Raw genomic sequence first — 72,089 nt, 5'->3', positions numbered from 1 at the left:
GAAGCCTTGCAGCATTCTGGCCCATTTGTTGGCAATCCAGGGACGATTTACTGCACATTAATAATAAATTGTACTAAACGAGTCATGATGAAATAAAAACATGATGATCAACTTATATCACGTTGACCCTAAACCCACCCTGTTCTCCAGATTCTGCTCCCTGCAATTTTGTGCTTTTGCCTAAAAATAATAACAATAAATGATCGTAATACCTTTGTTGTCATTGTGCATGTGCAGCAAAACTCGATGCAGTGGCTTTCTATCCTCAGTGGGTAAGTGGGACTTTCACAGAGGGGTGGGAGCAGCTTAAAAGAAACGACCTTCTGATCTAGTGGCTTAGTGGCGAGGGTTTCCAAACATTTCTATTCCCTTATTTCCTGTCTGTTACAAAGATGAATGTTCATATTAAACATGGCCACAGTTCAAATAAAGTCAGTATGTTACTAACGTGTTATATGAAAACTCAGGCTTTAGAATTAATCTGTATATTATCAGTGAGGGCAGATATGACAATCATGGGCACACACAGCTCTGACTCTGCTAGAAAAGCCCCGCCCACTTACTTACATTTCAAGTTTACCAGCTGACAATAAAGTTACACATTTACAGATCATACGCTAACACAAACATCTGCGGGGTGTCAGGATTTAAAAATGGACAGATTCTGCTGCACAAATATGAAAGCTATTTTCACCTGCTCATACATTAACTGCTAATGTGTTCATATTTTTATACCCCTGTAGAGTAGAGCATCTAAATAGCACCGTCTAAAGATTACTGTGCAATTTTTGCCATCTATTACATCCTAACACTACACCTCCTTCATCTTAAGTGACCTCAAATGGCTATAAAGTTTCATATTCTTTTTCATTCTCAGTTCAAAGTACCATTGTTTTGTGCCTCACTGTACACACACACACACACACACACACACACACAGTCATATACACAGAGTAGAAGTAGAGAGAGTAACCACTCATGCTTAACCGGATAGACTCCATGCTTTCTGCTCACATTTCCTCAAGGATACTTAGCGTATTCATGGCCTCTTATCCCCACAGAAACACCCATCAGGAAGGAAATGAAGCTAACTGGAGGGGTAGAGTAAAGGAAAAGAAACAAGGACTATTTCCTTTATTTCTTATCAACAGGCGACATTGGGCAGAGTCGATGAGCAAATTCTAAACTGTTTTGCTTTTAGCAGCAGTGGAGCTCTTCGGCGCAGGTTCCAGTGTGTTTGGCTGACTTAGCAGCAGATATTAAACATTATTGAATCTTTCCAAAGACGTGGACTGGAGGGTTTTGAAATTTGATACAGCTGATGAAAGCGGTGCTGAAAAATTGGGGATGGGAGGAAGGCGGAGGGTGTGCGGGGTGCCGCTTCAAATGTTTCAAATCTCCGGGCTGAAATGAATCTGGTTTTTATCAGGTCACTGAAGCATTTCCATGGCAATCAGAAAAATAAAAAAAGGCCTTGAACTGAAATCAAAAGCATCAAAGAGGATCACAGAGCCTCACCGAGAGCAGGACCTAAAAAATAAAATAAAATCATATAGCTAATATCCATGTGTGAAATGATCTCCTGAACAAAACAGAACTTACATTTCACTTATAGCTCAATATCTCTTTTAAATATTTGTGTGCGTGTGTGTGTGTGCGTGCATGTGTGTGTGTGTGTGTAATTGGTCCAGAGTTGAAAGGAAAACCAGTTCACAAGCTAGTACATACGTTGGTTTAATGAATAAGATGTGATGAAAGGCAAGAGAGTATTTTTCAAAAGCATACATATTTTAATTGGGGGTTTCAGAAGTAGCTTTCATTTCTTCTACTGATTCAGGTTTCTTTCATTAGGGCAGCATAAAGATGTCCCACTAGGTGTGCAGTGTTGACATCACTGGTGCAGGTTTGGTTTGAGCACTGACGAGAACACGGTAACCACAGGTGTCTTTAGGTCCTGAGGTGTCACTTCCCTTTTTTCAAAAGTTTGGTGTATTTGATTGCTTCAGTTTGTACTTTTAAACACACAACCAATTAAAAATATTGACACTGCTGATGTCAGTGTCATTATACACAACAACAAAAAACAAAAACAAGTGGGCCATCTACAGCCAACCACACCCCACGTTTCCAAGGGAAACATGAAAGTAAATAGTTGAGATTATGGATCTGTTGAGAATGATATGGTCAAGTCATCAAGTAGTTACTTCCTGTAATTACATGTGAAAAAAAAATTAAAAAAAATAAATATAACTGAAAATAATGTAAACATTTGTTTGATTTTAAAAGACTTTTATATGCCAAACACCAATTTACTGATGTCAATCCCATGTTTTTCTCGTGCAATATGATTAAAAGTATGAAGTAGTCATGTTCTGTGAGAAGAATGTGAAAACTTTACCCTGTAAAATAAAACCATTAGGTCTCAGTAGATTACATATAGCAAGATTGCAGACCATTATTCTGTTTTCTTATCGCTCCTCATTCAAGGTCATAATCTTGACATTGGCTGGTGATTGCGATAAACTGTTAACCAGTGAGAGTGTGGTTCCACTATCAGACCTGCACCTCTCTCGTAACATTTGCAAACAACCAAGGCGATAATCCTTTGTCCAAAAGTGTTGAGTCACACACCCAAAGCCAAGTTTTCCAAGCTTTCCAAGGCCTTTGAACACAGCCTGGTTCAAACTAGTCACACAAGATGAAGGTTTTCATTATTTACACCCTGCATAGCCAGCAGACATGAATTAAACAAAGTCAAGTTTAAATCAATACTGCAGACATCCATTTTCATGAATAGAAAAATAAGGAATAATATTAATTTCCTATATAATTTGTATCAAAAATAGCTTTGTGAATCAATGCCATTTGGCTTCCATTACGATCTTCTTAAGCAGCCTTTCAGTGCTGCCATTTCTCCATTCATTGAAACAGCACAGCTGATAAAGGTGCACAGTGGAGCAGCAGTAATGACAGAAAATGATTCATTTTTCATCAGTGTAAGTGCAGGCTCTTTTTTCAAAAAAGGGCTTGAGGAAAACATTTAGCAGTTGCTCGTGAAGTGTGAATTCAGTTCCAAGTAGACGGAATTGGTTATGCCAGGAATCTTCCTTGAACATTAATTTATGTTCCTGCAAAATGTGTTCTAATTCTACCGAAAGGCATTAGTGTGTAATTACAGCATCTCGGGCAAACGGGAGACGTTTGGATTGTGAAGGGAAAATGGATTGTTTGGAAGAGAGATTCAGTGATTCAGGCAGACTTCACCTCGTGTCCAAAGAGGTAGGTGCTGGCGCTGTGTTACTCAACCTTGAATGGAGAGTGGTTTTCTGCTGTTGCATAAGCATGTGACACATTCAGAATTACCACATACTGAACTGCAGTCAATACCTTTTTTTTTCCTTTAATTTTTAAACTACATAAATCAAAACCTTTAACTCATATAAAAATAGTGGTAACTCTGTACTTTGTAGAACATTGCCTAATTCACAGAGCTGGTTATACTACATGCTAAAGTTCATTTAACAGGTTCACAGTAAACACAAAGCTCTCTGGTTTCTTCCCTTCTGCCATTTAATGACAGGTTTCAAAGGCTTGCCGTCTTGATTACATGTTACAACAATGGCATGGACCAAAACAAACAAGCTCACAAATGCTGGGTACGACAAAGGAGTAACCACATCAAGTTGTTAATGAAAAACACATCAAACAGGAAATGTTATGGTTCATCTCCAATTTCACAGCTCACACGGAATTGAGGAGCTTCGTTAGGAACATACTGCTACGTATGCCACAACAAAGTAAAGTAGAAAAAACTGAAAATAGCCCCTTTTGTGAACAAATGCACAGTGTTTTGCTAGCTTGGAAAATCTTATTTAAGGGGAAATCATTCATCAGCAGGGAGATAAAGGTATACTCTTTGACATATTCAAAGACACAAAGCTCAGTGGCAGAGGAAGCCTTGGCATTTTACATATACCGCACTGTAAAAGTAATAGTTCTGTATTAAACGTGATTTTATGTTATGATTATGCTATATTTTATTACAAAAACATAAGAGAAAATATAACCTATGCCCCCCTTTGACTTTTGGACCACTTTCAGAAGACAAAGTTTACTTCTTCTAAAAAGAACTGTATGTGAAAACATGCTCATACAGCCATCTTAAAGATGTTTTGTAGACGTTTTACATTTGTCTGAATGGAGCATGATACGGCATGAGTACAGACAGTATGATTGACATCATCAGGTGGTTTTAGATTCCATATTCTGTAATATATAATAATGGTGGGCTGCTTACTAATAGGCTAATGCTAACAAAGTCTCATTTCATACTATCCCAAACTCAAACAAACACTGTGTTACAAACTGTCTGAATTCTTTCGTCTTTAATTTTTAAATTTTTTTTTGTCTGTCCCATTTGGATCTTTAGCCATCAGAATTGTTGTCTGAAGGCCAAGAAAGATGCCAAGCGGATTTACTTTACCAATTGGATCATCATGGCCTTGCCATATTGGTCCATTTGATTGACCTTTATTATAATTATGTATTTATTTGATTTGATTTTCGGTTGTTACAGACGGAACAGACATGACTGGGGGAAAGGACAGGGAGAAAGAATGAAAGAAGGAGAGGGAGAGAAAGAAAAATAGAGGGGAGAAGAGATGGTGAGAAAGGGGGGAAGAAAAAAATAAAAACAAACAAAACACCTGGATCACCTGTATGGAGATAAGAAAAAACAGAAGAGAAAACAAATAAAAAAGAGCAACATAGTAAATACAGCACCATCACAATAAACTAGCTAACAGTAGATAACAGTAGATACTAAATATTACATGTTATTGTGAAGTACGCTTTGAGGTAGCAGCCAAGAAAGGTGTAGTTTGTGTCTGTGAACACCTGTGTGGATCAGCACGCTTGTATTCAAAAGGTTTCTCCATGTAATGATCTGCTAGGGAGTGTGGGCAGCCATAGCTCCGTCCCCCACAGGGATTAAATGATCAGCGTTGTTGCTCTACCAGGTGAAACAATTAAGTTTAACATCCAGACTAGAAGTTAGAATGGTTAGAAGGTTAGAAGTTAGAAAGGAGTTAGATCACTAGCTTCCATCTAAAGATGATATCATACATAAATGACATAACATAAATGAAGGCAGGAAAGTAAACAGCAGCAATTTGGGCATTTTAAATACTGGAATCTGTGGGAGCTTACTCACCTTTGTACTGCACTTTTGGCACTTCTATGTTAGCTTTCTTTTTTCAGTCCTGGAGGTTGCTGCTTGGGCATTGTTATTTTTTACCGAGTGTAGAAACAGTAATACATGTTCCTGTAAGAGGAACTTTTTTGATATGTTAATATACAAGAAGAATTAGAAATGTTAGCATTTGTTACTTTGACTAGATATAATCACATGTAACTTTGCATCAACTGCAGCATGTATTTGGTCAGCAGGAAAGATTTTTGTCTAAACAATTCTTGCATTGTATAGTTAAGAGAAAAATAAATGTTAACTGGTTAGGAATTTCATTTCTGTCTCTGCAGTCCAGCTGATAACATCTATAGATATGTAAAGAGAATGAGTAAAAGTTGAGGTCACCTTTGCTTAAAATGCATACTCTCCCTATTCCACCCCATTGGGTTCTGACAGATTGACACATGGGAGTATATGTGTGTCAAGCTGTGCCAAGGGGCTGAGGCGGAGGTGTTGATCAGTGAACTGAAGCTCTGTGACTCATCTCTGATGATGACTAGCTTCGCTGAACAGCTTACAGTCATTCTGTCCAAACATCAGGAGAGGGCTATCATCAGGGTTGAGTCCTCATCTAATCCCCCAAGCTGTGAGGTTAGTGGATATGTTTTTTTTTTTTTTTTGTTGCATACTTGACACAAACTCAGATGTATCTTGTGCTATATGAGTCCCATATGTTTGTCTATGTAAGGTATTGTAGGAAGATTTTGCCCACTCCATTCACCACAATCAGTAAGACACCAGCCATCTTTGCACCACCAGGGTGCCTGTGAATCATCATGTGAGGGCATTTTGTTATGGACATGTGAAGTGCCAGAATAAAAAAAATAATAACAGAATAATTCATCCTATTTTGGATCTTTGATTCGGGTTTTAATTTTATAACGATCAACCTTTCCATTACATTGTTTATATATTCATTTTTACATTAAACATGTATATTATTGATAAATAATTTTTTCTTCTTTCATTTTTTTCTCTGAAATTAAAGCATAGTACAGATAAGCAATTGGAGTTAACTGTAGAATCAATTTATAGACCAACATTTCTTCTAAACGTTTGACTCATCAAAGTCAACAACTGAACACACTCATTGCATTCTTTCTACAATAGAAATCAAATATTCTTCAGAAAGTTCTTCCCATATCTGTTGCAGAAGTTCCCATAAATGTGTAGGTCGCTTTACTTTCACTCTTCTGTCCGGGTTTAAGTCTGGAGACTGTGCTGGCCACTCCATGTTTTCAAGCTTACCATCTTGTTCTTTTTTCTTGAGGTAGTTTTGGCATAGTTTGGACTTATGTTTGGGTCATTATTTTGCTGTAGGATGAACCCCTGACCAACCAGGTGCATACCAGAGGGTAGTGCATGGCGCTGCAGAATGCTGTGGTAGCCGTTTTGGTTCAGGGTGCCTCTCACTCTGTACCAGTCACTGATCCTGGATCCAGCAAAACAGCCTCAGACCATCACACTTCCTCCTCCATGACTGACAGTTGAGGCCATACATTGTGGAACCATCCTTTCGCCTACAAAGATAATAATAATAATAATAATAATAATAATAATAATAATAATAATAATAATAATAATAATAATAATGGATAATAATAATAATGATAATAATAATAATAATAATAATAATAATAATAATAATAATCCTTTCGCCTACAAAGATCCTGTATGATGAACTGAAGATTTCAAATTTAGATTCATCAGTCCATAATACCTTCTTCCAGTTTTCAGTGGTCCAGTGGCAGTGTTTCATGGCCTCTTTGTCTTATTCTGACGTCTGGCTTTCTTGCTGCAACTCATCCTGTCAGACGTCTCTTCCATTGTTAATTGCCTTTTCCTTCAGAACTTGTCTCACAGAATTGAGAAAACACAAATAGGAAATAGATGAAAGCTTGCAGATTATGCGCAAAGATTAGACACCTCCTATCATGCTGTATACATGCATGGAAATCTGTAATCAATTCAACCAACCACAGAGTTTCCCCTTGAAATTCAAAACATGACTTAAATGAGATGAAATGATGTACAAGACTTATTTGATGTTAAATCTTTGTGCTAACCTCTTAATCATAGGTGTCTAAAAGATCAAAATTGTCTCCAATAAAAGTGTATGACATGAAAGTGAGTTGATCATATTGTGACCAGTTCTGGACAAAATAAATTAAAATCAGGTTTAAAGTGGAAATGAAACACTAAATGTATAAAGGCAAATTTAAACCATGGAGCCTTGCTCTCAAAAATACTGTCTGTGAAGGTGGATTTAAAAAATAAGTGCTTAAAGACAAAGTTTTAAAAACATGTTTAGGGCCATCTTCTGTCAGTACAGAATGTTAGGTCACCAGGTGGGTTGGTTGGTTGCGGCGAATAGAATGACATTAGTTTATGTTAGCTAACTAGTAGTAGAACCGATAACTCAGGGGAAAATAAATACACTAAAACTAAAAGTCAGTCTGTGTGTCACGTTTGTGCTGCCGCTGGCTGTAACATTGAGTTTTATGTTTAAGTTACATTTCATGTTATGCTAGAGCTGAAGTCTACTCTATGATATGTTGTATTTGGTTGTGTGTGTGAGTGAGAGAAAGAGCGAGTGAAAGGAATGATTGATGAGAACGGTAAATCACACAAGCTCTCAATGGTCTGATGCATAAATGAAGAAAAAAAAACAAGCACTGGGAGCTTGCACAATAGTAATGTTAATTAATGGTGGTTAACAAAATAATGACCTTCTTCCAGTAACACAATATATCACAGCCACATCAAGATGTATTTTTAGCTAACTACAGATAATAGAAAACTAGCTTGCTAACTGATAGGCAGTTTCGATAGTTAGCTTTACAGGTTTTTCTTTGATGTTAACATTATTAATATAACTTTCCAACTGGTAGCTAGTTTGTCCACCGCTAGCACTTGCTCCACTTTTGTATACAGTTATGGTGAGGTAAACAGCACTCCACAGTAATATAGCCTGGCGCTAATCATCATCATCTCTCATGACATCTTGTTGAGCCAGGCAGCCAACCGTCCACGGTCCGTCCACTCTCTTGCTGTTCTCGTCTCTCCTGCCACTAACATCATGGCCACTGGTGCTAAAGAATGGCCTGCAGCAAACATGTCAGCAACTTCTGCACATTTGGAAAAAAAAACCTGCCTGAAGGCCCTGTCTTTTTTTGGCCCACCATTTCCCTACACTTTCCCTGCATTTTGTCTTATCCAATTTGACACTCTGACGTTTTTTTTTGCTGTTTAATAAAGTCACTTTCCCCACAGAGGGAGGGGCTTAAAGATGTGCCTGGGAAATTAAAAAAACCCCAAAACAAACAGTAGTGCGCCCTCAACATGGACTTTATATGGTGGATGGATGTTAAATGTGGGTAATACCTCTAGTTGCAGAAAGACTTCAGGTTTATAGAATTTCTTTTCTTTCTTTTTTTTTGGTTTTTCGCTCAGCTGCCTGATTCAAGTCACAGGAAATTAATTTTATAAATCATGATCTTCATTACAGTAAAAAAGAAAAAAAAATAGGGCATGCTTTGCCATTTGTTTGACAAGTTTCTCGGTTAGAGAAACTGAGGGATACTTGTCATGTCTAGTTTAAAAATAATAAAAGACAATTACAGCAGAAACTGTCACCACAAGGCTTCATAATGTGGAATAATATAGGGTTCAGAGAACCAGTGGGTGACATCAGTGGATGGCTACATCATTTAAATAGAGTTTTTACATTTTTATTTATTTTTTTCTAAAATCAGAACTTTGGATAATTCATATCAAGATCATTCTGAAGGCTGACAAGGTAGTTTTATGTCAAAACCACCACGGGCTTTTTTCACTAGAAAGTAAACATTTTTTTTGTTAGTGTCAACTCACAGTTATTTTTTTTTAAATCTGCTTTAACAAATTTATAGGGGCAAAAGTAATGAAACACAAATACCATAAAGTGATGCTATTCCAGAAGTTCCTTAATCCTGCATTTCTTCTAATGGCCAGCAAGGGGCAACTCTTCTGGTTTTTAAAAGTCATCAATGTGTATGCAACTCTGGGAAAACAGCCCCCAAAAGATCAATGACCTTAGTAAACACTTTGAGGATGACTCTGGGCTCTCTAGTTTAAAATCTTGCTGAGTAAAAAGTGATTGCGATTATTGAAGTCATAAAGGAGGATATAGCAGAGTGTACTCACTGGATAAAGAATAATTGTTAGCGGTATCCTGAGTATCACAGTTAGCCCTACCCATTAGGCATCATGTCCAATATCAAAATACCAAAACAGCGACGGAAAAAAGCTCATCTCAAGGTGTTATAGCATAACTTCATTTAATTTAAAAAATATAGCGTGTAACACTGGCATTCTCTTCTATTCATTCCTATACAGAAGTAAGTCTTTAAAATTAAAGTTCTAAGTCTTTGATCATTTTGACATAATTAATGTATTAATCAAAAGAGAAAACAAACAAACCCATTGTTCACTATGGAACAACTTAGCGACCCCTAAGAACACCAGGTTTTGTTTATTTAAAAATGCTGCCACTAAGGTTTTATCATATATTATCAAGAAAGTTCACGTTAAGCTCCATGTATTTCCATCCTACTGCACCATAATAACATGAAAGCTAGCTGATGATGAAGGTGTGATTTTTTTTTTATTTTTTATGGGACAGTTATTCTATAGCCTCATGCTGTGCCAAGTACAAATTAATTCCTTGCAACTCTATTAGTCAGTGTGAGACTAAGCCTCCTGCCAAGTGCCTGCATAGTTAAGTTCAGTTTTGAGTTTCATTTGACAGACTTTGGTATTGTGGCTCTCTGGAGTGAAGATTTTGTAGGCCCTTCATTTTAAAGTGGATTAGAACTCATAGAAGTCAAGCCCATGTATGTATGACATTTTTAGTATACTGTGTTTTTAGTGATTAATGTCTTTTGTTACATTACCCTGTGTGTCTAACACTGAATACATAATCATTTGTATAGAGCTACTGTTGGAATTGTCATGGTTTGCTGTGTGGCAGGCAGGAGAAGGACCCAAGATGCAGACTCACAGACACGGGGATAAACTCAAAAAACACAGCTTTATTGCTGGCCACGAGAAGTAATACAAAATAACCTAAAACTGGGAAAACTAAAGCATGAGCTGTACAAGGAACCGAACCACGGGGAGAATTACACACAACATGAGGGAGAACGCGACGCCGAACAGAGGGAGACGCAGACAGAAATACACAGCGGGTTAACGAGGAAAGTGGGAACATACGGGGAACACAGGTGACACTGATAATCATAACGAGACAGGGCGGGGTGAACTGAACATGACATGTACAGGCGTGAGAGTCACAAAGTAAACAGGAAGTGCACAGAGGTTCAGACAGGAGGAGAGAGAGAGCACGGGGAAAACTTAGACATAATGGGCAGGGGAAACATGGAATAAAACATAAGGAGAGACGAGGGCTCACAGATACACAGAGGGGCACACAGGGGGTAAAAGCCATGAAGGGAAAACACTTAGGGAACAACACAACAGGGCAACTCAGAAAACATGGCCTAAATAAGGAACAAAATACAAACATACAAGAAAACTAAGAACACTGGGCCCACATGGCCCAGGACCATGACATCACCCCCCCCAAAGGGCTGGCTCCCGACAGCCCAAACCCGAGAAACAAAACAAAAACAGAAAACAACCCACCCAGGGCGGGAGGCGGGGGACCAGGACGGAGGGACCAGAACGGGAAACAAAACAAACAACAGAAAACACAGGAGCACATGACCATAGTCCAAATAAAGTTCAGGGGGCCGACCCAGAGCCCACAGGCACAAGAGTTCACGGGTCACACGGTCGGGGGGCCGACCAGGCGGGTGGCACAGGTGACAGAGCTGGTCCAGAGGCCGACCGCGCCGAAGGCAGCGGCGGCGGCGAAGGAGACGACGGAGCAGTTCAGGGGGCCGACCGCGCCGAAGGCAGCGGCGGCGGCGAAGGAGACGACGGAGCAGTTCAGGGGGCCGACCGCGCGGAAGGCAGCGGCGGCTCTCCAGTCTCAGGCGTGCTGGCCATGGCCTGGTGGGCACAGGACCAGACGAGGCAGGACCAGACGGTGGCGATGCGGGGGCCGGACCAGGCGGCGCTGCAGAGGCTGGGGCCGGACCCGGCGAGGATAACGACTCGGATGAAGCTGGACCAGGCGAAGCACAGGCTGAGGCTGGGCCAGACGAGGACGAAGACTCTGAGGCTGGGCCAGACGAGGACGAAGACTCTGAGGCTGGGCCAGACGAGGACGAAGACTCTGAGGCTGGAGCTGCAGCAGACGAAGACTCGGAGGCTGGAGCTTGTTGAAATCTCCCAATTCTTTGAATCTTTGGGCTGAAGGAAGGACAATACTCGGTGTATCAATGCTCAATCAACAATCATTTATTTCCATACAATTCAACAATAAGAGCATTACAACGTCCGGACGGGAGAGATGCTACCAGAGGGTCAGGCACATGTCTCAAAATGGTGACGGGTTGCTCAGCTTTTTATAGTCTCTAGTGGCCCCCAGCTAGTCGTAAAAGCCAAAACATCACATTTTTTCTCTGTTACAGCGCCTAAGTTATGACCTCGGCAGTTGTTTCTCTGCTTTCTGTAAGGTGGGGGTGTGGAATGTGGTCTATCTATCTCCCCTGTCTTTAGACACAGAGTCTCCTGCTTACAACCTTCTCTTCATGATTCAACAATTAAGCATGTCAAGAAAACAGTGTAACACATTCCCAGCAGATCAAGGATACAGAGTGATGCACATTTATCTAATGAACTAATATGTGAATATGTTCTGTTAACTCAAAAGTATAATGAGAACTAAACTACATACAGCTCACACACTCTATATTAAAGGGTATAATGTGATCTACAGCAGTATTCTAATTCAACTACTTTGATTACATATATAAGGTAACATATAATAACAGAATAATTTAATAATTCCCCCTTTTGATCTCTGAAAGAGATCACTTACAACATGCACTCCAGGGTTGCAAGGTCCAGGTTTTCTTGATCCTGAGGCCCTCTGTCCCCCTTTAACGGGTGGACCATATGTGGGATGACCTCTGTGTTCACGCAGTTCAGATGCAAGCAAAGTTAGATTTACAACCATAACAGCAGTTACAGATGACTCTCCCATCACTCCCCAATTCTCCCACAGCTTTATTTTGGTGCTCCAGTTTTCCACTCCCATTTTAATGCCACCTTATACCTTTCAAATGTACTTGGACTAGAACCTCTGTCTAAGGAGCTTTTAACCTTTATTTTTATTGCTGCAGCTACCAGTGTCTTCCAGTTGGGTGATTCTCAGCTTCTTTCTTCGACCTCCGGGGTTAGACCACCCTTTAGTCATTGCACAGTTCTGGGGATTATTCTGCCCCGATTTCAAACAAGGATCTGTGTGTTTTGGGGTCACCGGCGTGTCCCCCTTTTTGCCAAGAGCCTCTCGAACCTCGTTGGTCTGGTGTTCCTGGTTTTCGCCAACCCCTTCATGGTTATTGCTGTGTTTGTGGGATCCATCTTCTCCAGGAGCCCAAACGTCATGACACTTGACCCCAGTTGCTGTCTCGGCAGTCCCTACATCTGTCCCTGCTGTGAAGGGTCCTCACATCTCCGTGTCCCCGTCTGGTGTCTCTTCCTTTCTCTGCAAGAGACAGAAAACCAAAACACCTCTCTCCCTAGCCTTGATAATCTAATATTGTTATCCATTGTTCTTCTAATGATTCAAATTTGGTTTAAAATATTATGTTCAGGACTTATTCTAATCATAATCTATGTGTGTGTAAAAGAAATCAAAAATTAGTGAACCCTTTCTAAGTCTAACACATTATAAGCTTAAGTTTTACCATAGCTAATTTATTAAACACAAAAATAAACTCATAGAAATTTTCATATCACCATTGTTTGATGTTCAAACTCAACTCCCCCTTTTTGACACACTCCCATGTGTCAATTCATTGGAGCTAGACAATTAAAAGAGAAGGTTAGTGACATCATATCTGGTAACTGGTCCATCCAGAGCTGTAACATTTTGAAATGTACATACAACAAGCCAAACCACACCTTGGTCACACCAACCCTTTTCTGCCCCGAAGATGTCCAACACCATCTTAGTCTGGACCAGGGTTGTAATAGTTTTGCAATTTTCATCAGTTTTAATCAGTTTTTACCAATTGTTTGCTAGTTTAGTTTAGTTTTTATTTTCTGAAAATCCTTAGTTTCAATTTAGTCTTATTTGTGTTTTGCAAAAATTAAGTGTAACAAAATCCCAGTTCCATCATATCAGTCATGCTCTTCTGGTTATCCTTGGGTGTTGAGACTAATAACTATTAACTCTTGCCGCACCGTGTGGTCCTAATTTTGGTTCAAGTGAATTGATAACCTTTTGAAGGCGATTGTTTCACACCTTTATTTAGATGTCCCAGTCCCGTTGTCTCGGGATACATCACGCTGCCTTATCTGGGGTTAGCTATTTTCTGGGGATGCGGGTTGAGTGGGTGAGCTCTTCAAGGAGGGGGAGTGTGCTCCCCCTGATGAGGTCTTCTAGGTAAGCTAGGTTAACCTTCTTGTGTGAGCTTTTCAAGTGCACTTTAAGGTTAGTGGGACTTTTAGTTTTATAAATGTCCCTCATGTCCCCCTGATGACCCAGTATTTCATTTTTGCACACTGTAGTACACATTTTAGTTTTTGCTTGTAGCTCGCATACTCTACTTGCCACTCCTCTAAGTCCTGATGTTTCTTAGAGAGGGCAACAGTACCTTTAAAATTATATCACACGTGTGGGGGTGTGGCCTTGCCAGTTGTTTTGCCCACCTTTTCAAAATGGCTGGCGTGCCCACAAGCACATTTCATGGAAAAAGAAAGGTAAGCTTGATATTTACATTTAAAATGTTTTGTTAAACTCAGATTTTTATTTTATTCTTTTTGCAAGTACCCCTCCTCGGTGGCGAGAAACTGTTGGTGTGGTCAAGTGGGTGCTCTGGAAACAAACGCTCAGGACAGAACAGTTATCAGTCATGTACTTCCTACAAGTTTTGCATATGTTTTATTCCATATTGATCCTCTGAGTGTAATGGTACATTTTAATTTGAATTTATCCAAACTAAACACAATATTTTCTTTATTTACTTTGCTCTTGTTCTTTTTCAGTACCACATCCTATCAAATGTCCCTGTCGATTATATTCTACATTTAATAACTTACTATTTCAAGTGAGAACCTAAATCACGTGGACCAATGTTTATTATTGCATATCTCTATTCTGAATGTGGCCAGTCATTCATAGGTATTGTTCAATTTTGGCGATTTTCCTCTATAAAATTTAATTGACTTTTTACAGTGGCCTGCTGTGGTTAATAATAACATATTCCAGTCATGAGTGGTATCAAAAGTCTTCTCCACTGTAGCATTTGGCATTCCCAATAATATAACATGATACCTTAATCAAAACACAGTTAATATAGCACAGTTTTCTTAATGCAAACATTGGTAACTCAAAATCAGCAACCACAGTGTTAAGTCTGCAGTTCATACTTATGTGAAGCTAGAGTCTCCTCCTCCAGTCTCTCTTATCCTCCTGCTCCTGAAAAAACAAAACAAAACAAAGCGAAGCATCCACCCTTCTCTTGTCGGCTGGGTGAATTGTTTATGAATTGTTTATTGGCATTTACTAATCCTAAAGTGGGTGCAGTCATTGTCTCAATATCAAGTCAGTCAAAACTTTTAGTCGTCAGTCCATCACAGTCCATTCACATGCATACCTCCATACACATTCATACCAGATGTTGCTGATAATGGAGTCTCACGCGCAACCTATTCGAGCATCCATCACCAGCAAGATGACGTCATCATTTTAAAGGAAAACAATTCCTTGTTGTTTTTTGGGCCGGATTGACTCGGTGCAATCCTTTTAGACTCAGAACTTCTCAGTGTTCCCTATAAGTGAATTTCTCCCAAGCCAATTACAATCATGGAGAAGCACACTTTGCAACTGTTTTTGTAAGAATATTTCATAGCGCTTTAAATTTCAATCTTTCAGGCCTGGTTTAAAGAGCTGATTGTTAAATCATGAACTCACAAAATATCAACATATCACCACCGGTGGATCACACCTCTCAGATGTTTTTTCTCCAGTGCACTGTAACAAACACGAAAACAGACATAACCAACAAAATACTACTAAAATAACACAAACTAGGGCCCGTTGCAGACATTTCCAAGCATAAAACTATCCCTCTCTCGCTTACGAGAAAGAACACAAGCCAAAGCTCACTGATAACATCAAGCTAGCGCTAAGCAAAACCAAAAAATCAACCAGAAATTCACAGGAACGTTTTGCTTCCTGCCGGGACAATATTGTGTGGGAATGAGAACCTCAGGTGCCGTAACACCTTTTGTTCCTCCTTGAATTAAAACTCAATCACAGAAAATGCCGTACTCCAACCTAAACTTACACTATTAATTCATCATTTTCACTCTGTGCCACTGTTCCTCATCAGGGCTGTGTGAAGCACAGCAAAGAATTCAGTCAAGGCCTTGAGCCATAAACAGACATCACGCACAGACATTGTTTTCATAACCAAACCGTTTTAGAGCTTATTCCTAAAATCTACATAAATGCCTTCTAGGTGACATATAACACATTCTAAGTATTTAATGGTAATCAATGGCTCCTCATAAAAATTATGCATTGGGATGTTTGTGTGCAGCATTTTGCATATCAGCATAAGCAAAGCATTCTTCATTGCATCAGCGTGTGTGTGTGTGTGTGTGTGTGTATGTGGATCACTTCTCAGTGAATCAGCATTCCAATGTGTGTGTGTGTGTATGTGTGTGTGTGTGTGTGTATATGTGTGTGTGTGTCATTTCTCACTCACTCAACGAGTGCACGTGTTCATGTGTGTATTTCACTTCATTCTGAATCTGTGTGTTTGGAGACGTGTGTGTGTGTGTGTGTGTGTGTGTGTGTGTGTGTGTGTGTGTGTGTGTGTGTGTGTGTGTGTGTGTGTGTTTGTTTCTCTTCATTCTGAGTCAGTGCATGTAGATGTGTGTGTTTGTGTGGGTGTTTGTGTTCATCACTTTCCTGTTCTGGTGTTCTGGGTAAACCACGGCCTGAAGCATGCCCTGGGGTCCTGCCCCCCTCCTTTTCAGTTTGTTTGCGACCATTGCTGCTGCTGCTGCTCAAAATTCAGTCCGTCCTGGTTCTGACCCCAATTGGGGCAGTCCTTTCTCCAGTGTCGATGTTCACCGCAGGTGAAACCTGCATCTTCTTCTGTGTTTTTGTCCATTCTGAGGTGCCTTCTGTCCTCAGTTACTCCTCTTGTCTCGGTCACGCCCTTTTTCGCCACCCGATCATCCGTGTTGGTCCATCACTGTCCTGCACAGTGTGAATGCAAAGTTATCAAGGTCAGCATTCTTTCGCTCGGCCTTACTTTTCATTCGGGCTTGGCGGGCGTCTCGTCACAGCTCTGTCAGCTGACGCAGTCTGGGAATTTTCCCCCGTGTAGTGAAACGGGCCTTAGGTTTAGTGCTCTCCGTCTCGGCTGCATGAGATCACATTCCTGCAGGTCTGTTGACATTCTCAGGTCGTTGTTGTGGGTCCAGCTGTTGCAGCATTTGGTCAGTGTCACGTATGGGGGAGAGCAGGAGTCCAGTCAGCCTCGGCTTTCAGGGCCGGCAAAGCAGCCTGTAATTAAATATGTATAGAAAAAACAAAAACAAAACAAAACAAAAACAAACGAAAAACAAAAACAAACGAACAGGAAAATGATGTTGTGTTGGCTGTGTTATTCAGAGGGGAGACAACGGGGCCAGGCCCTGTGTCAGCCTTCTCTCCCCCTTTTTTTTGTTTTTTCTCTCCCGATATAATCAACTCCTAACCCACCAAGTTGACAGGACAACACCGGTACATGTTAAAATTCTTAAGATCATGTTTAAAAGCCCAAAAAAGGAATTTTCTTTCATTCAGTAATCACTTTTATTAATCAATCAACAGAAAACATGTCACAATTTGAATCTTTTAACCACTAAATTTGTTGTGTCTTGCCTGGTTGGTTAGACCAGTGTTCCTTTTTTTTTTTTTTTTAGTTAAATTGTTGTCCTGCAACCCAGAGGGTTTCTTTGTCAGTAATGTATAGACTTCATCATTTAAGTATGTTAATTTTTCTTTAACCTTGCTGGAAAATCTTCACGTGTTCATGAGTGTAAGCTGTTTCTTCATTGCGTGTATGTGCATTTGTATAAAAGCAGGTTAATTTTATCTTTTCTCAAACTAGGCGTTACCTTAAAAGGAGCCTTTCTCTCAGATTTCTCTGCTTGTGTGTGTTTTTGTTTCACCTTTTTGTTGTGATGCTCCGGACGCCTTCCCAACCTCCACAAGTCCGTTGGCCCCAATTTTATGTGTTAAAACTTCTCTTAATTTCTCCTCTAATTCTCTCCTCGCTGCTGTCTTTTTCACAGCTGCTGATTCGTGCTGGGTGTGGTTCCCATTACCTATAATTTTGCTTCGGCCGCTGTGCTTGTGGGGGCAGTTGGTCCAGGTCCGCAGCTTCCTGTATTAACACACTAAGAGATTTATTTTAATTTCATTTTCATCACTGTTAAACAGATAAGCAGGCAACCCGCCCACCTTGACAGCGTAAACTGTACGCCAGTCTCCCAACACATTCCTCTCTGTACTCCTCCATAATTCTCCACTGCACACCTCTTACTATCTCTCCTTTTTATTTTTATTACACCACAGAGTAATACACCCAATTATGCCCGTCTATCTCCATGTGGCTCCAAATTCCCTCTTTATTTTAATTTCACACTCGTCAGGGGACAGGCACACAACAATTTCAACCACTGAAACGAGGAATTCAACCTTTTTATATTTCTTTACTAATCTAGACTCAACGTTTGTTCGTAAAATGTGTCTTGTTCTAGTCCGGAAATAAATGTGAACCCGTGATTACACGGCCGTTCCAGTGTTATTTCCGTGGCTATGCGGGGGCCCTCACCTCCCCAAGTCACCACCTCAGCACCCGGACGACGCCGGTCCTGGCCACGCGTCCACGGACAGGAGGGTCGCTACTCCATAGGCAAATGTTCCACAGGTACACTAGGCATCAACCTTTGATCCTAAAATGTGTATTTGCTCTAATGTCCTCCTAATCAAACACATCAACCGTCACTGTCACTGTGTTCAGACTTCACACACACAAAAAGCACACTCAGCGCGCGCCTCACCCACAGCCAGAGCGCGCCTTACACACACAGCGCGTTTCACCATCAGTGAGACACACAGAGAGCGCTCCTCATCAGCAGAAATTTGCACAGAAACCTCTGAGCTCAACTATTAGATCTTCTGAAGCACACTGCACCATAGACCAAAATACCCCTTTCTCTGCGCTTATGACCGCCACAACGGGGCAAAGTCGCATCATAAAAGTGATGCTTGCATCCCCGAAGTTATACCTGACATCATAAACCAGGTTTTGCTCTATGTACTTCTTGGCAAGTAAAATTTTACTTTGTTTTATGACCGCAGCCCTTAAAAAAAACAAAAAACTCGACTGGCGCCACAAACCACCGTCAAGCCTCTGTTCAATGTACTAAAATTAGCACCAACCACTACTGCACTTCACGGCCGCACCACCGGAACACGCCGTATCATAAACCAAACCTACGGACGTGTTTCGCTCTCGCGTTGCCAGCGTTCAACCGCACCGTGAAGCCAGCATCTGCTTTTCCTTAAATCAACTTCTATTTCATAGCCGGCAAGAGCCAGGACGTAACCGACACCATAAACAAACTTCAAACCTCGACTTCAATGTACTGAACTAATGGCCGTGTCTTCAGAAGAAATTCTAACGTATTATTGCTACAGAAGCCAGTATTAGACAAAATTAAATGTGGAAGGTAAAGTGGCTGCAACTAGTCCAACGTAGTATGTTATTAGTATCTCGGTAGAAGCAGTTTACTGCAACTAGTCCAACGTAGTATGTTATTAGTATCTCGGTAGAAGCAGTTTATTTAACACACTGGAATTCAGCCTCAACTTATGTTGTTAGTATCTTGCGCCAAAAACCAGACACCGACAAATTTACTGTGAAAATACATGTGACTCAGCGAACAGATTAATTTGGAAAGCCCAATATGCACATTTGGTATTTATAATACAACAGGCTGTGCTTACCTTTCTGTTTTAGGCCGGCCTTCTGTTCACTTTGCCCCACGATCTCACCAAAGGCCAAATCTACACCTCCTCAGCACACCAAAGATCCGGGTCACACGGCACCAAGTTGTTGAAATCTCCCAATTCTTTGAATCTTTGGGCTGAAGGAAGGACAATACTCGGTGTATCAATGCTCAATCAACAATCATTTATTTCCATACAATTCAACAGTCAGAGCATTACAACGTCCGGACGGGAGAGATGCTACCAGAGGGTCAGGCACATGTCTCAAAATGGTGACGGGTTGCTCAGCTTTTTATAGTCTCTAGTGGCCCCCAGCTAGTCGTAAAAGCCAAAACATCACATTTTTTTCTCTGTTACAGCGCCTAAGTTATGACCTCGGCAGTTGTTTCTCTGCTTTCTGTAAGGTGGGGGTGTGGAATGTGGTCTATCTATCTCCCCTGTCTTTAGACACAGAGTCTCCTGCTTACAACCTTCTCTTCATGATTCAACAATTAAGCATGTCAAGAAAACAGTGTAACACATTCCCAGCAGATCAAGGATACAGAGTGATGCACATTTATCTAATGAACTAATATGTGAATATGTTCTGTTAACTCAAAAGTATAATGAGAACTAAACTACATACAGCTCACACACTCTATATTAAAGGGTATAATGTGATCTACAGCAGTATTCTAATTCAACTACTTTGATTACATATATAAGGTAACATATAATAACAGAATAATTTAATAAGCTGCAGCAGACGAAGACTCGGAGGCTGGAGCTGCAGCAGACGAAGACTCGGAGGCTGGAGCTGCAGCAGACGAAGCACAGGCTGGAGCTGCAGCTGACGAAGCACAGGCTGGAGCTGCAGCTGACGAAGCACAGGCTGGAGCTGCAGCTGACGAAGCACAGGCTGGAGCTGGACCAGGAGGAGCAGAAGCAGAAGGTGGCTGGGTGGGCTCCTCGGGCCCTCCAGCTGACGTGACGCGAAGCGGTGGCGTCGCCGCAGGGTGCCAGATAGGCACACCTGGGAGTCCAACAGCAGACGCAGCACAAACAGTTATGAAGGCCCCTGGCTGGACTAGGAGCTGAGGAAACACAGGCTGCTGAGGCACAAACCCAGAGAGAGAGAGAGCAGGTAAAAAACAGTCCATAGGGCTTAACAGCTTAACACAAGAAACCATGAAGTGGACAGTGGTAGGGACCACCAGTTCTGAGCCAGCAATCATTAGGTTCCCAGAGTCTACATCAGTCCGAAGTGGCTCAGAGGTTACTAGCCCAGTCTGTGTAGTCCTAGGAGAGGTCAACATAAGCTGGTTGGACTCAACCGGTGGTAGTGTGCGGCTCAGAGGAGCTGGTTCAACCATACGGAAAACAAGGACCGCCACTCGATCCACAAAAACAAAGCTCAGATCATCAGGAGCTGACTCCTGGAAAAACAGTAAATACACAGATATGGACCTAACCATTGGCACCGTGGTAGCATGACTGTGGTGTGTTGGATGGACGTGTTTGTTGGAACCCGTACCCGCAGTGATCTGTGGCTGCAGAGTGTTAACCCTATTGAGTGGAGAGACAGATACAGGTGAAACGGTACGTGAACCATTAACTGAAGCAGGTGACGCTTCAGGCTGAGAGAGGGTGGTTATGACATTGTTCGGGGCCAAAACCCTATCTAGTGACGAGTTCATAGAGGCAGGAGAAAATGGTGTCACATAAATCCTGACCCCAGCTTCCATCTCCTGAGTGGTGGTTATGGTGCTGGAGCAAAACAGTTCAGAACCACCTGGTTTGTTATCTATGGGGAGACAGGAGACGTGTTGTGACATTACAGTGTCCTGGTCACCATGATCTGCTGTTATGTGTGCATTTTGGTAACATGCTAGGGGTTCATGACCAGTGTTCACAGTCTCTGGTTCGTGAAAAGCAAGTGTAGCTGGGCACACCGGAGCACTAGCTATGCTTTCGTTGCCTTCATTCAGTGACTGATGGAGGAGCAGGGCCGGCTCAGGAGGGAAGAGAGAAACCACAGGCAACTCAGATTTAGTTGGAACTGCAGACACGGAAAGAGACACCAAAGGAAACACCTCCCTACTGCTATTAAAACCAAAGGCGGTGGGAAACCTTGTCAGTCTGTGAATCGAGTCTGTGGTCCCTGCCGGGTTGAGTGAAGCGGGAGCGGAACTGTCTCTGGCCTGCGGCTCGGTGAACGGCTCATTGCTAGCCACCTCACCGGCTAAGTCCGTAGCCTCCTCACATGCCTTCTGCTCAGAGGTAACTTGGAGCGACTGGACAGTTTCACTCACCTCCGAGCGTCGGGCGATGCGGTGGCGACGCGAACGCCGTTTTCTTTTGGCCGTGGGCCCCGTAGACGTGGGAGATGGAGGCTCCTGAGGCGTCGCAGCGGCTGAGGAGGCGGTAGTTAGCGGAGTGGCAGGCGGAAGTCCCAGGCAACTCCGGGGGCCCCCAAGGGCTAGCCGTGTCCCGCGGAAAACCTCATCGTAGGGGGGAGCGAGCCATGGCTCCTCTCGTAGCTCTTCCTCCGGGTTGCGCGCATACGGCGCGCTGCCGCTCCTCGAGGTTGGAATCCGCGCCCCCCACAGCCACCTCGTGTTGCTCAGTGGAGGGCAGAACGGGCCGTGGCGGTGCGCGACAGCGGCGGGAACGCCGTTTCCTCTTAGGGGCGGCCGTGGGCTCAGCCTGGCCTTCCGTGGCGACCGGCTCCTCGCCCTCAGACCACATCCGTGCCAGGCAGGAAGCAGGAGACGAGTAGCCCGATCGCGGCGGCGAGGGGGGGTGGTCGGTCTGTGGTGGGACAGCTGACGAGAGCTCCTCCTCGGTGATAAGCCAGGGCTTCCAACGGAGCTCGTCCTCCCGATACGCCCGTAACACCTGCTGCCGTTCCTCTTCACCGAAGTCGCTGGCCTCTGGCATCTCCGTGCGCCACGTAGTGTAGACAGGCGGTGGCGGAGATGTAGAAGCCGATGAGAAGCGAACAGGCGGCGTAACGGTGGTGAGCCCCATGGTCCCGATCCTGACCGTTTCTGGTTCTTTCTGGGACAGCTGCCCCGGACGGATGCCCACGGCGGACACAAGAAAGTCCCGGATGTGGGGGCGCAGCGCGCCGAATAGCCACGGGAGCCCGGACACCATCCGCTGAAGACGGACGGCTACGGTCTCCCGGTATTCGCCTCGAGGTAGCGTCGCCCATTCCTCACAGTGGTATTCCACCGTGTAGACCAAGTCGTCCTGGAGGTCCGCGGAGGGGTTGTGAGCTGCTGGGTCCAGTTCGGGGTCGCGTTCTTCTGTCATGGTTTGCTGTGTGGCAGGCAGGAGAAGGACCCAAGATGCAGACTCACAGACACGGGGATAAACTCAAAAAACACAGCTTTATTGCTGGCCACGAGAAGTAATACAAAATAACCTAAAACTGGGAAAACTAAAGCATGAGCTGTACAAGGAACCGAACCACGGGGAGAATTACACACAACATGAGGGAGAACGCGACGCCGAACAGAGGGAGACGCAGACAGAAATACACAGCGGGTTAACGAGGAAAGTGGGAACATACGGGGAACACAGGTGACACTGATAATCATAACGAGACAGGGCGGGGTGAACTGAACATGACATGTACAGGTGTGAGAGTCACAAAGTAAACAGGAAGTGCACAGAGGTTCAGACAGGAGGAGAGAGAGAGCACGGGGAAAACTTAGACATAATGGGCAGGGGAAACATGGAATAAAACATAAGGAGAGACGAGGGCTCACAGATACACAGAGGGGCACACAGGGGGTAAAAGCCATGAAGGGAAAACACTTAGGGAACAACACAACAGGGCAACTCAGAAAACATGGCCTAAATAAGGAACAAAATACAAACATACAAGAAAACTAAGAACACTGGGCCCACATGGCCCAGGACCATGACAGGAATACTGCATAAACTGCTTCTGTATCGCAGTGCAATGGAAGTGTTATTGTGACAGGGCTTGGTTTGTTGTTGACACAACAAACCAAGCCAGCAGCAACTTCAAGGCAATTGTTGGGCAATTTAACAACTTTGAGATGCTAAAAGGCAACCTGAGTTCAAAAACACTTGAGTTCCATTCAGTCATGTCTCTGTGTCTGTCTGGGCCTCTGTGTGTGTGTTCCCACTACTTCCTGTTTTAATTTGGTAGTCTCCTGTGTGTGTGCACTGTGTTTTGCTTTGTCTCGTTGTGTGTGATTTGCCCCAGCTGTGTTTCCCACGTGTTTCCTGTTCCCTCATCATTCCCTGTCTAGTTAAGCCTTTTGTTTTCTTCTGTCCAGCGTCGCGATCTCCCTCATGGCTGTTTCTCTGTGACAGTGGTGGAGCGGGGGGGCTTAAGCCCGGGTTGCTTTTTCAGAAGCCCGGGGTCTTTTGGAGTGTGATTTTTTTTCATAGTTAGATGCCTGGCTGACAACTGTATAAAACAAAAACTACACATAATATTTGAAGCACATAGTGCACACTGTGGGAATTTATGACGTAAATCCCCCCTAATAATGGTATGATCCGAGCTCAGACTCTAAGCAACTGAGGGGGGGTAGAATTGAAGTTTGACCAGGTACCAAAGCAAATCATTTGTACTGTACAAATAATGTAAATATGACGGTTTATCACAAAAGATTGATATCAAACTGATCACTTGACCCATATTATGTTACTTGCTCTTTAAGTGAATCAACAAATGGCAAAATGAAAAGCCAAACAACAAAAATGCTGTTTTTTTTTCAGTCCTAGCTTACATGTGTGTTTATTTCATATTTTCAGTTGTTTCCCACCATGGCTAAATAAATCGGTTTCAGTAATGCACTGATATACAAGAATGGACATAAGGAGCTTCTTTCAAAGAAAAAACTCTGGTAGATGTTGTTTTATATATTATGCTTTGTATGTTGTTCAGTATATTTCTATGCAAAACAAGAGGAATTTCAATACACAGCAGTATATTCACAGTTTAAACCAGATATTTACATACACTTTATGGAAAACAAAAGAACATCTTTTTACTGTACAACATCAATTTAGAGCAAACTTGTTTTGTTTTGGATAAATAAACAGAGGTGTGGACTCGAGTCACATGACTTGGACTCGAGTCAGACTCGAGTCATTAATTTTATGACTTTAGACTTGACTTGAAAAAATGTTCTAAGACTTGTGACTTGACTTGGACTTTTACACCAATGACCTGGGACTTGAATTGGACTTGAACCGGTTTACTTGAAAAGACTTGATATTTCACCCCAAATATAAAATGTAACATGCATATTATATAGAGATTGAAAATGTGAAGTCATTCAGGGGTAAAACCGCAAAGGATTCTGGGAACTCATGGCAAGAGGTACTAGCGCACGCAGGCTTTCAATTGAAATCAGTCACACAGCGATAAAAAGAAACCCAAAAATGTCAAGAAGCTGTTGTATTATTAACTGCAATAGCCGGTCGCATGACAGCCACGGGAAGCCGACGGGTAAAGAGATCGGTTGTTATCGGATCACGTCGTTGAAGAGAAATTGTTCGAGCCATGTTTCCGAAGTAACAAAGAGGCGACTGGATTGCAGCCATTCAAAGATCAAATATAACGTCCCAGAACACTCCAGCTCACAGGTTAGTCTGCTCCAAGCATTCCCACAAAGGTCAGTCTGCTGTTGTAGTTAATGCGTCATTTTTCATAACATAATTGGTGATATAGGTTACAAGCAAGTCTGGCGCTGAACAGAAATGGTCGCGCTATGCTCCTTTATTTATTGTGCATAAATAGTGAATTGTCCTGACACAATATTGTGTTTCGCTTCTGTTATTATGGTACATTGACAAAAACATATACTTTTATTCACAGGATAAAACAGGTTTTTTGTATCACCAATTGCCCAGTACGATTACAGCATACAGTATTATTGTCACTGCTACATTTCTGTGATGCTACCAGAAATTATTTCCACTGCTAATTAATTACCATTGAGCTCAAAGGTTATATTAATAAACGGTTAAGGAATGTGTATTTATGACGACGATTTGTGAGACTGGTAAACTTATGATACGTACGATGGTCTTTCGTTCTACACGGTGCATTTCAAGGTCCTGTACCCATCCGTCGGTAAACTGTACCTGGGCTTGTTGCAGTGACCTGAAGTTACTAAACTTCATGAGTGTGTGCACTCACTCCAAGAACCGTATGATTATAAATATGCATATAAATATGCTACGATGAGATAGCTGACTTCATCTAACTAGCAAATGTTGTCCAGGCTACGTTGGTGATACAGTTTTTTTTTAATATGTATGATATTTTTGTCATGCGATTTTAAAGCCGGTCCTACAACCGCATCCAAGAATAACATGCAGCTTATCTCAGAACTGTCCGTGAAAATTATTCTAGGAGCTAAGTTTAATTGAGCTGCATTTTAAAGAGGTGCAATTTCACAATTTGTGTATATTTTCTGAGTTCACTATTTTGTCATGTGTTGAGAAAAACACAGATTTAAAAATTACATGGTCTAATATTTACATTTAGTATAACTGCAACATTCTTTTTTCTTTTTTTTTTTTTTTTAAAGACTCGAAAGGACTTGAAATTCAAAATTTCAGACTTGTGACTTTACTCGGACTTTTACACCAGTGACTTGAGACTCGACTCTGACTTGCCTGACATTACTTGAGACTTGACTTGAGACTTGAGGATAAAGACTTGAGACTTACTTGAGACTTGCAAAACAATGACTTGGTCCCACCTCTGTAAATAAATATTGAAATATCTTTTGAATTAGTTAAACGTCAGAATAACGAGAGACAGAGCTGTCTATTTTATCATTATCATCAAATTTAGGAGTACATGTACACTAAGTTTATTGTTAAATAATAAGAAAACTCCAGACGATTCCATTCTGAGCTGAAGAAGCTTCTGATAGGTTAGTAGAGTCCATGTGAGTAAATTGGTGGCACATCTGTGGATGCATATAAGGCAAAACACAGAGCCTGTTTCTTTGACATGGGAAAATCAAGAGATGTCAACCAAAACACCAGGAAAAGAATTGTGGAGCTCCATAAGTGTGGCAAAATTTGAATACAATTTGGTGCCATTTACAATTAAGAAATACAGATAGTTTCTCTCTTTACTCTTAAAGGTAACAAATATGTTTTTTATATTTATCAATCTAAAAAAAATAAACATTTAGTCTGATTTGATGTTACAATTAAAAAGTGTTTGTGTTTTGATCTGAAGAGTATGTAAATATCTGGCTTCAACTGTATATTTGATGATTGTCAGCACAAAGAGGGAGAGAGGGGAGCAGAGAGGGAGATGGAGAATGAAGATAGAACAGAGATGGAACAAGAGCAGGTGAGACACACATGTTAGTCAAATGGTTGTTTACCAAAAGTATCACTGTATCATAGGTACTCATGTATCTTGTACCTAGTGTTTCTTTTTAGGTTTGTTATTTTTCAAATTCTATATTTATTAACCCTTTACAGCCGATCGGAGCGGGCACGCTCCATTTTGCGTAACTATTTTTAAATCCCGGTAGCTCTGCAACCACGTAAGCTAGCGCAATAATTTTTTTTGCATATGAAACCGGAGGAGTTGTACTTACATCTTATGCCATCAGCTTGTCCTAGGTCACAGTTTCCTTCCACATATAGCTTTGCAAAAACTGCATAAAAATCACTTGCAGCAACAAAAACATGATAGTAGTAATACGATGGCACCTGTCCAAGATGGCGGCCAACCAAACCGGTTTGACAACCGGTTTGACCGGTTTCGTGCGTGTGCGCATGCGCGTTCAGTAATACGATGGCACTAGTCCAAGATGGCGGCCAACCAAACCGATTTGACCAGTTTCGTGTGTGTGCGCATGCGCGTTCAGGTGTGGAAATACCACAGGGGATCAGAGGGGTTATATGAGTTTATGTGTTTTTAACGGGGTTTTAATTTAATCAAACCATAGGGTTTTTAATTAAACTATTTTTATCACTTAGGTGTATCGCAACATTCAGTTATGCATGTGTTCTTAAAAGCAATTCTTTGTTTCTTGTTTCATTCTTGGCGGAGTGGAAGCTGTTTTGGTTCACAGTGCGCCTTAACAAAGAGGGTGTGCTCTAGTCAAAAGTGTTGGTAATAGTGTTTTAATCACAGTAATTTTCTAAATCTGACAATGTCTCAGCTTGCAGTGAGGCATGCATTTTATTTTATAAATGGCACAAATGGGAATTTCTTCTGAATGGGTGATGTTAGCATGTTCACAAGCGTTTCATTTAATCAAACCCCTAGTTTTAATTTAACTAGTTTTTACACATCTACTGGGGTTTCTTTCCAGGGTTGATGCGATCATTTTATTTAAAAATCGGGATTTCGGAATGTTGAACTAAGAGTGAGACAAAGCCAGCTAGTTTTTTAACACAGTAAATGTCACAAATAGCATTCAGTCCTTTAGAAAATAAATGCTATAAGCAGCCAGTATCGCTCTTTTCAAACTAATCGTCTTTTAAATACACTCATTTTGTGATTCCGGTGTCAACACCTTGCACCGATGCAAGCATTTTATTTATTTAAAAACGGATCAAACGGGCCATTTCTTCTGTAAGGGGTTTCATGGTTTCAGAGTAGTTTTTAACACAACAGATAGTCGCAAATAACATTCAGCAAACGCTACAGTGATACTTCTAAAACGCTGCACACAATGTCGTCTTTTCCCCCAAAGCAACCAGTATCGCTCTTTTCAAACTAATCGTCTTTTAAATACACTCATTTTGTGATTCCGGTGTCAACACCTTGCACCGATGCAAGCATTTTATTTATTTAAAAACGGATCAAACGGGCCATTTCTTCTGTAAGGGGTTTCATGGTTTCAGAGTAGTTTTTAACACAACAGATAGTCACAAATAACATTCAGCCCTTTAGAAAATAAACGCTACAGTGATACTTCTAAAACCAGTTGCCCAGACCCGCTCCAACTTTTCAACAGCTGGCTAATTGTTTGAATTTGTTCAGGATTGTAAAAGCCCACCGCGGGTATCACTAGTTGAGAGTACCATGCGAACAAGGGCCCAGCCTATTGTTTAAAGTGGCCGGTATTGGCTCTTTTTGTAATTCCTCGACAAGGTAAATGGGGCAGGTGTACCAGTCGGGTGGCGACCCCGCCTATTGTCTGAAGTATCGGCTCCTTTGTAATTCCTTGAGAAGACAAAAGCCCTGAAGGGTCTCATTTAAATTGATTGGCGACATACCTTTTCTTTTTGGAAACACCCACCCTATATAAAAAAAACACGCTCAGAGCCCGAAACCCTGAGCCATTTACGCCTCAAGATTCGCTGCAGAGCACACCATTTTCTTTGCGATCATCAACACTAACATCGTTCTTTATAACATGGCCATCGTAAACGGTAAGTAAAACAAAACCTATTATTGGATTTTTAAAAAGTGTTATGTTAACATATTATAGGATATTCAAACTATTTTATTTTTCCTAAAACAAAAGCTTAATTTTTAGGAGTTCGGGAGAACGGCCCAGGGCCCTTTTCTTTAGAAACGGGCGCTTTTACAGCTGGAACTAGTCCTCTAACAGGCACAAGGTGTGTACAGCATTACTGGATTTTAAAACGTATGTATGTTTTAAACTAGCGATTGTTTTAAATTATGTAATAACGTTTTTGTTTGTTCCAGGGTTAACAAACTGAGCAGGAAAACATTCAGACACCGCGACCACAGAGCCCAACCTTACATCAGGTGTGTATACAACGGGATGTATAGTTGTGTATTTTTTTTTTTTAAAGGGGTTTAAACAATTACAAATGTTCTAAACTGACCGTTTTACACCTACAGAGCCACGCCAGAGAACCGGGTGTGTGGAGAAGCAGGACCATCCCGAATAACGCACACTACAAGGTAAGCATAGGCATATATAAATTAGATAAAAAGAGATAGAGAGGGAGACACGCTTATTCAGTTTGAAATGGGTACATGTATAAAATGTTTTAACACATGTCTATCTATCTTCACAGACTGCAGAACAGCACCCCTCCTCATAATGATCAGGACACCGTACGATTCCAGACGTTTTTGGAATGTTTAAGCAGTATCGACCTCCCAGAACAACAAAAACCTGGAGCTTTGTGCAGCAGTGGAGAGTCAGAACCGATCTTCATCAGCGAACCTGCAACACCTCCGAGTGAGTGGCTACATCGCGATTTCTCTGATGTTTTTGAGTACAGCATGTCAGATTTTGATCTAGTTCATATACCCACCACCCCAGAATGTGTCAGAAATAGCATTGATTCACACATAGATTTCGAAGAAGGCGGCATAACAGACTCTCAAATATCAGCGGCGTATGATGCTTACATAAAGCTTCCAGACGCTCAGCCTGCTGAACAGAGTCATATAGCTTCAATAGCTGATAAATTATGTTTGATTGAAGCTAGACTCAATCAATACCACCAAGAAGCACAGGTACAAAGGCAACAGTTTACCAAACTCATAAACAAAGTGTGTAGTACATTAGACAACATCTGCAGCAAAATTTCAAGTCCCTGACTTTTAAAATCCAGACCATGGACCCTCCAAATAAATTATTTAAACATAATAACGGAACCTCCACTCCTGTTAGATGTTTTGACTTAGAGACTTTTATGCAGTGGGCTGAAGAAACAGATAAAAAATTAGACGATATTATAGCTAGACTTAATAGGGTGCCTGCATCAGCCTCATCCGATACACATCCTTGTCAGACTGTTCCTACGTCTGCTATTGCTGATGGGGCTATTGTTGCTAATAATAGTGATAGTACAGCAGGTGTTGCTCGGGCCGTTGCTGTTACTGATGCTAACCATATAGCTTGTGCTGCTGGTGATTTTGCGTCTGATGCACAATCTAGCCGGGTCACCTCTGCTGCAGCTACTGCAGTTGTTATTGAGCCCGTTGTGCAGTCTGGGTCCGGCAGCCGCTCTCAGTCACACATTAGAGAGATACCTAATTTTAATGCTCGCGAATTGCGTGAACGCCTTGATTTTAGGGGTATAAGTCTCGATCATCCAGAACAAGTGCCGGCGCGAGTGCGCGAGTGCTTAGCCAATGTGATAGACAGAGCTGTGGCGGGATCCCAACAGGGCAGTGTTCTAAACGTGGTCCTGCGTGGCCCCTCGCTGGCTTCAGATGTTCAGGCTGTTTTAAACGCTGATGATCGGTATGATCCGGAGCTGTTTCTCGATCAAATTGCACAAGTTATGCAGAGTAATGATGAATCTATCGGTGATGATGAATTAGAGTTTATTGTCACGGTAGCTCAGAACAGTAGTGGCGGGTCTCGCTTAAGACTGGCGCACATACCTTATGATGAGATTCTCTCAAAGAAAGGCAGACATTTATACACACCAAACAACACAAACAACAATTTGTGCTTCTCCCTATGCATAGCACATTCATTAAACTCATCATCCTCTGAGCATGAAAAACTTGCTACAGCTAAACAGATGCATGCTGAAGTAGGTCTATGCGACACACAGCAAGTATCATTCTCTGATGTCGGTAAATTTGAGAAGCACTTCAACATTAAGATTGTAATCTATTACCACACAGAAGGGCGTAAACGCCTGGAATGTTTTTACACACATGAAGAGCCAAACCCTAACACGTTGATGATGTATCTCCATAATCAACATTACCACCTGATTTTAAACCCGACCGCTTTTTTGGGGGGATCCTATGTGTGTAATTTCTGTTACAGTATATATAATACACCATTACAGCACAGCTGTAAACATAGATGTAACACATGTTACACACTCTGTCAACATCACAGGGGACCCACAGTGAAATGCAGCGACTGTAACCGCATCTGCAAATCACAACACTGTTACCAACAACACAAATTACCTGAATTAAAACACAACATGATCCCCTGTGATAATATGAAACATTGCATGCACTGTGGCACCACATATAGAGAATCCAAGAAATTGCCACACAAATGTGCGCAGCCTAGATGCGAGCACTGCCGCGAACCTAAATTAGCAGGAGACTCCGACCATCAGTGTTTCATACAGCCTGTTGAAAAACAGAAGCCTAACGATAAATACATTTTATATGATTTTGAGACGCGGTACCACAACGGTAAACACGAGGCTAACTTTGTGTGTGCGTCTGATCTGAAGGGCAATAAGTTCACATTTAATACATTAAAGTGTGTGGAGGCGTTTGTGCAGCATTACAGACGCCCAAGGTTTCGTGGGTACACTTTCATAGCACATAATGCATCTGGCTTTGATAACTACATACTCCTCGAGTACTTTGTCAGACAGAGCATAACACCTAGTGTCATAATGAGCGGCAGCCGTGTGATTTTAATGCATGACAGGGACTATGACCAGCGGTGGATTGATTCGTTCAGCTTTTTGCCCATGGGCCTTGCCAAAATACCCTCTGCTTTAGGTTTTCAAGACCTGCAGAAGGGCCATTTCCCACACAGGTTTAATACGAGGGATAATGAGCGTTATGTGGGCCCGTACCCAGACCCCTCCTTCTACGGCTATGAGCACATGTCTGAAAGCGATAAGGTGCGATTCATGGAATGGTACCAGGTTGCCTCACAGAATCCCTTTGATTTTCAGGCTGAACTCAGGCGTTACTGTGTTAACGATGTTGATGTCCTGCGTAAAGCATGCATCATTTATCGTGACACGCTACTGGGTTGTACTCAAGTTGATCCATTCATGTATACCACCCTGGCTGCATTTAGTATGGGTGTGTATAAAACGCTGTTTCTGCCTAGAGACGCGCTCGCTCTCACGTATGAAGGGGCATACGTTGAGCAGAACAAGACGTTTTCTAACATCTCTATTGAATGGCTTCAATATGTGTCCCACACCACCAACAAAGTGGTAAAACATGCTCTCAGAGGAGGCGAACAGAGGGTTGGACCGTATTTTGTGGACGGTTTTGACCCCACAAGTAATACAGCTTATGCTACCCCGAGAGTGAAGTGCGTAGAGTAGGAGGAGCCCTGTATATCATCTCCAACAGAGACAGATTCCTCCGCATGCGTGATGACATCCTTTCACCTCTTTGCTGATTTTTGTTTTGGAATGTAAACAACCGGACAGTCTGATAGTAAATTTGTTCTGAGTCTTAAATAGTCCGGGGTCTTAGCTTTATAGTCTATTAAAAGATACCCGTATGTTGTGGATGTGGCATCATTAAACGCTTCTATAAAATATTTAGTATTACCCGGAAACATTTGCCTACCTAAAAGCATAACCTGATATTTATCTCTCGGATTTTTAAACAATATTAGGTAATTAGTGTTCAAGGAAATGGTTCTACTGGATTTTCCTTGAATAAACAAATTCTGAACTAGATATATACAACTCAAATTCCTCTATGATGCACATACTTTGTAAACACATTTTGTACTTCTAAATTGTCAGCTGCGTCGTTCATTACATCGTCTATAATTAACAAATTGTTCTTTTCTGTAGGCAGAAGGGTGTCATCAGCAAGAGATTCGGGTATACCGTTAACAAAGTTTATGTTTCTTATCTTAAGAAGCTGGTCATATAGTGGCTGCCATCCTTATCCCATAGTGATTCGGGTAATTTGTCAGGGCCTTGGAAGGGTGGCCATATCAGGATACATGTTTTAAAAATGCACTAAATGTAGGATACATGTTTGAAAAATTATACATGCTTTTAAAAATGTGGTAAATGCAGGTTACATGTTTTAAGAAAGAAAAAATCTGGATGCATGTTTGAAAAAATAAGCAGGGTAGCTGTTTGAAAGATACGGTACAATAAGTTTTTTGTTTTTTTGGAAAGAATCAGTCTTTCAGAGAAAACATTAGCAGCCTCCTTTGTAACACTCTGTGACCAACCGTAGCTGCCCGATTTTCACCACGTCCAACCCCACCAGATTGTGGTATGCCTCGGCGATGGCGTCAAAGACTTTCCTTACCGATTTCAGTTCGTGCAAGAGAGTTTCCGCCACCATGCGGACTTTGACGTCGTCCATTTTGATGTTGCGGGCAATCAGCAGATGTTGAATGGAAGGAATGAAGCGAGGGGTGAGGAGTCTTTTTCTGATGCTGTAATAATTTTCAGCGTAAAAGTCATCCACCAACACTTGCAGACACTCATGCTGTCTCTGGCTGGGGTGGTCAAACTTGCAGCCGTTGCATTTGTCAGTGAGGTACTTGTTGATTACTAGGTTGACTAGGTGATACACAGCTGTTTTCACGGTATCGATAAATAAAGAAGATGCCCGACCGTCAAGCTCGACGGCTTGCTGCTGCTGCTTCTCCAAGGGGCTATAGTAACCGGGCGTGTCAGGTACTAATGAGCCCTCGTCCGAGGAACTGTCCTCCTCCTCAGTGTGACGCAGGGGTGCAGAGTCCATCCTTCTCGCTGTTTTGAGATTAAAAAAAAAAAGGTTTTGGAGGAATGAGACGGCGGTCTTGTTTTAAAATAACAGAAGGTGGGGCGTGATCCTGAAGTGGGATGATCTTAAAGGGCGGGTAGGATATGTAGCATTTGAAATGCAAAACGTCTCCTTATCAGCTGGAAATATTAAAGCCAGAACTTGCAACATGATACTTTTTACTTCATGTACGGGGTTTCAAAAATAAATTTTATTTCAAGTAAACAAACTAATACATTTGATTCAGGTAAAACAGATCATCACATTTATTCTTGTAAAGGGTTTTCTAAAAAGTTTTATTTCATGTAAAGCGTTTCCAAGGCTGTTAGCCGCGTTGCCCTGTATTGAACTTATTTACAGTTTGTCAGTAAAGGGTGACATGCACTTCTGGCCCCTGTGTTGAATGAGCCCATGTTGGGTTTGTGAATTTGACACCTTAAGGTTTTGAAGTTGGGGATACATGCTCCTGGTGAGCACAAGATGTCTGATATCAGCTTGACATCACAGTTATAAATGGAATTCAAAATGTTTTTGGAAGTATGACTAACGTATAATCTGACTTCTAAGGTACGCACGCCAAGGCCTAGAAGACAAGGGGACAGTTTACTTTGTGCTATAAAAACACAAACCTTAATCTTTGATCTTCCAATTTTATCTTTCTGTTCTGGTTTTAGAGTCTCTGTTTATTGAGTCGTACTTTGGGAATCACCCTGTTGTGAGACAAGGGTACGCTGGGAGAGAATATGGCATTATACAAGCAGAGTGTTTTGGCTGTTTCTGTAGATCTAAGAAATACACCTGTTATTGGTTATGAAAAAGAGTTAGCTGTGGTGCAGGTTTAATTTATAATTGTTGCATGAACTGTTAAAGAATTAAAGACAGCTTTACACCGATAGTGCAGGCATTTTTTTTTTTACTTAAGTAAAAGTATAGCTGGTGTCAGAAATACTCAAGTAAAAGTTTGATAATGTATGGGCTCGGAAATGTGCTCAAAGTAAGAAAGTCAAAGTAGTAACCTAGCTGAATATTGCCCTGTAATAAAATAATGTTAGTAGGTGAGAGTACAAACTTAGTCTGGTGGTGAACAGGCACAAGAGGGTCAGAGGCACATTTGGCAGCCAGAGCTAGTGTTAGAGTTCAGAGACCCTGAGCCTGGTGGTTGGGCTAGCAACATGGTCTGGTGAAAGAGTCTAACATCCATGCATTACATGGTGTTGCGGCTGATAAAAAACAAAACAAACAAACAAACAAAAAGCCTATAAACTGACCCCTTGTTTAGAGGTGATTGTCAGTTTGCTGGGTTTTTTAGAGACGCTGAGAGTGAGAGAGATCATGTTCTACATTACTTTAAAAGTGATTTTCAGAGCTGTTGATGTATGAAACACTGTCCATAGAAACATGGATCAACTCTGTTTATGGCATTGAGTGTTAAATTGTGACAGTTTCAATAAAGTCTGCAAAATTCTTGCATTTATACTGGGGAGCTAGGAAAAGTTAGACCTTGGTTGTACTATTAAAAATCAGTTTCATAAAAAAACAATTAAACCGATATGAAGAAGAATGTGTTTGTAAAACTAGCAGTAAAGTATGGGAACTATAAGACAGACTGTTTCTGCTATCAAAACAGTTTGTGTTGTTAATCCTGAATGATTCTTGGTCACAACATTTTACTCCACACACATTTGGAAAATCGCATAGTTTGACAATAAATATCCCAGTAAAGACACTTCATTTCTTAAGAAATATGCAGAGGGAGTGATCTTTATCAAAAGTAGAAGTTACATCTTTAGCTAAACCGTTGTACACAAAAGCTTTAAAAATCTATAGTGTGTGAGGTTGTGTAAGTAAGGGTTGGCTTGCCCTTCTCGCCCACATGTGACAAACCATCTGTTGGATCATGGATTTGATGCCTCAGCATTGTGAAAGTGGGGAAACATACTCCTGGTTGAGCATACGATTTCTGCTTACAACTTAGAATCTCAGTTCTAAATGAAATTAAAAATGTTTTTGTAAGTATGGCTAATGTATACTTTGACTTCTAAGGCATTCACACACACACACACACGCACGCACGCACGCACGCACGCACACAAACAACATAAATACAGAGAAGAAGAGGGTGTAGTTTATTACGCATCATAAAAGATATCACTAATCTTTCAACTGTATCTTTCTGTTCTGAGTTTAGAGTCCTTGTTTGTTTACTGAGTCGTACTTTGGGAGTCATACTGTTGTGATACTGGGAGAAAGGGGTAAGGTGTGAGAGGCAAAACCATCACACACAAAACTTCAAAAATCTAAAGAGTGTGTGGGACTGCTAGCTGTGTCGTTCAGCAATAAACTTATCTACAGTGTGTTAGTAAAGAGTGACTTGTACTTCTGTCCCATTAAACAATGGTTTAAGAAATTTCACTGCAAACTATAAAAGGAATCTGGGTTTAAATAGAACATAGCAGATGTTGTCTAATGTACTACACACTTTGTTTATGAGTTTGGTAAACTGTTGCCTTTGTACCTGTGCTTCTTGGTGGTATTGATTGAGTCTAGCTTCAATCAAACATAATTTATCAGCTATTGAAGCTATATGACTCTGTTCAGCAGGCTGAGCGTCTGGAAGCTTCATGTAAGCATCATACGCCGGTGATATTTGAGAGTCTGTTATGCCGCCTTCTTCGAAATCTATGTGTGAATCAATGCTATTTCTGTCACATTCTGGGGTGGTGGGTATATGAACTAGATCAAAATCTGATATACTGTACTCAAAAACATCAGAGAAATCGCGAGGTAGCCACTCACTCGGGGGTGTTGCAGGTTCGCTGATGAAGATCGGTTCTGACTCTCCACTGTTGCACAAAGCTCCAGGTTTTTGTTGTTCTGGGAGGTCGATACTGCTTAAACATTCCAAAAACGTCTGGAATCGTACGGTGTCCTGATCATTATGAGGAGGGGTGCTGTTCTGCAGTCTGTGAAGATAGATAGACATGTGTTAAAACATTTTATACATGTACCCATTTCAAACTGAATAAGCGTGTCTCCCTCTCTATCTCTTTTTATCTAATTTATATATGCCTATGCTTACCTTGTAGTGTGCGTTATTCGGGATGGTCCTGCTTCTCCACACACCCGGTTCTCTGGCGTGGCTCTGTAGGTGTAAAACGGTCAGTTTAGAACATTTGTAATTGTTTAAACCTCTTTTTAATTTTTTTTTCTTTTGAAAAAATAATACACAACTATACATCCCGTTGTATACACACCTGATGTAAGGTAGGGCTCTGTGGTCGCGGTGTCTGAATGTTTTCCTGCTCAGTTTGTTAACCCTGGAACAAACAAAAACGTTATTACATAATTTAAAACAATCGCTAGTTTAAAACATACATACGTTTTAAAATCCAGTAATGCTGTACACACCTTGTGCCTGTTAGAGGACTAGTTCCAGCTGTAAAAGCGCCCGTTTCTAAAGAAAAGGGCCCTGGGCCGTTCTCCCGAACTCCTAAAAATTAAGCTTTTGTTTTAGGGAAAAAAAATAGTTTGAATATCCTACAATATGTTAACATAACACTTTTTAAAAATCCAATAATAGGTTTTGTTTTACTTACCGTTTACGATGGCCATGTTATAAAGAACGATGTTAGTGTTGATGATCGCAAAGAAAATGGTGTGCTCTGCAGCGAATCTTGAGGCGTAAATGGCTCAGGGTTTCGGGCTCTGAGCGTGTTTTTTTTATATAGGGTGGGTGTTTCCAAAAAGAAAAGGTATGTCGCCAATCAATTTAAATGAGACCCTTCAGGGCTTTTGTCTTCTCAAGGAATTACAAAGGAGCCGATACTTCAGACAATAGGCGGGGTCGCCACCCGACTGGTACACCTGCCCCATTTACCTTGTCGAGGAATTACAAAAAGAGCCAATACCGGCCACTTTAAACAATAGGCTTGTAGCGTTTGCTGAATGTTATTTGCGACTATCTGTTGTGTTAAAAACTACTCTGAAACCATGAAACCCCTTACAGAAGAAATGGCCCGTTTGATCCGTTTTTAAATAAATAAAATGCTTGCATCGGTGCAAGGTGTTGACACCGGAATCACAAAATGAGTGTATTTAAAAGACGATTAGTTTGAAAAGAGCGATACTGGCTGCTTATAGCATTTATTTTCTAAAGGACTGAATGCTATTTGTAACATTTACTGTGTTAAAAACTAGCTGGCTGGCTTTGTCTCACTCTTAGTTCAACATTCCGAAATCCCGATTTTTAAATAAAATGATCGCATCAACCCTGGAAAGAAACCCCAGTAGATGTGTAAAAACTAGTTAAATTAAAACTAGGGGTTTGATTAAATGAAACGCTTGTGAACATGCTGACATCACCCATTCAGAAGAAATTCCCATTTGTGCCATTTATAAAATAAAATGCATGCCTCACTGCAAGCTGAGACATTGTCAGATTTAGAAAATTAGTGTGATTAAAACACTATTACCAACACTTTTGACTAGAGCACACCCTCTTTGTTAAGGCGCACTGTGAACCAAAACAGCTTCCACCCCGCCAAGAATGAAACAAGAAACAAAGAATTGCTTTTAAGAACACATGCATAACTGAATGTTGCGATACACCTACACATCAAACTCTTGAGCAATTTAAATCTTTACTAAAGAAACACTTTTACGCTCTGGCTTTTAACACATTATGACCCAAGCATTTTGGATTTATCTGAATTAGTTAGTATTGTTTCAATTCTTCTATTTTATTGTTTCTATTGTTATTATTGTATTACACTGTAGTTTTTAATTTTATTGTTATTGTTAAGCACTTTGTGCAGCATCGGCTGTTGGAAATGTGCTATATAAATAAATCTGACCTTGACCTTGACCTTGACCTAAGTGATAAAAATAGTTTAATTAAAAACCCTATGGTTTGATTAAATTAAAACCCCGTTAAAAACACAAACTCATATAACCCCTCTGATCCCCTGTGGTATTTCCACACCTGAACGCGCATGCGCACACACATGAAACTGGTCAAATCGGTTTGGTTGGCCGCCATCTTGGACTAGTGCCATCGTATTACTGAACGCGCATGCGCACACGCACGAAACCGGTCAAACCGGTTGTCAAACCGGTTTGGTTGGCCGCCATCTTGGACAGGTGCCATCGTATTACTACTCATGATATTCCAGAAACACGCTTCGCCGATCCGATCAGCTGTTTGTAACACTTCCTACGTCCATCAGCGCGAACTATCACATGACCGCATGACCTGCCCGAAACCGGAAGTGACGTCATTTTGCGGAAATGTAGTTTTTTTACGATCGGGGCCTTATGAGCCTATACTTGTGTTCTAAAAAGTTATGTTTGAGTTTATGACTTTCTGTGTCGTTTCTGGGATGCTTAGGACTCATATTGCACTGCTGGAAATAGTTTATTTTGATGCATATGCTGTTATTTTGCAAATTTGCACTATAATATTTATTTTCGTTTTTCCTGCAGTGTATAAAAATTGGTGTATTTCAAAAATAAAACTATGAAGACACTCAAAATAAATTTCCTGTGGTGGGAAACTAGTTTGTGCAACTTTTTTGTATTTACAGTTTTGAGGGATGAGCCTCTTAAATTTCTCTAACTAGAAATATATGTTAAAAAAACAAAAACGATTTTCAATTTTTTTGTAGTTTATTGCACTTTTTTGCAATTTATGTAATTACTATGCACCTAATGCAGACATATTATTAAAGTTTGGGCTATAATGGTTGTATTGATGTATAGCAACTTGAAATGCTCCCAAAAATGGCTCCACAGCATGTAAAAATATAATATAAGCTCTGGCGGACTTGGTTCTATGGTAGGTCTTAAAGGGTTAAGTTATGCAGACTTGTTTGCACAACAAGGCTAAATAATTATATAAACTTTTCTCAATCTAAATAGTGGACTTTGGTAGAATTAAAAAATAAGTGTAGTGCAGGTCTATGATTCTGGTTCTGTCTTGGTTAAGTCCTAAGTCAGGGGTGTCAAACTCAAATACACAGTAGGCCAAAATTCAAAACTGGAACAAGGTCGCGGGCTAACATTAATATTTATTGAAAAAAAATCTTCCTCCAGATTTAAGAATGAATCTCTTGTTATGGACTCAAACATCTTTTGCTGAAAAACTGAATATGGAACAAGCAAAGCTTAATACTAAACAATATATATATTAGCTGTATAATACCAGTAGGCCAGCTCTAATAATAATTTGGTATGGCTTCGCAGGCCAAATGTAATTAGGCTGCAGGCCTAATTTGGCCCGTGAGCCAGAGGTTGACACCTATGTCCTAAGTAGTCCTGATTTTGAACTGTTGTAGTCCTGTTATAATTCCGGATCAGTTCTGGGTCTGGTTGAATTGGGGTTTAGTCCTCATGTCTTGATACAGACCTGATTTTGTTCTGCCTTGCTGCTTAATTAAAAAACTAGTTTAAGGTGACCTGCATATGTGATATATATCTTTCCCTATATGAAGTCATTCTTTTTTGAACAAAACTCAAAACAGAGCCTATTACTCTGGCACACAGCTCAGTGGACATTTAGATGAGAAAATATATATTTGACACATAATAAAATAAAAATAAATAAAATAAATGCTCCCTTTAGAAATTTTTTTTTTTTTGCTTTTTTTTTGCTCTATAATATAGTCGTTTAGAGAAACAAATTAAGTTTAAGTGAAAATGTACATTTTTTGCACTCTCTGGTCAACTGACTCAGTGACTCAAATGACTCAAAAAACCGATTCACTTTGGTGAGTGACTCATTCAAACTCGATTCAGTAAAAAGAATCAAATTTACCATCACTACAACTGATGCGAAACCCCTTCCACAGGCAAATGACATAAGAAAGATTCCAGCATCAGTCAGTTTCACTCCAGTTAGGGAGTTTGGAACTGCATTTTAATACATTTTCCCCTTTACAGTGGCCAAATGGGAACAACCTCTCAGTCTCCTCGGCAACCCAGTGAAGGATCGTTTAAAACTAGACTGGAACAAACCCATTATTTGATTAATGTCATAACAGAATGTGTTAACAAAACTGAACTATCACTGTTAGAGTCACACTATAGTAACCTTGAAAACCAACAAACATTAGCTACCTAGCGAACTTTAATTAATATGTTCTAATTTTTGCCCTGACAGTGAAGACTTTCTTTTCTTCTCCCACCCAGAGTGGAGGATTATTGATCCATTAAGCGTGAAAAACTATGCAACTGACTTCACTTTGTGCATGTTACACATGGCTATTTTTGTAAGGGAAAGATCTAGCAGGTACTTTGCTGGTTACATGGTTGAAGTACTGTATCAGGGGCAGGAAATGGATTGCAAGTTCCTGAAACAAACAGTCTAGTCTGTTCACATATCTTTTTAAATGTGAACTAAATATTTATGGGTTTAAACCGTTGGGGAATTGATAGGTCATCTGCTCATAAATCTTCAGAAGTGGAAACTTCTGAAGGTGTGTCTCTGGACACCTGGTCCACCACTAAAAGATCCTCATCCTCGCTGGCTATCTGCCTGGTTCCTCATGATTGTCATCTTCACCACTGGCTCTCTGCCCAGCGGGCTGTGGTCATCAACAGGGAACCATGTATAGCTTTTAGCCTCCAGAGGTGTCCCGCCTCCCCAACTTGGCTCTGGGCCATCCACCATTGAGCATTTAATAGTTCTTTCATCTGCAAGTCCATTAGGATCTGCTTGGCTCAAGGTGATGTCAAATTTGTCATCAGATGGGGAGCACCTAGCTGACATCCTTGTGTCTTACAAAGAAATAGCTATATACATACACCCTTTAGACGGACTTTAAGGAAGTACAAAAGGAAGGATTACTTAGCCCTTGTGTCTCCAGCTCTCTGTGTCCTTGTCTGCAACAGATTATAGTAGCCACATAGGTTGGCTTAGTTAGAAAGCCGTTCAACCACACTGGCCTAAGATCCTTAGTTTTTAGTCTCTCTTTCCAAGATTTCGGACTCCTTCTGAAGCTTTGTTGCCATTTTCTAGGTTGTCCTTTACAAAATATATTTGTGATACTTTACAAACAGACATAATCCTGGAGAACAAATATATTTCTCTGGAAACACAATTTAGACTTTGGCTGAAACATAATTTTCAGGAGATATGACTGAGCGTTACTGTTATATTATGACCAGTGGCATTTTAAATTATAAATATATTACAGAGGCTTATGTGCACAAGCCATCAAAATATCTTTAGTGTTACATGTATAATCCTGTTTTGATGCAGAATTCAGTTGAAATCAGGCAAGAATGGGACTTTCTTTTATAATGCGTTCTTGTGAATTGATTGTGTATCGCATACATTTGATTTGGGTTCCAGTTCTTACTTCTGCAAGACAAAAGTCGTCCGCTGGCCTGGATTTAGAAAAGCATAGCAAAAACAATCTGCACCTCCTGCTTCAGATGCAATTTGTGTTTGTGTATTCAGAGGCTGCGGCGAGAGGCAGGACCTCGGCTCTTCCAGGGCACCCTGCAGGCTTGGCTGCTGGCATCAGCGAGGGAGTGCGGCCACTGCTGGGATGACGTGAACGCCAAACCGGAGTACATCACAGCTCGACTGGAGGTATGCGAGTCAGACCTTCTCAGGAGGGTTTCACTTTTCTCTCTTCTTTATAATCGACTCTTTTTCTCTCTCTCTCTCTTAGCTCCTTGTCTCAGAGTGGGAGGGATTTGAAGCACAAAGGGAGGAGCTTGTCGTTTGGTTGGCTGATATGGATGTCCACCTGAGTGAGGTTGACCAGCTGACAGGAAACACGTGGAAAAACTGAAACAACTGCAGGTGTGAGGTTGTTTTTATATAACATATATGTGATAATATATAAACGTCAGAGACATTGTCCTAAACTGGACTAATAAAGAACCATGAGTACAACATGAAACTTACCTTACATAACATGAAGCTGAAGTCCATTGATCATTTTAATAAAAAAAATTGTTGTTGAAATATTTTTACTGAACATGCAAATATCTTCTGATGAAAATGTGTTGATTTATTGGTCTGTTATGAAGCTATTGCTATTTCTAATGTGTTTTATCACTTTCTGATTTTTTATTAATTAAACAATACATGCATTAATTGTGTTATCTTAGTATAGTTTATATATATATATATCTATTTATAGTCTAGTAAAAATGTTTAATTATTACTGTTTAAATGACTAATATGTGACATGTATTAGTTGTGATGTTGTGCTGAGGGTTAAAATGCCTTTTTGTCTTTTGGTATACTACGAAATGGCAATAAACCATTAAAATATCTCTATGTGCTTGTATTTATTTTACCCTACTCAAATTCAATTTAGGATACATTTTATTTTGAAAGATTTAAAATGGTGCTTTAAAGAACCACTCAAAAAAGGTTCTTTAAAATGTTTTTTTATAGAATGACCTTTTAAAAAATGGTTTTTCAAAGAACCATTTTTAAAAAGGTTTTTTCTTTGAAAAAGGTGCCCCAAAGAACCATTTCTTGATGGTTCTTTGTGGCACCAAAAAAGGTTCTTCTATGGCATCAGTCTAAAGAATCACTTTTGGTTCCAGTTGGCACCTTTATTTTTCTGAGTGCAAGTTGATTATTTCTGTTTTTTGGGCATGTCTTGTTGGATATAATGATTTTTCATGAAATGAATCTGTCAAGGGCAACGGGTTATTATTCACAGAATTGGTGCAGAAATCAGGTGTCTTTTCAGTATGTGTACAGCATAGAGAAAAGCTTTGTAACCAGAGAGTGTAACTCCCTGTCACTGACATGACCTAAAGTGATAGTTGCAGGGATTTCCTCTCACCTTCCTCATACTTCTAAGAGGTAGATTGACTGTTCTGACAGGTGGTGGTTTCTTTTTTTTCATTTGAGGATTTTGTCTCACGGAGAGCTGGAAAGTGACAATCTTGTTGAGTAGTTGCACTAACGTTTGTGGTGAAGTTGTCAGTCTTCCTCTCAAGAATAAAGACCACGTGTGGCCACTTGAGCTGAACAAAATAGACTGCAGAGGCCAGTGACAAGGGGCTGAGGCTTTGTACTCTCTGAGAATCTACATGTTGACTTGATTTCTTTGAGATCCAAGCTGCTGCAGCGTGAAAGGGACAATGTCACCCATGTGGACCAAGTATGGCACTCAATTTCCCTCAAAGGATATCAAGAAAGATTTATCGAAGAACATCCATTTAAACGACATCCCACATAGCGAGGACAATGGGACAGTTTAGTAATTTATCTCCATGTGAGTTCTGCAGACAGTGAACCATGCACAACAGTTGCCGCATTTAGAGTCAAACAGTAGGTCATAGGTGTTAGCAGTGCAGTTTCTTTAGACAAAGCTCTCACGCAGTGAATTTGAATGGAGGGTGGAAGTTCCCTGGACCACGTATTGTACATGATTCACTGCATGTGGTGAGCACGCTACATACAGCTAGTGTTCTGCTAAAATAACCACTTGTGCTGCTATAATCACAGCGATGGATCACACATATCCCATTATGCAAACAAAGGCATTACCTAAACTAATTTGCACACTTATTAGCAAATTGCATCTGTCATATGAAAACACTGTAACTCCAGTTATACTGACTTTCATGTTTGATGATTTTTCAGAGGTATAGGTTTTATAGATTTTATATGCATTACAACTTAAAACTAATCTATTCAGATGGGCAATGTTTGATCTGTTCATTGTGACTGTTTTTCAATACCTCTATAAAGACTTCATGACTCTTGTCTCAAAAAATTGCTATATGAACAAATTTTACTTTATTAGTCACTTGTATTCCAAAACATATCAGAATATCCGAGCCAGTCCAAAACGAGTATATAACGACATATACTTAAATAAACTCCAATTCCAAAAAAGGAGGGATTCTCTAAATATATTAATACTAAGAACACAATGATTTGCAAATCTCGAACATATTTCATTTATGAGACATATGAACTCATTGAGACATTGAACTATTAGTTACTATTACTTTGATAGTGGTGTATCAAATGACGTCTCAAAAAAACTGAAATTCATTTTGAAAAACATGGGCGCCATCTCCTCTGGACTACAGAGGAAAGGGAATATCCAACTTATTATCAGTTCTCAGTTCAAAAGCCTGCATCTCTGATGGTATAGGGGTGCATAAGTGCCTATCACATAAATCACGATCATATAAACAATATACAGAGAGTCAATTAGAAAGAGGAAAACAAATAAAGAAATGTTATACAAAATTAAGCAAAATATACTCCAATTTCCCTCCATCTATACTTAGTTTAGATATTGAAAGGAGTGGGAATGTCATGATCATGTCTTAGAGAGGACCCAAATTCAGAGTGGAGCATGTAGCAAGGTTACATGACAATACAAAAATGAAAGGCAAAAGGAGACTAAACCTTTACTAACATGAAACTACACTGGGCAAAACCAGCACTAAGAACATGGACTATAGGTGTCCATGGAGGAAGAAGAACTGATGTTCTGGCACAAGGGAGACTGGGACCATACATGCACATCAGGATGATCAGGAAAGAGCACAGGAGGGACAAATCAGATGCAGGCTTGACACAAAGACCGGGATTATCAAACATGGAAACACACAACAGACTGGGGAGACAAAGGTTGAAAAACAGAATAACATGGGAACAGGTAAGGGAGACAGAACACAGAGATACAGGAGAAGAGGGAGCGAGAGAGAGAAAGAGAGGGCAAGAAACATGGAGAGTATTAAATATTGCTTCCACAGTGTCACTACACACACAGAAACCCAATTTTCCACACAAAGTTACAAAAACTGCTCAAATTGTAACCTTGTTCTCTCACTCAATGAACCATCAATGAACCCAGGAAAACTGTTTTCATCGACTCCTTCAGTTTCAACCCCATTTTGAATCTTTACAGATGTGTTATTTAAAAAACAACATTAAAAAAAACAACAGTCAACTCATTCAACAAATGCATCAAATCATTATCCGATCAGTATCATGCAGCAGTATCGTATCAATATTACTACAACTCCATCCCAATGACTTTTTAATCTCACCTTTCTGTCTCAATGAATCCAGCTTTTCTTCTCCTGGATCAGTGATTTTTTCCCACTAAATCTGGTCCAACAGTTACGAGAAACCATCCATATTATAATCCTCGTGTTTGTTACGATGAAATACTCGGATTAGTTGTTTTGGTATAGACCCACTTCTAATTACACTGACAAGTATGTCCTCCATCCTTTTAATAATATTTATATTATTGTTGAATGGTTTCTTATAATATTTCTTCTTCATAGATGTTATTATATAAATGAAATCATTTTTATATCTTATTTCAGCATCTTCAGGTTTTTGCCTATGAAATCTGTGTATAATGCATTTTTCTTTTTACATATATTTTGAAGACCAGTCCATGTATTTATGTTTTCTGCTATATTGGTGTATTGGGCAATTTATATTACACAATAATGTAAATATTTTAAGCAATTCTTCATATGCACCTCTGGCATCTTGTTTCTGATATCATATTTCTCCACAGTTCTGTTTCATTTGTTGACTCCTCTAATCTTACTCATCTCTATCCATTTTTTCTGCCCAGTTTATTGATTTTTATAGTTCCTATCATATACTGTAAAAAGTGGAATATATCAATAATGAAGTCCACATACTGTAATATTTTCTGTTTTCTCAATTTCTTCCCCAATCAGACAGCACTGTTGGTCTATTCTTAGATCACAGTAACAGATGTGAGTGTTACAAAGCCACAAAGTTGTGCCTAAGGTTAGTTATACACACTCTTCAAGTCTGTGACCAATTTCTAACCGTAAGAACCCTGTGCATTCTGCTGGATGCTTTTTTTGAGCGAAGCGTCCTTGAGAGTACGGTGTACATTTTAGGACATCGTGAGAGGACAGAGTCATTTTACTAATTATCATGAAAATGCATTAGACATGAAAAAATACAATATTTTGTTTGTATAATAAGACAAAGACAATTGTCATATTAATATTAAAATAATCTATTATTTCGGATTGTGTATTTTGCGTGTTTTATGTTACTCTTGTTTTTACATTTTAAAGGCGGCCTTGAGGGTTCAAATGCACTGCAACTTAAGAAAAGACCAACAAAAGGACGCAAAAAACAACAGAAGCCTATTTAGTCCTTTACCAATTGTATATCTGCATTAGCTGATGCACTGTAAAAACACTTCTGTTGTGTTTTGTGCACTTTTGCAGCTGTTTTTTGTTTGCCGGTGTTTTCTTAAGTTGTGGTGTATTTGAACTCTCTGGGCCATCGTATCAAGCAAGTTTTATTGTATTTAAAATGGGCTACTAAAAAAGTAGCTTTGCCTCCATGTAATAAGGAAAAATCTCTCTGCCAGTAAACTGAATGTAATGTAATGATAAAGTCAATAGGTTGTTTCAGCATCTAATCAGATAATCTGCTCAGGGTATCCAGTTTATTGCAAGTCCGGCAGTGCAGAGCTACACACAGACACATACAAAATTAGGTAGTAGAATTATAGTAGGTGGATATTTCCAAGTACTGACTCTACCCCCCTCGAACTTACCTAATTTTCCTGGCAGAAACCCTGCTACTATGAAGGATACCTTCACTGCAGGTATGGATTTTCTGTTGCTGTTGCTGGCTTACTGTGTTTGCAATGTAACACACCACATGGAAGATGAATAAAATCTAAATTTTAGGTTAGACACAGACCATTTCATATCTGGAAGCCAAAAAAAAAAATAATGTTTTAGAAGCAGGGAGTATTGCTGACAGTGAGCTCTTTCATATCTTTTCTTTTCCTCTCATTGTGGTGAAAAATAATATTCTCATGCTGGCCTAGAAAATTATTTCACACATAACTCCAAATGCAATTTCTTTTCTGATTTCTGAGTCTTAAGCAGTCTGTTAGATTTGTAAACCCGATGCATCCCACATCCAGGCATTTATTCCATCTTTTGCCAGTTCATTTAGCTGTGTGAGCCACACAGGCTTCACGGCTGCATCTGTCTCCATCTAGACCACCATATGCAGCTTTCTGTCATCTAAAAGGTGTGTTAGATTCTGAGGAAAGACAGCTGTGGGAGTGACTTTTTTTTTTGGGCAGCCGTGAGTAAAATGTCCTTCACTACTCGCTCTACTACATGCATCTGGTCACACTGGGAAAGAAAATAGACAGGACTTCTCTAGAGGAAGATAAAGTGATGTTCCCGGAGTCAAAGCATGTTTATGTGTGACTGACAGTGTGTGATACCATATTAATCCTAAACTATAATCAGTACTGGCACATAATGTGTTAAAATAGAGTTAAAATTCATTGCTGATGCTCCAGAATCGACGTGAATATGACCTTGAAATCTTTAGGAGTCAGCTGGCTGGTGCTGCCATTCCTCGATTTTCTTAAATGCTTTTGTGCATTTGCTTTAACTGCTTTATTATTTCACCTAGCGTTTAGGACATCCTTTTTATTACTATTTTTACTTTAACTATTTGAATGTGTTTTTGCCTTTTATAAATGGAGCTGCTTTATAAGAATTTGCCTCAACTATACCAATTTACAGCAGTGGTACCGGTCCGTGAGTCGTTTGGTACTGGGCCGCGAGAGTTGAGGCTCGGGTATGAAATTTATGGTTTTCAGGGTTTTTATTTATCATTATTTTTTTTAATCATTTTTATTGCTAACTCGGATTCCCTCAGTCTTTTCCTGTGTGTTATAAATAAATCTTCTTTTTTTTTTGGTACCAGTACTGGTTTTATTTTGTTGTATTTATCCGCGACACCTTAAAGGCTGGTCAATGAAAAAGTTGTCGGACATAAACCGGTCCATAGCACAAAAAAAAGGTTGGGGACCGCTGATTTAGAGCACTGCATGTAAAAAGCACAAAGGCATATGCTTCCAACTAGGGATGGAGGGGAAAAATCAGATGTAATTTGTTGTTAGAAAGAAACACACACACAAATAAATATTACTCAGCTGGAGGACAAAAAGAGAAATGTCTCTGATAAACTCATGATACCTAAAAAAAATAGGGAGAGATGGGTTCTTATAGTCATGTTAAAAAGAGAACTTTCTTATGCAGTCCCGTGAAAAACAGACTTGAATTACATCCTTAATGTACTTTAAGGCTAGAGTTATGAGAGAAAGCAGCAGCCAGCAGGTGCTACTCAGATGCACTTGCTAACATGTACATTCATTATTCTTTGGAGTGTGGGAGGAGCCATATACACAGGGAGGACAGGCAAACTGCAAACAGTCTCCAGCCGAGTCCGACCAACAGATTTGAGACTACTACTAACACTGAGCTGCAGCTTCATGTACATAAAGAAAGTAATAATGATAACAGCTATATTGAAGATTCTCTGACAAAATAAAATAATGTGTATCTGTTTATTAATTTTACTGTTACTCAGAAATGCTTTCACAAAAAAGATCCAGTGATCGAAATCACAGCAGAACACCAGTTTGAAATTCTGCTAAAGAAAAGAAAAGTACAGTGTGAGCAAATGTTCTTATCAGCGCTCAGCCAATTCTAGTTAGAAAGAATAAAATGAAATGGAAATTCATGCCTACAGGAAACAAGAGTTGTAACAGAGAGTAACAACCCTAATAACTTTATGAATTTTCCACACATTTTACTTCAACTGTTAATGGAAGATTGGTTAAGAGCTTTTCTTTGAACGGAAAAAATAAAAGCAAGTTCACTGAGTCATGGAGAGGTGAATCTTAGGGCAGCCTGAGTGTTTTCAGCTTGGAGAGGAGATTAAATTCCCTTCTGCCAATATTAAAGGCTCATCTGAGGTTTTGGAGCGATTGGCACATAGACTGTTGGATTTCATCATGACAGTCTGGTGGAAATAAGGTTACAGCCTCCGTATTGTCTTCTTTCAGCTGTGGCTATCTTATTGCATCTTTGGCTGACACATGGAGCGTCAGTCTGCTCAATGCCTGCGTGTCTCAGGACCAAGGGAAAAAAAGTTTTGAGTACAAGCTGTTAAAAAGTTGCTGCTTGTTTGTAGTGAAAGTGCACATTATTTGAAATGTAAGATCCTTTATATGTCTTTTAAAATAATACAATATGGAACCCAAGAAGAACTGAAGAATTACAGACTTTCGCCAGACAGCTTAAAGTTACACAGCATAAAAGAAGTTCCACTCTTGAATTAACTGTTAAATATCTAGATTGTACACAAGGTGCGCCACTCCAATAACTGTAAAACACTAGTATTATGACAAATACACAACTGAAGAGTTTATTCAGATACCTCTCCAGTGAGTCTCTTTCTGCAGACAGACTCTGATTCGAACGTCTTTGTCAGGGAGCGGCTGTGTGTAGGCAGGCGAGGACCCAAATGCTGGACTCAAAACACACGGGGTTAAACACAAAAACACGGGTTGAGAGACCCAGGATCCTGACAGTCTTAGCCTGGAAGTGAATTTTATGGCTTCCTTGTTTTGTTTGGCAGCCTTGGGGAGGCTGCACCTGCTCAGAACCAACCTACCTAACTGTAATGGAGGACCAGTACAAGCAGAAGTTTTACTGGAGATCTATAGAATTATAAACATGCACCTGTACGCAATGTAGCACTGCAATGTTGCCAAGTGCAGTCCACGACAGTGGTTCTGGAGTCTTTCACACTAAGAAAGCTTTGTTGCAGAGGCAGCTCACTTACACAAAGTTCTGCTGTAACACCTGCCTGGCCAGCATACCAGTGGGGAAACACAAGGATTGGACTGTTCGAGAGACAAATAAATAGATCAATTTGTGGGCTACTTATTTTTTATTATGCAATGTATTTTATGGTAAACTAGTTAGAAATGGATTTCATTTTATTTAAATGTCACATGACAATACTGGACAGTTCAAGGACTTGGTAAAATGAGTAGTTTGTCATATTCTGTTGGAGTTTATAAAAATGGACAAGCAGGACTGATTATATCAGCTTATATACATGTAGAAAGAGCAGTAAACCTCAGGAGCCACACAGGTCAGGCAATCACAGTGAGGAAGTTGTTTGCCCTCACTGCAGCATTCTAACATGATTAGCATTTACAATAAAGTAATCATAATGTATACAATTTCAAGGAAGAATCATGGACTGGTTCATTAGAAGGCTAGATGTTGTAGAGCGTTGTATGGAGAAAAAAGAAGAAACGTGTCCTAAAGCTGATATATTTCTGGATATGGTTTCTTTAATTTTATTTTCAGAGTCAACAAAATCAGAAAATAAGGTCAGGGTCAAAATCCCAGCCAACCTAGATACTCGTGTCCCCCAAGGCCTAATATATTGTTGTGAAGACAATCCATACTGATTTTACTGAATTGACCTTGAGCTTGTCCCGATTTTCACCAAACTTAAATTAGCTTGAGTTGCTATCGGTATCTACCATCACTCAAAATTTGAAAATGATATCCCGAAAACTGTGGATGCTAGGCTGCTAACAAACAGACAGACAGACATGGGGAGACAATGACATATTCCCTTCCTTCGTGGGGATAACAGCAAGGACAGGAATGCATGGCTAACTTACCACGATGATTTTGCATATTGCCACATTTATTTTAATTAATGTTGAATCCCTGGTAACAGCTGGATGATGAAAAAATTGCAAAAGTATGTTTATGTGCTAATATAGAAGTTTTGAATAAATACACAGATGGAGCTTGCTGTTTCCATGGGGCCTTACAATATAGGCATATTTTTAAAATCAAGTAATATATGAGTAGTCATTTTCCACTTAATTATCCTATTAGTTGTTAGAAGTTGTGGGAGGTTACCTCTGAACAAAATTCATTTTGTTCTTGGAAACTGGCATGAAGATGTTGGCACTCATAGTCAAAAAGGTTAGTCTACATTGTCTTGAAAGTGTTTGACATGATGCACCCTGCAGGCAGTCTTTATTTGCTCACAAGTTATAAACTCTGTTGTAATAACTGTGGACATAATTGTGTTTGCTCTTGGATATTTGTGAAAGAAACTGGGCTGCAGGGTGTACTGACGCCTGGCTGGGTGAAGAAATAGTGGGGTAACTTCAAGCAAAAGTAGGTTGGTAAGACAATTTTCACAATAGCAAGTCTTAGAGACACTTATTTTAATGTTTAATATTTATTCTTTTATGTTTTGTAGCACTTAAGCTGTCCCCAGTTAGGGATTAGTTCTCAGGGTGGTGAGGCAACAGCAGCACCATGGAAATGCCATGGATGAGGCAATAGGTGGCAGGCCATCCATAACACCTCGTGTCCTTATTGCCTCATCCTGCAGGGATGCTGCTGTATCCTCAGCAGCCTCAACCACTGGCAGAAGGCATAAGAGGGGAACGAGAAGGAAAAAAGAGACAGAGGATAGACGTCCTCGGGCACAAGGGAGTCTGAGGAGACCGAAAGAGAAAGAATTGACACTGTTAATGATAATGTTTTGTTTATGATTATATAATTTCAATCTTCCAATCATCGCTGTGACTGCCATTATGTAGAATGCAGGGTCAGGATATTTTGCCCACGGCAGTAATAGCACTTCAAATTGACAATAAACTCCAGCAACCAGTACAGGTTTATGTAAGAAGTAATTTCATATTATAGTCAAAAATGATACTTTGCATTAACATAAATATCATGTATTCTACAGAACTGTATTTAGACATACTTTTCTGTCCTTACACAAATTATACTCAGACTATATATTCAATTATATTACTATAACTTTAAACGTTACCATATGGAACAACAACAAATTCTGCCATTAATGTTAAACTGTCATTATGGGCTTCCAAGAAAACGAAACGCCAGGTGTTCATCATCCCGAACACGTGTTTCCTTTTTCTCTCCCTGCACCTGCTCTGGGTTCTGCATGGGCTCACAGTCCAAGTTATCTCATAAAATACTGATTAAGCTGTTTAATGTAAGCTCAGCTGTTCTGGCCATCATGACCAACAACAATATCCGCAAATAGCCTGTGATCAAAGATGGCATACATAATTTATAGGTGTTTTTTCTCTGATTGAATCAACTGCCACACTGAATTTTTGTTTTTACACCAGTGATTTCTTAAGTTGCAGTGCATTTGAACTCTCAGGTCCACTGTACGTTTTCCAATGTCATTATGTTTCATCCTATCACTGTATGACATTCTATAGGGTTTCAGTCCTAGTGGGTGTGGGGCTAATGTCACGCTGGACAAAAAGTGGTGCACCGTCATCCAATATTAGCAGCTAATATAAAAAAAAAACAATACAAAAAAAAACTGAATAGGCTTTAAAAAGTTTCTTTGCACCACTGTTCTTCGATTGTGCAGGTGCAACTACTAAGCTGATAACTCTATATAGGACTAGCCTTGTATTTTCCCTCTAAATCCCTTAGACACCAGCCCAATTTTGGCAGCTGCACAAAGTCTAAGAATGAGAATTTTTTCCTGCTGAACAGGAGTCTGGGTTGAATTGTTTCTTTGGTGAGACCTGGACACACGGGTGTATTATTCTGAATAGAGATCCTGTTACACCAGGGGATCACATGCTTGGCAGGATGGCCAGCATGAAAAGACTCTTGGTTGTTTGTGAGCAGAAAGCCCCTAGCAACAGCATTCCCCTAGAGAAGAAACTGGCAGGGCACTGCAAAACAGTCAGGCCACTACGTCCTGATAGTGCTTATATGATCTATAGAATTATAAACATGCACCTGTACGGATGTGGATAACAAAACACTTCAACAACCCCGGTTTCAAAAAAGGTAGTTGCTGTGTAAAATGTACATAAAACACAATCCAGTGGTTTGCAAAAACCCAGAAAGCACATCGATTTTTTAAACTGATGTTTAACTATTTAAAATGAATTAATATTAGCCCGTTTTGAGTTTGATGGTAGCAACTTGTCTCAAAAAATCTACTTCTGTTCAATATTAGAAGGTAAGTATTTGGTCACCTCAAACAAGGAAAATCTCTGGCTCTCACAGACCTGTAACGTCTTCTGTAAGAAGCTTTTCTGTCCCCCACTCGTTACCTGTATGAATGGCACCTGTTTGAACTCATCATCTGTATAAAAGACACCTGTCCACAGCCTCAAACAGTCAGACTCCAAACTCCGCCATGGCCAAGACCAAAGAGCTTTCGAAGGACACCAGGAAAAGTATTGTAGACCTGCACCAGACTGGGAAGAGTGAATCTACAATAGGCAAGCAGCTTGGTGTGAAAAAATCAACTGTGGGAGCAATCATCAGAAAATGGAAGACATACAAGACCACTGATAATCTCCCTCGATCTGGGGCTCCACGCAAGATCTCATCCCGTGGGGTCAAAATGATCATGAGAACGGTGAGCAAAGATCCCAGAACCACACGGGGGGACCTGGTGAATGACCTGCAGAGAGCTGGGACCAAAGTAACAAAGGTCACCATCAGTAACACACTACAACGGCAGGGAATCAAATCCCGCAGTGCCAGACGTGTTCCGCTGCTGAAGCCAGTGCATGTCCAGGCCCGTCTGAAGTTTGCCAGAGAGCACATGGATGATACAGCAGAGGATTGGGAGAATGTCATGTGGTCAGATGAAACCAAAGTAGAACTTTTTGGTATAAACTCAACTCGTCGTGTTTGGAGGAAGAAGAATACTGAGTTGCATCCCAAGAACACCATACCTACTGTGAAGCATGGGGGTGGAAACATCATGCTATGGGGCTGTTTTTCTGCCAAGGGGACAGGACGACTGATCCGTGTTAAGGACAGAATGAATGGGGCCATGTATCGTGAGATTTTGAGCCAAAACCTCCTTCCATCAGTGAGAACTTTGAAGATGAAACGAGGCTGGGTCTTCCAACATGACAATGATCCACAACACACCGCCCGGGCAACAAAGGAGTGGCTCCGTAAGAAGCATTTGAAAGTCCTGGAGTGGCCTAGCCAGTCTCCAGACCTCAACCCCATAGAAAATCTGTGGCGGGAGTTGAAAGTCCGTGTTGCTCGGCGACAGCCCCAAAACATCACTGCTCTCGAGAAGATCTGCATGGAGGAATGGGCCAAAATACCAGCTACTGTGTGTGCAAACCTGGTAAAGACCTATAGTAAACGTTTGACCTCTGTTATTGCCAACAAAGGTTATGTTACAAAGTATTGAGTTGTATTTTTGTTATTGACCAAATACTTATTTTCCACCCTGATTTACGAATAAATTCTTTACAAATCCTACCATGTGGATTCATGGATTTTTTTTTCACATTCTGTCTCTCACAGTTGAAGTGTACCTCTGGTGCAAATTACTGACCTCTGTCATCATTTTAGGTGGGGGAACTTGCACAATCGGTGGCTGACTAAATACTTTTTTGCCCCACTGTATGCATCAAAATAGATGAAGAGCAATGCTTAGAACAGTTTAAAAAGTCTTTTTTGTCATCAAGAAACTGAGATGATATTTTTGTCAGTCAAGCTGATGATTGTCCAACTACCAGATCCATGTACTGCTAGATAACTTTAGAGCTCACGTATGTAAGCCTTTAGACTTTTATAATACAAATGAAAAACCTGAACAACACAAGTAATTTGGTAATATTTAGCTATACTTGGTGACTTTTTTGACTGACATAAATATGGCAGCACTGAAATCCAGATTTGTAAAAATACACTCCCTCCCATTTGAAGCAAAACTGACATATTTCCACGCTGCCTTCTTTCCCATGTAAACAGACTATGGGTGAAACGACTGTCACTTTCAGAGAGTCTTTAATAGTTGATATAACTGTGATCATGATCATGAACACACTTTCACGACAAGACTGCACTTGTATCTTGTATATTTGCCAAACTAACAGAAAAAATAGAAACTTGAGGAAACCAAACCAGGAAAATGTTAAAAAAAAGAAAAAGCTGTTAAGGAAAACATGAACAAATAAGCTAAAGCACAGAAAAAGAGGGAAGGCGCATAGACTAAAAAACCTCAGGGAAAGAAGGGTAATAAAAAGTTAATGTTGGTATTCTGAACACAGAAAATGTTTTTAGCATGTACATTTTAATCAGAGTAATTTCATCAAAGCTAATAATTCTCATCATAAGCGCTGATCATAAAAGTATGGTGAGTTTTAGGTTATTACTTCTGATTGCCCAGGCACACAATTGACATTTTTTAAGAAATACAAACCTGCAACATGCACAGCTCTTTGCTATTAAATTTATGGAAATGGGTGCATGATCTAGTGTCCTTGTACAATACAAATATTAGTTTTAAAAATACTCCAGTAAAAGTTGAATTACTGGTTCAATGTATTTACTCAAGTGAAAAAAGTACAGGCTCTGAAATGTATTCAAAACAATTAAGTAAATAGTAGCTCTCTGGAGGATGTTTCTACCAGCTGGTTTTGTGCAAAGCTAACTAAGCCTTGTGCTACAATAATGTATCAATATAAAAATATAAGAAGATGGGAATACAAACTTAATTCTAATAGTACTCAACTTGAATCTGAAGAAAAATCTCAATTTTCTGTTGCCTATGTTGGAGTGTGACTGCCTCGAAACAGGAAAATGAGTACAGTCAGGGGTTAAAGTGGGAGTCAGCAGGTGGGGGAACCCTAAAATCAGTAGTAGTAGCACAGCATGGAGAAGAATCACAAACATTCCAACTGAGAACTCAGTTAGATTTTCTCAGTGTACAGGGTGTGATCAGCTGATCTGGGCTACTGGGCTGGATGTACACAACTGAATTCCCCAAGATGTTGTCCTGATTTCCATCCTCTACACTGACAGTATACTGACTTTATCTAGATGTTATAAAGTTGGTATGAAGGTAGAATTCAGTCAATTAATCTCAGCATCATCAGCATCATATCAAAGGGCAGCAACAATGAGTTTTATGTTAACAAACCAAGGATTCACTCTCTGTCTCTTTAGTAGTAAGTTCGCTGTTTGAGTAGCTGCACTGAAACAGGAAAATCCAACTGTTAGTTGTAATATGGTTTTGTAAAGCACTTTATGAATGAGGACTGTTTGAGCCAGGTGACAGGTGGTTCACCGGGCCGACAGAAACATGTTTTTCCTTCTCTGGCTCCCTTCCCTGGCAGTGTACCGAGTGGTGCAATCAAATAATGTGATCAGCGCTATTAAATGAAATAGAATAACATTTCTCTTCGCAAGCTAATCCAACAGCCCACTACATGCACATCACACCACAAATATAACTAAGTTCGGGAATCTCATCAGCACATCTGCAGGGAAAGTAGGTTAATGTGTGTGAAGGAAAAAACAGCAGAGGCTCCAAGAAAGAGATGCCAAACTTTTTGGAGATCTTTGTTTTTTCCTCACATCATCTCACTGACTGGATTACTTCATATTAGAAATGACCCAGCCTGGTCAGTAAAATGGGAGTGTGGACTGCAGCTTGTCAGTCTGGTGGCTCAAACAGGCTCTCTTCAACACAGTCCTCATTTATAAAGTACTTTGCAAACCCGAACATTATGGCTAACAGCTGGATTTTCCTGTCTAAGTGCAGCTAGCTTACTGCTAAAGAGAGAGCAAATGACAGTATATCCTCGGTTTGTTTACATGGAACTCATTGTTGCAGCCAGGGCTCACACAAATGTGACTGATTTTTAATTTTAGTTTTGTTATCGATTCTTATTGTCACTAGTTCAGCTTACATGAGTGTATGTTAGGTCAGCTGCAACCAAACAACCACATGACGTCACATTCAGTATTGACAGAAGACGATGCTAAACATTTTTTAAAACTTTATTTCTTGAATTTGCATTTATATTGTATTTACAAAATACCACGGTTTTTGACTTGGTCCTATCATTTTATTTTGTTGCATTTATCTGCGACACCTTAAAGGCCGGTCTGTGAAAATATTGTCTGACATTAAACCGGTCCGTGCCGCAAAAAAGGTTGGCGACCACTGGCCTAATTTAAAACTGTGTGAAAGCTTTCATCAATCTATACCCCAACAAGTTAAAGATGAGTTTTGCTGATTGCAAAATTTTTTATTCATTCAAGTTTTTCATAGATATAACATTAGATAATATAAAATAATATATATCATTAGACGATATGCTACAATAACAGTGTTGTTATAATCTCTATATATGTCATCTAGCTTTAACATACATACACCTGGCAAATATTCATTTTTATTTATTGAGAGTCTGTCTCCTTCATTCAACATATTTATGTACCCACCACTGCATCTGCACTCAGCTCAGAATGAATATGAACCTCTGATGATAAATGTCATTTAGCATTGAGCGTGTGTCACTGTGTGGATACAAAGCAGTTTCTTCCCATGTTGTTTTCCTAGAAAGTAAAATATCTATTTTTGAATTAGTCAAACTTAATGAAATGAAACACTGTAAATAATTTACTGTGAACAGCAAAGATGTAAGGCAGTGACGATAGGATTGACTAAAATTAATATGATCAAGTTTGACCTGACACAACTGACATAGATCAGCATTGAGTAAATGAACTCTTTATAGTAAAGACGCAACTTCGGCATCATCTCAGACCACTGACAGCTTCACTGCCTGTTCTCTTTACGGCACGATCAGAGGAATATTTATGACTTTTCTTCCTTACCCCTATCAAAATGAACAACTACAAAGTGAAACTGACTTACCTCGGGGTATCTAAACCTTCTCCAGAGACTTAATCTTTCATCTCTTAAATGATGAATCACTTGGACAAAGATGTTGTCACTTATATGCTAAATGTTTGCATACAAAATGACTGATGATGTTAAAATTTATACGCTCACAAAAACACTGCCAGAAAATCCCAGAGGGATCGTGTTGTAGTTGAGTCTATGTCACTTTTCACCGCTGTTGCTGTGCTGCTATAGCCATCCACAGCGTTTCCTTCACAGGCACAGACACTTGTGAGACAGGTAGCTGATGCAGGAAGAAACTAGAAATTGAAAAATGTAAAATCCTTATTTTCAAAACTTGTACTCATAATCCCTGACTTCAAGTAAACCCATATGGAAAAGATATATATAAATCTTATAAAGTTTGTATCTGTCTTGTGTGAAACTTGTATGAAAAGCATACAAGAGTGAAAACAGATATAAGATCCCTTAAAAAAATTATATAAATGAAACTTGTATGTTTTGGATACTTACTAAAACGATATATGAAAGTAATGAGAAAGTGGCCACTTTCATGAGTAAATCATATAAGTTTTTACTATTTCTTTTCCATATGGGAAAATTCATTTCAAGTTAATAAAGTTGACTTTAGCTGGAGGAGACAAATATATTGCACTGAAAACACAGAATACATAATATAATAATATTATTATATAGAAACATGTTTTTCTATCGATGTAGTGCTTTGATTTATATGTAAGATAAGGTGACAGGTAGGTTAAATACTTGCAACCACTGCCTCTGAAATACGTAAGCGAATGCAGCACGTGCAATAACAAGCACTATAAATACAATCCAATACTGTCAAACAAATTTCTGCATTTTCTTTTCACGTGATCTGGGTCGACTAAAAGTCACCGTGAGCAATTACTGTAAAAACAACAATCTCTGAAGTAAAGAAAAGAGGAATTCAAAAGGAAAACTCCACAGCAAATTATGTTATCTGTCCGCTGACATAGAAACCGGTCGATGCCGAATGAATCGCGGATCACTGAGCCTGCGTGCGCTTGACTGGTCTTTCCGTGTAGAGTAGGACTTGAGCCAGACAGATGCTTCCAGGTGGAAGCGGACCAGAGGCCAGCGCAGTGTTTCTGGAGCACTGCCACCAAAAGCTCCACCTGAATCAAACTGCATGCTCCAACTACACGGTGCCTCACACAGAAAGACTGCTCTCCAGGACTCCCTGACCACATGGATCAATAATTAACTCAAAATGCCAGAGCATAACTGCAGTGTGTGAAGGCTGGCGATTTATGCATTGTGAACAATCTGATTGGTTCCCATGTGTCAGGAAAGATAAATGGATAGCAGAAAAGTAACTGTATTCTGTCTGAATAGTAATTGCCACACTTGGCTGCTTATCCGCATGTATCACTACCACTGGCATGTCTCCAAGGCTTTCTTTTAAATGCTTACTATGAATCTTTATTTGCAAAAATTAATACAGCTAGTGGCTAAGGTGCACACTCTATCTGTATTCATTTAAAAATTTTGTATTTATTTATCCATTTATTGTTTTACTTTTAGATCATATGGCGTCATTAATAGTACTATACTTAAGTTGAATTTGAACCATCCACTCATCTGTTTTCATGACCACTTATTCTACTCAGTGGAATGGAGCCTGAGTAAAACAGCTGCGATTAGGGTCGGGCACACCCCGGACAGGTTGCCAGGGCCAACACAGTAAGAAAAACACAAATGTACAGGGCTGCTATTACTTTGGAAAAACAGACAGAAAGGAGGGTTAGTGAAGTTGGGCTACTTTACCGATTCTCAGCTGTTCAGTTACCTGGTGGCTAGATATGAAGTTGTGGTTAGGCTAATATAAACAGAGCAGGGAAGATGGTGGTTAAATTGTTTTCAGCAAACGTTCATGTTAAGGGTCTCTGACGGGCAGAGACAAATGCCTTCCTTTGGCAGAAGAATGGACCAAACTTCAGCCAAAAGATTGTCTGAGATGAGCTAACCACAACACAAGGCTAATCATTAATCCTCTTTAAAATACCTGCTACGAAGTCATGATCCTAAGCTCAAGTTGGCCTGAGTTCAAACATTTGGGGTCTGCATCACCTGAGCCCATGTGCTGTAGCTTAAAGACTTGCTCCACATCAAAAATGCCAATAAAATGTCCAGGAGTCATTATCTGTTGTGCTAAGTGAAGAATTGTGCTATACTATGACAAACTGTATGATATATGTAAATAAATACCACTAGCAGCTACCACTAAATACAACCATAGTGTTATAGATAGTCACACAAGTCTGAGTAGTATAATTTTCCTGTATGGAGCAGCGATTGTAGCTGTTTATAATGTGTTTTTAATTAAACCTTTGAGCTTTTAGCTTTGTTTTGGTCTCCACTTACTTTCAAGAGGAGTTTCTGTCTCTTCAGCTTCCACTACTCCACGAGGGTTCAATGACGTTACCAGAGCTGGACTGAAAATCATGCAAAAAAAAAAAAAAGTAGCAGCAAAACAAGGCAATTATTTTTTCTGTTTGTCACAACAAGCCAAAGCTTTTTATATTACAAACACTGAGGTTACAAATCTAAAAATATTGATTAGTACAGCTTTGAAATGGAAAATATGAGATAAGCTCAGAGAACAAAAGAGAATTCAGTGTCCTGTAAAAAGCAGGGCTGTGAACGTCACCATCTCACAGCAGAGAGGATTAAGCTAGGTAATTACTGCAGCTGGCTAATTAACTGAACTGTGAAATACTGGAACGCAGCTTTGCCATTTACTTAATTGTCTTAGAACAAAATGGTGTCAGTCTTAGCATCATCTTTTTCACTGAGCACTTGAAAGTTGTTTACCATTTTAAAAACCGCTGCCCATTGTCCTTAGTCTTTGACAAGAGATAATAATAATTTGCTCCAGAATGACACACAGCGAGGACGGAGCGTTATTTTTCTATTCATCCTCACTGACTTCTAAACCTTTTTTTTAAGTGCAAAGAGCAAGGATGCTGTGAGCAGGGAAACAGCATCCTCTCTGTGACGGCATCACTGCGGTTTATGTCAGCGGCATTTTATAATCTGACTGCTCCAGTTTTGTGATCTCTCATCCTGTCTGGTTGCAGCTGTGAGTGACTGAGGAGAGATCAGGGTCCACATCAAGCCTCTGTTTTGCATGTCTCCCCTACTATGTTTAAGGGTGTGATGATGGGCATTAATAACCTGTTATTAAGCCCTTGCATCCCATGATTCATCCACTAAATAAGCACTCAGCAGAGAATTGCTGTCCTGTGCTCAACTTTTAACTAACGCTGCGTCTGGTTTTGTCGTCCTGCCGCTTTATTCCTATTCATGTTCTTCGGCTTTTTCTTTCTCCTCCTGGTTCCCCTGAGGTTTAGCCCATACTCCCTACCTCTACACGGACTCCTTCACCTTTGCCTCAAACACAAATAAACAGTTGCACTCAAATCCCACTTAAGATTCTGAGCCCAGGCAACCGCTTATTTTCCAGAGAACTGGATCAAATAAGGCCAAGGGCTGCTTGCAGGGAAGGGTCACCCTCAGTTTCAATGCACGGCCTTGAAAACACAACAATTTAAGCGTACTGCATTATTGTGCATGCTAGTATAAGCTGTCCTGACACGTGCTGCAAAAAAAAGGAGGGGGGAAAAAAAGAAAAAACCCCAAAAGCAAAACAAAATATCAAGCACACGAGGAGCCAGCGTGCCCTTCGTTTCAAGACCGTATTTTATGAAAAACATCTACAAACTCCTATGGCGTTCTATATAGCCTCTGGAGATGTAGCTTCCATTCACTGACTACTTCTCTCGTTGCTAAAGAAGTATAATAATTGTCCTCTGTTCACTATAATTAGATAGGGAAATGTGCATGTAAGCCTTCTTATTCCTGATGGTTAGTTACCGTCTATTTAATCAAACTCAGACTCTAATTCACCTTTGATGAGTTCTTATGAGTCTAATGCAAAAGCAAATTAAACATGTTCATTCCTTACTTCAATTCCCTATAATGCAATTAGACTCTTTTTACTGAGGATGGTGATATGTCATTAACTTCAGACAGTATGGTGGGCATCAGTTAAGTGCGTGTCTGCAGTCTCACACTGTGGATGCAAACACATTTTTTTTTGTGTGACATAAATGAAACTTGATTTGAGCTTTTTTACTCAGGCCTCGGCTTGAGCACTGATTCCTTGTTGAGGTTCAGGGCTGAATACAAAGTTGATAGAATGACTTCAATATGTACGCTTCATTATAGCATTCAGTTACTACGGAGCCCCGCAAGGGACATGGGAGAAAAAAAAATTAAGACAGACTTTTGCGAGATCTTGCAAAACAAACTCGTGAGATCTTGCAAAACTTTTAGTCACATTCTTCGGAGGCTGCCAGCTCGAAGCCGACCGGGAGGTCGAGGCACGATGTGCCGGGAGAGCGGTGTTCCTCCCGGCTGTAGTAGTTTGGCGAGATCTTGCAAAAGTTCATCGTAATTTTTCTCCCATGTCCCTTGCGGGACATTCTGTTTGTTTGGCTAAATATCTTGTCAAATATTATAATCATACATTGAGAGATGAATGGGAAACGAGAAAGGCTGTAGAAGGAAGTTATTGTTGGTTAAAAACATAATCAGCTCCAATCTGCCAACTTGGAACAATGTGGCCACGTTTTTATCAGGGTCAAATTTCCACCAATTGGTAGCAAAATCTCTCTATGACCATAACTGAGTAGTTTACAGCAAAAGTCATAGAAAACCAAGTGAGATGAAGGTAAAGTGATGAATAAATTACTACAAAACTCTATAAAAAAAACTTATCAGAAGGGTATCAGAAGGCAGTTGAGGATATTTTGTGGGCACTCTAAGACATCAGATTTGTTCAAAGCAAGTGGTATTTAGTTTTTTTTCTGTACTTGTTTTCTTTCTTTTTTATTTAATTTTTACGTATTTTCATTTTTCTTCCTTTATGAATAAAGCCTCAGTCACACAGGTGAGTGAGGCTTAGAGACTGGTGACCATTTGGTTGGGACCAGTGCTTCTGTCTGGTGCGTGGTTGCCTGAGGTTGGTGGCAGTTGTTGTGAAATTGACTGCTAAAGCCCCATTCAATCAACCCTAGAGATCAGTTGCGAGCAGTTTATATGAAAGGTGCTTACCTGTCCGCAAACTCTCTGGAAGATGTGACTGTTTCCTTTCAAAGTAAAAGTTGCATATTTTGAAATGTGTTGATGTCAGCAATAAGGCAAAACTATTACTTTGAGGGCGAACAGTCTCCATTTCAGATTTGCATCCTGCTTTTCCATGTACAGCTCAGAGAGACAATGTGAGCATTCATGCTACTGGCAACCACTGCAATCTGCTAGTGATCAAAGCAGTGACAAGGAAGTTTCTGCTACAGCATAATCTTTGCAACCAGTTTTACCTGGAGACAGCCAGCAACAACTCAGCAACAAGAGGCATTTTCCCTAGCAACTGGAGGTTGCAAGGGTATGTGTGGGTCTCGAGGCTCATTTCAGGTCCTAATACTTCAGAAGCTTCTAACAGCAGAGGCTGTTTATCGGCTTGCAAGCTAATTTAGATCTAACATCTTATCTGTGGGGATACTGGCTGTTTGGGGTTAATTAAAAACGTGTACATTCAAAGATTAACCCTTTTGATGTCGTCATCCATTTGCATCTTTCAAAGATTATTTTGAATCACAAAGTCTGAGCTAGTCTACAGTGTGAGACTAGTACGGATGCAGTTACTGTTAATTTCCGACAAGTACCAAATGTTCCTGAGCAAAAGCATATATAAATTTAGCCACTTGTCATTATTTAAGCACAAAGCACTGAATAGCACTTTTAAGGCACCACAAAAGCAACACATTTTAAAACCCTTCCTATCAGTGTAGGAAACATTGTATATGGTACACAAACAGTGTACAGACCTAGTTCTCTACTAGTACCAGTGGCCCTCAGACTGGTATTATTAATAGGATTGACTTTGTTGTTTCTTGATAGCACGTGAGACGCTGCACCTCCATCTGGCTAGAAGAAAATCATCAAAGCTTAATCAACCAGATGTAAATGGCCTTTATTTGTATAGCGCTTTACTAGTCCCTAAGGACCCCAAAGCGCTTTACACATCCAGTCATCCACCCATTCACACACACATTCACACACTGGTGATGGCAAGCTACCTTGTAGCCACAGCCACCCTGGGGCGCACTGACAGAGGCGAGGCTGCCGAACACTGGCGCCACTGGGCCCTCTGACCACCACCAGTAGGCAACGGGTGAAGTGTCTTGCCCAAGGACACACTGACCGAGACTGATGTGCATGAAACGGTACAATAAAATATGGGGCCCTCTTGTATTGACTCAGTAGGGGACAGTACTGGTCTACATAAAGGTTTAGAAAGTGGTTTCTGCTGGGATAAACTATTAATTAAATTAATTATTTTGTTTTTGATTGTAACCACTCAATATCCATATTATGACTATCATAAAACATACTACTGCTAATACTAATACATATACTACTTTTGCAGTATCTGCAATATCTAAGAGTTAATGTTTTTGCACAGTGACACTGTTAATCCTCTGACTCTACCTGTCACATTAACAGCAGGTTAAAATAATCAAATTAAAATAGCACTGAATAGCATTCAGTTGTCAAAAACTCTTGGATTGCTTCCAAGATCTCCCTAACACAATGCAATTTTACTTTGATGCACTCTGATGATTCCATTGCACCACCATCATGTTAAAAATGACAATCTGGACAAATGATGATGCTTTCAGCCTCAGCCACACTAGTAGCATTAATATGCTGACATGCTGACTTCATTAACCAGTGATTGTTAAACTGTGTGTTAAAGGCAGACACTAAACTTAGTCCAATGAATGATAACTCAGGCGAAAATAAGGACACTAAAAGTGAAAGTCAGTTTAAGGGGGATCACTTTTGGGCTTTTCCTGACTGCAACAATTAGTTTTATGTTAAGAAACCAAGATGGTGTCCACGTTCACTCTTCTTTCACATTAAGTGGTTCTTTGTTGTTTGGGTAGTTGCACTGGCACTGGAAAATTCACCTGTTAGACATCAATGGTCAATGTATGTGATGAAGGAGAACCCCCGAAAACTGCGAGTAAGAGATGCCTCACTTTTTGGAGACTTGTTTTCTCCCCATGTTATCTCACTGACTTGACTACTTCATATTAGAAGTGAAGAAAAGCAAAGCCCAAATGTAAGTAAAGGAGACTTTAAACTTATAGTCAGAGCTGGATCAGGTGACCCTGAACCCACCCTCAGCTATGAAGCAATAGGTCTGGCCTACTATGGGGTTCCCTGCCTCGACAGATGGCTGCCCATCCATGAGCCTGGTTCTTTCTCTTAAAAGGGAGTTTTCCTTCCCACTGTTGCCAAGTGCTTGCTCATAGGTTTGATTTTTTTTTTTTTTTTTGGAGGGGGGGGGGGTTCTGTGTTGCAGAGTCTTACCTTACATTATAAAGTGCATTGAATTGACTGTTATTGTAATTTGGTGCTACATTAAAAACTTGAATTGAATTGGAATATTACCCAAAAGTCCATCTTAAGTTAACCTGTGTCTATACTGCATAACTCGCACAACTCTCAGGTCCAAATTAAAATATTTATTTCATTCATAAGTTTAAACATACTGTCAGCTGTGCTTTGGGTTTGCTGATGACCAACTACTATTACCATGATAACATAGCTAAATGCCATTAGTACAGCCTTCCAGATCTGCTAATACAACTTTATATACCTCAGTGTTTGCTGGTTTCCATACAGAGATTTGTGAGATACCTTTTAGGGGCTGACGGAGAACTTAAGTGCGTCTTGAAAAACAAAACAAGCCTGCGTTGAGCAGTAACGACTATTCCTTCACATTGTATTACGTTTCAATTTGTTACACACTGTTTTCAATTTTCTCCTCACAGATTGGCATTGTTGATAACCAGCAAAGTCAGCTTCAGCATTCAGTTGACTTTGATATTTTAGCAGTGTGTGAATGATTTAGTTTTATTCTATATTGCCAAGGGAAACATTACTGTAATTGCAGCTTAGAAGTTTTCATTTCACATTATTACTTCTTTTCACAGCTGTCCCTATTAGTAGTTCAGCTAAGTTTACCACTTTGTCCTTTTTTTTTATCCAACTAGGCCATTACAGGCATACATCAGCACTTCTGGTTGATTTCCTCACTTTATTGCCCGCTTCTTCAATTGGCCCCATGGGAAATCTCTTTCTGCACTGTATTAAGTAAGACCTCATGCTTCAGGAGTGTAGTCCTATTCTTGCTGACTCATAAAGATGATATAGTGGCTGTGCTGACATCAGCTGGATATAATTCTATTAGAGTGCCCATTTGTTGTTGGATTTCACTGCAGCTACATTCAGTTGTCTAAATGACCCTTCATTTATTTTAGTGCCCTGCTGGGAAAGAGGGCAGCACCTTAGCACTCAGGACGATACTCCGGAAGCCGAGCCATCAGAGCTCAACCTGCGGATCGAGCTGATGCATTTCATCCTCTCCTCTCGTCTCACTTTTGCCTCCACTCCGTTGCTAATGCATGAGACGTTCTCTCATTCTGCGGCTACAAATGGAGCCCTTCGCTGCTGTTGCCGCTGCTTTTAAAATGGATTAGGAGGGAGTATCTTTCTGAGTTTATTTTGTCACAGTTCTGGGATAAACATTACAGCATACACCATCTATGTAATTTTAGTGTAATGCTGTATGTTCAGGCATAGTATGTGAATAATTCATGGCCTAAACAGAGCTTCAGCCTTGTGTTTTTCACCCCCACAGCTACAGAAAACACATTATCTGATGTGAGTTTTAAAGAAAGCAGTGGAAGGATAGAATGCTAGATTTTCATTGTGTTTTACACTCAGCTGGATGCCTTGTCATTGATAGCACCCACATATTTTCACGTCTTCTCCTCTCCTTTTGATAGCATACCATTTATAGACAGTGTACCCTTTTGACTTTTACAGTATGTAGCTTTTACCAAAAAAAAGGGAAAATAAAGAACGTGCCTCTCCGGCAAACTCTGCCAGTCTCTTTCTTTATCAGTTTCTCAGTAGCTTTCTGTTCTTCTGTCATTGCTTCCCCCTGCTGTCTGAGTCGTGAGCAGTAACAGGTGGCCCCTGACAGGAAGTGGGTTGTTTTCGTGCTTAAAGTAACCCTTCATTCTTCTGAATCTCCCAATGCAAAATGCTCCCTACAGTGATATGACATGTCTGCAGGCCTAATAGTTCCTGTTGCTTTTCTCAAAGCAATAAAGTCAGCAAATGTGCAGCTGTTCACCTTCAATTTTAACAGTATTGCTCTTAGCCTCTTTGAGAGAACAAGTCCCACTTCCCATCTTTTGTGTCCTTTTTTGAGTTCTGAGGGCACATTGTCCTTCCACAAAAGACCACCTGCCTCTCAGACATGTCCACTTTGATTACAGTTTTCAACAATGTCACCACTTATGCTGATAAAAGATGTTTGAAGTAATCTAGCAGCATGGGACTAATGGCTATGTTGGTCCATCTTTAATTAGTAGAGTTCCCTATTTTGAATCCAAAATTCAAAGTTACTCCGCACTAATCCAAAGTTAGCCACTTAACATCCATCACTTTATTTTAGTGTTCAGCATCTGAATATATACATATATATTAGGGGTGCAACGATACACAAAATTCATGGTTCGGTTCGATACTTTAGTGTCACGGTTCGATGTTTTTTTAATACAAAAAAATGTTCATCCCTTTTTAATTTGTCATTTATTAAAATTATAAATATATATTTTAACTCAAAAGTACAGTTTTTAAATTTAATGTTGCTGAAACAACAAAGTAATAAAAAAAGAAATATATCTGATCGAGAAATCACTCATCTTTGGAAAAGAGAGTTTTTTACAGAGAAATGGCTCTTTCCAAAATAAAAGCTATACTATACGCTTCTTCTGGGCTATATTCTCAGCAGCATATTAAACATATCAGGTCCCCATAAGGAGAATCATGTGCTAACGGCTGTCTAAATGACTCGGGTAAAGTTTGTAGCATGCGTGGTGGTTGTTTTTGTCTGCTTCCACTTGTCTTTGCACTAGGATGATGTCGGTGTAAATGTGCAGTCATATGTGTTGTGTTCCCACTAGTGCTGTCAGCGTTAATCTGAAATGACGTTAACGCCACAACACGGCAAATCTCCGTTAACGAGCTACCGTGGATCGCCCCGTGCATGGGGCTGGACGGCGTGAACATGTTAACGAGCAAACTGCGCTAACACACTAGCTCCCACCCATGTAATTGAGCATTGCGTGGCACGACATACTGTTTTGTCCATGATGCGCTTACCCTCAGGGTCATACGTTACATGAAAACCAAAATTGTTCCAAACGTCAGATCTGAATTGTGTTGCAACACAGCTTAACTTCTGTCTCGCTACCTTGCCCTGCGCTCAGTGAATCTGCGTTTGACGACTCCGCCTAGGCTGCACTGTCAACCACAGATCCACTGAGCGCTCAACACAGACAGCGCATATATATATATATATATATATATATATATATATATATATATATATATATATATATACACATACATACACACACATTCTACTGTCAAGTGTGCATCATATAGGAAATAGTCAGAGAGGACAAAAAGGGAAAACTTAAATATGAATAAAACTTCAGGCATAAATAATTTAGCCCGTGAGTGGATTGACATTCATTTTCCTAGATACATAAATGATCCACAGAGCATCCATCATATGCTGTCTGATTTTGCATCCAGAAACATGTAGTTGACAGTTGTTGTTAAGTATAATTAAGTATTTCAACAGCCTTAAAATGGCCTGCCATAAAATTCTGTATGCCCCCCTCAGGTTGAATCAGGTTGGCTTCTCATCTTTCTTCTGACTTTGACAATTAATGAGATTATTATCCCCAGCAGATCTTAGTTACTGTATTAGCTAACATGAAAACATACCAAAGCCTAGCTGAAAGCAGCACTTTTAGCAATTCTGAGGATGTTTACATGCTGACATTCAGCTCCACTTCTGAGTGTGCAGCATACTGAAGTCTGGGCTGAGTTGGGCCAACACAAAAAGGTATTTCGAGCTAGAAACAGTGATGTGTTCGACACCCTGTTACGGTACCGAAGTGAATGACAAAGCCTAATTCTGAAATTATTTGGAATCATTTGACAGCATCGGTGAAAAAAATGTTTGTAGCCACTTCACTAAATGTCTGATTTCTGTCTTTTTAGAATAACAAGGATTTTGGTATACCCACCAAACAAGAGAAACTCGATTTCAAAGTCTGCTGCCAACAAAGACTTCACAAAAGATTGGCGTAACATCACTCATTCATTAATTAAGCCCTTTCATGAAGCTTCCAGCTGAGCATTTTTGCTCTGTGTTTTGAAATCAGAAGTTCGAAAGGGGATTTAAGGATCCTTGGTGAAATCAAGGACACTGATTTCACTGCTTATACCCTCACCATATAGTGGATTATGGTCCTTCTCCATTAGTACATCCATGGCACAGCTCTGCTTTTGCATGTAAAAAGACTGAATGCACCAGAAAATAGTAATCAGTGGTCATTTCGGATGACTTTAACTGTGACTGCACTTCCATAATTAAGCACAAGGCTACTGAGACAAACATTGCCCTCCTAAGAGTTTGTTGTGCTCCATTTGTTGTAAGAATTCAAATTGTACTATTAAAATTCATGCGTGGATCAGATTTGTAGTCCGTCTCTGTACTGAGTGTGTGATGGCAAGGCCATTCTCATTAGGTGAAGCTCAGGCACAGTTTAACATCTTTCTTGTTTTATCCCCTAAAGGCAACTTTATGTGCTAGTCACAGCAAGGACATTTGTTTACGGACACACATGGTTATTGTTATGCCCAGCTGGGAACATTGCATTCTCAAGGATATTAAAACTGCAGATACTTTCAAAGCAGACCCAGAGGAACATGCATCCTTGATTCTGTGTAGATTGCTGTAATGAAAGAAAATATTAAATAGGTGGTAATGCTGCTCTCACTCTCTGGTTTACACTTCACCTACACTGTATGGGCTATGTCTTTAAACTTCACACATAATTTTTTAATGATCTTTTTTCATCATACGAGTTGTAATCAACAGCCTGACATAAAGCCTTCTGCTTGAATGGTGGGTTTATATAAAAAAGTACACACTATGTGATTACCTAAGATTAGAAAACAATTACTCAAATGTCATATACCCTAATGCGTTAGCAAACTAACCACGCTGACACCGTGCAGCCCTCGCACGTGGCGAGCCGCGTTAACTCGCTAACGGAGATTCGCCGTTAAAGTGTTTCAACTTATTCGCATTGTCAGGGTGTCAGTTGGTGCCATTTTTTTCAAATGGCATCTCTGTCCTGGCTCAGTTGTACACTAGGTGTCCTTTGGTGGCAGCGCTTCATGCCAAAGGATTTTTGGATTTGTGAAGTGGTAATGTCACACCAAACTCACAGATTTTTCTGTTCCCTGCAACCACAGTGTTTTAGCCCCTAAAAATGTAACCACAAGTGTGACTTTAATGAATAATCTTGTTAACAAACCTTCCACACACAATACCCCTTAACGGCAAAGTGGAAAAAAAGTTTGCTTGCCATTTTATTAACACATTTTGTGTTAAAAAAAATAAATATAATTTTGGAATAAGGCTGTAACATGTCAAAATGTTAAAAAAAAGAAAAGTGAAGCACCATATGCAGCTGGTGAGCCTTTATTTGTTATTTATTTGTTTTGGGGTTTTTTTTAGGGACAATGCACATTAATCTCCATTACTGTAAATGTAATAGTGTTAGCTTTTGAACTTGTTAAAGTAGCCCTTTAAAACAATACAACGCTAACGAACACTCTAAGCCACTGCAGGGAAAGGCGAACAAACAGGGTGAAAAAGCTTGAGAACTTAACATGCAAAGCAGCACACACAAAATACAGACAATTAATATGATACACCAGACAGTGCAGGCAGTTAAAGATGCCAACAAAGGTAAAGCCAAAAGGGACATCATTAAATAAAAAAGCACATTTAAAAGCCAGCCTGCTCGGTCCACAAGATTTCCTGCTTTTCTCACCTTCATGCAAATGTCGTAACTGATTTTGCTGCTTTCTTCACACTTCATGGGTTTGGCTTTTGTTTCATTACTTCGCCTCTCTTCCTTTAGTGTGCTGTTTCGCATTTGGGAGCATATGAGCATGTTGTACTAATTAGCAACAACAAACAATTTTTTGGAAAATATTTGGTATCTTAAATCAGTTGATTTAGGTTGGAACATTTTTTTTATATGCTGCTTGCAACAATTGTTAAGAAATTTTACACTTCAGCGATAGTTCCCCAGGCTTTGTGAAGTTTCTCTTTGAACATTGGTGGCCTTTTCACTCATTTTCACTCCAGTCCTTGTGCCTGACCATTTTAGGAGGAGTATACATTTTTGTTAAGACACTTAACACTGACCTTTGAACCTTTCAAGCATGAAAAAAGGCATCTACCTTAAGGGTTTTACCGGTGTTGTATCTACACACAGCAGACAACTTATCAAACAAACAATTTTAAATTGCATCTTTAGGCACTTTGTTTCTAGTAGCCTGTTAAAAAACACATCATTTGTTCCCATTTGTTTCTTTTGTT

At 40.1% G+C, this 72,089-nt stretch overlaps 2 protein-coding genes and 2 long non-coding RNA genes across 5 annotated transcripts; 1 reads left to right on the top strand and 3 right to left on the bottom strand.

The window, feature by feature from the left end:
- Positions 1 to 16,199: 16,199 nt before the first annotated feature.
- Positions 16,200 to 19,501, bottom strand: LOC146649356 (uncharacterized). The gene is made up of 3 exons (XR_014908113.1): positions 19,362 to 19,501; positions 17,889 to 18,125; positions 16,200 to 16,946 (listed from the first exon to the last, which is right to left on the bottom strand). It is a non-coding gene; the product is annotated as an uncharacterized LOC146649356 (long non-coding RNA).
- Positions 19,502 to 27,694: 8,193 nt separating this feature from the next.
- LOC146649355 (uncharacterized) lies at positions 27,695 to 29,982 on the top strand. Of its 2 annotated transcripts, none has more exons than XM_085387587.1 (5): positions 27,695 to 28,832; positions 28,940 to 29,021; positions 29,113 to 29,175; positions 29,272 to 29,334; positions 29,451 to 29,982. In XM_085387587.1, exons 1-5 carry the CDS (start codon positions 28,817 to 28,819, stop codon positions 29,980 to 29,982), a joined length of 756 nt encoding a protein of 251 aa, XP_085243713.1. In that variant the 5' UTR covers positions 27,695 to 28,816. The 2 variants fall into 2 exon arrangements, 1 of the variants encoding a protein (XP_085243713.1); XR_014908336.1 differs by having other exon boundaries at positions 27,697 to 28,832; positions 28,928 to 29,021; positions 29,451 to 29,594.
- A 2,480-nt stretch (positions 29,983 to 32,462) lies between these two features.
- Positions 32,463 to 37,119, bottom strand: LOC146649354 (uncharacterized). Its single transcript, XM_085387478.1, has 2 exons — positions 36,652 to 37,119; positions 32,463 to 33,842 (listed from the first exon to the last, which is right to left on the bottom strand). The coding sequence occupies exons 1-2, from the start codon at positions 36,836 to 36,838 to the stop codon at positions 33,280 to 33,282; spliced, it is 750 nt and encodes a 249-aa protein (XP_085243604.1). The 5' UTR covers positions 36,839 to 37,119; the 3' UTR covers positions 32,463 to 33,279.
- Positions 37,120 to 37,121: 2 nt separating this feature from the next.
- Positions 37,122 to 37,802, bottom strand: LOC146649353 (uncharacterized). The gene is made up of 3 exons (XR_014908308.1): positions 37,452 to 37,802; positions 37,264 to 37,357; positions 37,122 to 37,172 (listed from the first exon to the last, which is right to left on the bottom strand). It is a non-coding gene; the product is annotated as an uncharacterized LOC146649353 (long non-coding RNA).
- Between the last annotated feature and the right edge of the window lie 34,287 nt (positions 37,803 to 72,089).

Source organism: Rhamphochromis longiceps, linkage group LG17, assembly GCF_057381845.1.
Source record: "Rhamphochromis longiceps isolate RC_006_pf linkage group LG17, R_longiceps_female_GT1.1, whole genome shotgun sequence".
NCBI classification, from domain to species: domain Eukaryota; kingdom Metazoa; phylum Chordata; class Actinopteri; order Cichliformes; family Cichlidae; genus Rhamphochromis; species Rhamphochromis longiceps.
This window is presented reverse-complemented; position numbering and strand designations above follow the sequence as displayed.

Bases quoted from the DNA above. Each gene is read 5' to 3' on its own strand.
- LOC146649355 (XM_085387587.1), top strand. The intron at 29,022-29,112 runs GTGTGTACAGCA...TGTTTGTTCCAG, and splicing joins AGTCCTCTAACAGGCACAAG to GGTTAACAAACTGAGCAGGA. The intron at 29,176-29,271 runs GTGTGTATACAA...TTACACCTACAG, and splicing joins AGAGCCCAACCTTACATCAG to AGCCACGCCAGAGAACCGGG.
- LOC146649354 (XM_085387478.1), bottom strand. From the start codon at position 36,838: ATGTCTATCTATCTTCACAGACTGCAGAACAGCACCCCTCCTCATAAT. The intron at 33,843-36,651 runs GTGAGTGGCTAC...ATCTCAAAACAG, and splicing joins CGAACCTGCAACACCCCCGA to CGAGAAGGATGGACTCTGCA.